The following is a 72,089-nucleotide window of genomic DNA, read 5'->3' as shown; positions in this document are numbered from 1 at the left end:
GGGATGCAGATTTGCATATGTGTGACATTTCACCTGCAGTAGAATGTTTTCTACACAGTTCATAAAATTAATGCATTGTATTAAATAATTTCTAGGCTGAATTCTAATCCACCAATGCAATCTTAGGTCCAGTTTGGTGCTGTCTTCCCATATATATAATAATCAATCAAGTGGTAAAGGTTAAACTGAACCAATACCTGTATAAAAGCACAGTTGTAAATCCAGAAGGCTGAAATACAATGTCAAAAATATAAGCTGTTTACTCAATACGACTAGTTTCTACAGTGAAGTATGAAATAGTTATGCTCTGAACATGCAGACTTTATAACTGGGAGGGTTTGGGATAGGTTAACATTCAGGAATGCATTTGGATTTACAAAGCATTCCTCACAAGAGAGCAGAGTACAAACATCTTGAGATATTACGACAATCAGCCCTGAGGCAAAATTAGAGATTTAAAAAAATGTCCAGTGCACTGCAGTTAGCATTGTAATTATGCTGGTGATCATTATAACTGCCATCAGCTGATATCAGAAGAGATTCAGACACTCAGTGAAAGGCATTTGGCAAACGTCAGATAGAAATGGTATGCAGATGGAATAAGAATTTATGATTAATTTTTTTTAAAATAATGATTAAAATGGCAGCTCGTTTTATTTTATTTAATTCAGACAATTGAAATGAATGTAACAGTTTTTACCCGTGTCTTTCGAGTATTTTTATTATTTACTTTATTTTTATATAATTTTTACTCCTCCATGCGTCCTGTGGATATTGAGGAATGTTTTCAAAAGATACAGCAGGATAACATTCAGTTGAATATATGGGTAGAAAAGTGGCAAATGTAGTTTAATCCTGCGTGATGTGCTGCATTTTGGAAGATCAAATGTAAGGGGAAAATATACAGTATTGGCACTGTAAGTTATTGGGGCAAATCCTCCAAAATTATGGAAGAACTCGAATAAGGACATGGATATTTTAAAAAGACAGATTTGCTGGCTGCAACGGAAAATACCCCAATCCACAGAAAGAAGCAGTTTCATGTTTCAAACCTGTCTGGCCTGTGGACTTGGGCATCACACATGGTGTGGACAGGAAAGGTGTGGACAGGAAAGGCTGAGACGGAGATAACGAGATTATTTTGGATACACAAAGGAAGGAAACAAGCCTCAGCAGACGGTGGTAAACAGGCCAGCACAAGTACAATCACCATCTTGGATGACCCATCCATCGAGACAATAGGAGCCCATCCAGGCGATGGGATAACGATCAGACTGAGGGATCATGACATCAGCAAACCCCTTATCATCGGAAGCCTATTGTTCATGCCAGATCGAAACTGGGAATCATCAAAAGAACCCTTTTATCCAGAGGACCACCTGGGGGTTTCAAAGGAAGCTCAGGTATAAAAACAGGAGTCAAGCCAGAACTCTTTCTCTCGTTCTGCTCTGTTGGACAGCTCGTGGGCCTGTATCGACCTAGCTGTGAGTATCCCGGTGACCTGGTGAAATTCCCGAAATAGGATAGAGGTTGAGAAGGTAAAGTGTAAAGGGGGGTAAAATTGTGTAAAGTAAGTTTTACGATGTGCCCGATAGTTTTACGTACATAGTTTAAAGCATAAGTTTAGCCACGTATTATGTAGTGTTGGTGAGATTTGATTTCTCATTGTTTAATAAAGCCTGTAAATTTTAGACTTGCTTTGAGTCCATCTTGGTTTCTGTTTTCTCTCATCAGCACACTCTGGTCAATTCAACCTTTTTATCATATCCCACCATAATTCCGAGGTCTAGAACCAAGGGGAATCCCTTTTGTTATATTCTCTCTCTTGGAAACCGCTCGAGTGGAATGGTGGCCGTTTGACCCTCCGACAAGGGAGAGAATAACTCGGGCAGTTGGGCCCGAAGTGGAGTAAAGGGAAACGCAAAACCCCTACAGAATGGTGACCATGGCAGGACCTCGGTGGTTTGGGATATGTGATTTGCCAGATGGGGTGAGAGAACGTAGCAAAATGGAGGAGATAATCTCCTCTTATCTGTTTAAAAAGATCAATCTCACCAAACAATAGGTGATAGCATTGTTGACAGCACAGCAGCCTGCAGCAGCTGCTGTTCAATGGACGAAAAGCAAAGCGTATAATTAGGGGCAGGAAAAGGCAGTTTGACTAGCGTGCCTATCACAGCAGGTAGCAAAAATGCAGAGACAGGTAGATAGACTGGAAGAGCAACTGAGAGAAGCTAGGGCCAGCGCTGAAGAAAGCGCTAGAGAAGGGGAAGGGCTATCTGAGGAATGCAGTAAAGCCAGGCAGTGTATCTTGCAGGCGAGGGTGTCCCACAGAAATGCCGACAGGAATTCCTCCAATGCCAGGTGGTAGAGGCAAAGGAGAGGGAACGGAAGGCCCAGGAACTCCTGGCTCAGAGTACACAGAAGTACAGGGAGCTGGAGGGAAAGTTCCAAGATATCCAAGCAGCATACAGGGTGGCCCGTAGCGAGCTAGTGGATAGTGATCACGGGCCTTGCCAGGCAAGGATAGCGCAGCTGGAGGAGACTCTGTCCAAGACTAGGGGACGGGTTCACCTGGTAGGACCAGGGGGGCCCCCCGGGGGCAGAGGGCTTCCCTCAGCAGATGATTCCCCAGGGGCAAAGGGGAATAGACCGCCTCCTGAGGCGCCGGGGATAGGTCCGAGTCGGCAGGTGGGGTTCGGGTTGTCCGGGGAGGGACAGGCTCAAGGAGGGGGGAGAGCACCCTCAGTTAGTGGCGTCTGCGCCATGTGTAGCACACCACGAGGTGGTGGGGTTACCGATCATGGTGGGAGAGCCGCGGGTAATGGGGCAACAGCCCCGGGTAGGGCAGATGTGCCCGGTACGGCAAAGGAAATATGGTCCCCCGGTAGGGCAAGCAGATAGGGGGCCCATAGAAAGCGATATCATCATTCCCCATGGGGCACATGTGCTGAGGGGGATGGTGGCTCACGTTCCCAGGTTAACCAGGGCGGGAGACCCGTCATTGCATTTTATGGAGTTGCAGCAGGCAGCCGACATAAACGATTGCGATGAGGTAGAACGGGTAAAGCTGCTACTGATGACCCTAGATTCATACCTATGCAAGGCGGTGACCTCCAGGGAAGGGGGAAGACCTGAAACATGGGTAGCAGCACAGACAGCGGTTCTGGAGGCCATGGGGTTGAATCAGGGTAGTCCTTTCACCAGGGTGGGGGAGACGAAGCAGCTGGTAGCTGAGTCCCCGGACATGTTCGCAGACAGGCTGTGGGCAGTGTATGAGGGAGCGTGTGGGATGCCTTTAGATAGGCAGAATTTAGATGAGAGCTCACTGGCTGAAGACTCTGGTGGCGAATTGCCTCCTGCGAGTTAGGGCAAAGGCCGAGCACTGGTTTGACCCAGCGGACCCAAACCTTAACGAGGCGGAGGTGATCAGGAAGCTCACCCTTGCATACCGCAATGGGGAGAGAAGTGAGGAGAAGCCCTTTAAGGGCAAGGTGCACGAAATAGTACCGGCACCCCCCAAAAGGAGGCAGTGGAAACAGGAAGGCAGCCAGACCTCTTCCGAGTTGAGGCTGGTGTGCTATGGGTGTGGGAAGCCCGGGCACTACAAGAGGGAGTGCAGAAACCCAAGTAGAGCATTGGGGGAATAGAATCCCGGTAACAGTCGACCCAGCCCCGGAGAAGGCAGCGGCATTTCTGTGAACAATAGCTGTAAGAGATCTAATTACCTATTTGCAGACAAAGGTGGGAGGATCCAGACAGGTAGCCATGGCAACAGGCCAGAGCGCGCCCATATCCGCACCCCCGGCACCTTTATGACTGCCAGCGAAACAGCCCACATTCCTATGCCCGTTAGAGTATGGCCCATGTGGGAGACCCTGGGTCAAGATGGAGGTCCAGGTTGTGGTCGGGAGTTACCTGCTGGACACAGGTGCTTCCAGTACTATTGTCCACATGGACAATCCCCGTACATCCCCTCTATCTAGTGGGGTACCCTATAGTCTTGTCGGTTTTACGGGAAACGAGAAGACGGGGTTTTTCTCTGTTCCCTTGTCCATTCAATTAGGAGCACTCCAGGCGCAGTGGAAATGCGTCCTGATGAGTTGGGAGCAGGAGGGAAAGGGGATACTAGGCGCCGACTTTATAGTGGCCCACCAGATCCTGGTGGACCTGAGGAACCACTGTTTGTGGGGCATAGCAGGAGAAGGGGCTGAGAGAGAGAAGGAGGTAATGGTCATCGAGAGGACATCAGAGAGAGGGGCTCTGTATGTTGTGAAGCCCAGAGAGGGGTACGATGTAGAGGTCCTAGTGAGGCAGACCCCGACAGAGTATCATGGTCAAGTTAAGCGAAATTTGGCCGCATTCGCTACTCACAAGCACGACTGTGGAAGGGTCACAGGAACAGAGGTCAGGATAGACGGGGATCCCATGTCCCGAACGCAGAAACAGTATAGTTTTCCCCGAGAAGCGGAGGCTGACTTAGAAGTCGCCCTGAGTTCACTGGTTAAGCAAGGCGTTTTGAGGCCCATAGCCACCCACGTGAACTCACTGCTCTGGCCCGTACGGAAGCCAGACAATTCCTGGAGGGCCACGGTAGATTATAGGGTCCTGAATAAGAATATTCCGGCTTGCGCGCCAACTGTGGCAGCTGTAGCAGACCTATTAGCGGAAATTCCGGCGTCTGCATCTGTATTTACGGTGCTAGACATCTCGAACGGTTTCTGGTCTATCCCGGTCAGGAAGGAAGACCAGTACAAATTTGTTTTCACATTCAAGGGGCAGCAAAACACGGGGAACTGTCTTCCCCAAGAGTTCCACAATAGCCCCAGTATTTTCCACCAATGTATGGCAGAATGTTTAAAGGAATTTAGTGAGCCCCACAAGATCGTCCAGTATGTGGACAGTATTTTGCTATTCATGGACACCAGTGAGGAACATGGGCCCCTAGTAAATTAACTGCTGGAGCTGCTCTGTAAGAGCGGTTTAAAAATAAATCCCATGAAGGCACAGATAGGGTTACAAGAGGTAAAGTTCTTGGGACTGACCCTTAGGGCCGGAGAAAGGGGTATCGATACAGCAAGAAGGCAGGCAGTGCAGGAACTCCCAGTCCCAACGGACGTGGGGGGGTACGGTCATTTCTGGGAGTCACGGACTACTGCCGAGACTTTATAGAGGACTATGCCGCGACCGCAACACCTCTGCACCGGCTGCTACGCAAAGGGGTAGAGTGGGAGTGGGATGAGCAGTGCGAGTCGGCATTCGTCCATTTGAAGCGGGACCTGCAAAAGGCCCCAGCTGTGGGAGCCATTGACTACAGGGAGCAATTTTTCCTGGAGGTAGCCGCAAGCAGTAATGGCCTGAGCACAGTGCTCCTCCAGGAACGGCACAGCAAGTTAAGGGCAGTGGTGTATTCCTCCAGAGTCCTCACGGAGGTAGAAAGGTCCTATTCAAACTGTGAGCGGCACCTGCTAGCCACATACTGGGCAGTGAAGAGGGTACAGGTCTTCATAGGAATGTCCCCCATAACCCTCCTGACCCACCATACCCCAACCCAGATGCTGCTGGACGGTCGGATTAAGGATGGGACCGTTATCAGTGCGAGGATCACTCGTTGGACCCTTCTCCTTTCCCAAATGGCCTTAGGGGTTGAGAGACTATGTGAGCCCAAGCTCGCAGCCAATTTGGTGTACCCAGGGGAGCCACACCATTGCTTGGTGGAAGGGGTATGGGAGGTGGACTTTGGGCTTAGAGCAGGGTTACATCCCACGGGTAGGGAAATATACGTGGATGGGTCCAGTTTTGTGTCCGAGGGCATATGGCTCACGGGCTGTGGGATCTGGGACCCCGAGGCAGAGATAGGCCTAACTCTTAAACTCCCACATTAAGAGCCCAGCAGGCCAAGCTGGCGGCCGTAATGTACATGGTGACCCATCCCGAGCGTTTCCCCACTCCATACACCATATGTTCAGACAGCATGTTCACATGCAATTCCTGCACGGAATCTGACCATCTGGTCCCGCCGAGGGTACACCTCATCGGCCGGGAAGCCCCTGACCACTAAACCCCTACTAGAGAGGATTGTAGCAGCCGTAGGGAAGGGCGGGGATAGATATATCCATAAGGTGAAGGCCCATTCCAAAACGGAGCCACGGGGAAAGGAAAATCAGAGGGCAGATGGCTTGGCCAGGGAAGGAGCCAGGAGTGGGAAAGCATGGGACCCCTATGAGGAAGGACAGGTAGCTGCAGCCAGGGAGCAGCCTCGAGAAAAGGAGAGAGCGGGAGTGGTTTTGGCTCCGGACCTGACCACGGTCCAGGCACAAGACCCTATTTTAAAGGATGCCTCAGCAGCCATTTGCAGGCAGGAGAAAATAGAGGGACCGTATGGGGGTAAAGACATGTCAGTAAAAAAAGGCATGTTATTCAAGGGAGATAAGTGGGTAGTGCCTTCCCTGTACAGAAGGGAATTTTTAAAACTAGCCCATGAGGGTCCAGGGGCAGGTCACCCCGGGCCAGAGACCACATGGCAGCGAGTAGAGATGGCAGGATGGTGGCCAGGGCTCAGGGAAGACATTCGCAACTTTTGTGCAAGCTGTCTGGTTTACGCAGCAAACAACCCAGACCCCCAGAAAATGAAGGTTTCCATGGGACACATCAGGAGGGTGGAGGGGCCATGGCAGTCGATTGAAATCGACTACATCGGACCCCTTCCAACCGCTCAAGGGGGTACAAGTACTGCTTTGTCCTTGTGGATGTGTTCTCAAAATGGGTAGAGGCCTTCCCTTGCAGGGCAGCCACCGCTATGGGTACGGCAAAAATCCTGGTTAGGGAGGTGTTCACCAGGTGGGGACTCCCACAGTTCGTGGAGTCAGATCAGGGGAGCCATTTCACAGGACAGGTCATGCAGTCCACCCTTAGAATACTGGGCATCAAGGCCAAGTGGCATGTGGCCTACCACCCCCAGTCCTCGGGTCCGGTAGAGCGGTTGAACCGGACAATAAAGGAAAGGATAAGGAAGGAAACAGGGGACTCACCCAACCGGTGGGTGGAGGTTTTACCCCTGGTCCTTATGGGGATTCGGGCCAGCCAGTCCAGGAGTACGGGGTACTCTCCCCACGAGCTCATGACGGGCCGGGTCATGAGAACGTCCATGCACGTTATGGTCCCAGCCCTAACAGAGGGACAGCTCAGGGAAGTGAACCGGGACAAGTTTGCCAAGAGGCTATTTGAACAACTTAGGCAGGTTCACTGGCAGGCAGCCAGAAACATGGGGGCCCAGCACCAAAGAAACAATACTGCTGGAGCCTCGCAGCCATTGCGAGTGGGCAGTGGGAGACAATACAATATACAATACCTTTATTAGTCATTTGAACCTCACATGAGGTTCAAACGAAATGTAGTTTCTGCAGCCATACAATAAAAGAAGCAAAACACACACCAACACTATTCACATAAACATCCATCACAGTGGCTCTCCTCCTCACTGTGATGGAAGACCAAGTAATGGTCAGGAGATATGCTAGGGTAGGGGTGTTTGAACCATTGTATGCTGGCCCATACAACATAGTGGACAAAGCCAGTCCCATGGTGTATGCCATTCAGCTTCCCCATAGAGTCAAATGGTTCCACATCAACCAGTGTAAATTGTTTGACCCCACAAGGGCAGGGAAAAGTAAGAAAGGGGTACGTCAGAGAACAGGATCAGGAACAGACCCGGGTTGATGTGGAAACCGCAGGGGAGCCAGTCGAGTCCACAGGGAGTCAGCCTGAAGTAGCCGGCTGTGTTTCAGGGCGAGGACTGGAAGCAGCGGAGAAGGAGGCTGACTCCAGCCCTCCGTAGGCAGGTACCGTAGACTGCCTAAGAGAGGCAGAACTAGCAGAAACAGAGGAGATGGAGGTATCACCTCTGTTGTGGGAACCCCCGGTCAGACGTAGGAGTGACAGGGTCACTAAACCCCCAGTAAGGTGGTCCCCATCCCTAATTAAACCTAGGGCTGGGGCCGGCCACAGGAAGGCCGGGAAGGAGAGTGGCCGAAACAGGGCACTTCGGAGTGCAGCTGAAGGGAGCCCAGTCTCCACAGGGAACATAGGGCTATATCAAAACCCCGTAGTGCACGGGGAGGTGAGGGGCAGTCAGGCCCCTCGACAGGAGGAGTTCTGGCCTGCACGGGAGGGCCCAACAGAGGGATGGCCCCAGCGTGATGGGGACCAGTTATGAGTTGGCCACCCGGAGACGGGTGGCATTGTATATAGCATTGGTTTGTCTGTGGTTTGTGTAGTTAGCTTTTGGTAATTAGATATATGGTTTTGTAAAGCTACAGGGGAGTACAGGGACAGGCAGAACGGGATCAAAGGGATGTGCTGTGGAAAAGTAGACCACAACAGACAAAATCAAAACCCCAAATGCCATTTTAGGCGGATAGCTTTGTCGAGGCAAGGAATTGTTTTGCTTTGTTTTCCAGATGGGTAGCCCCGCCGTATGGATGATGGCCATGATGTGCCTCCGGATGTGTGTGGCGCGTCGCGGGGACAAGGAGGAGTCCATCGTATATGGGTGCTCAGGGGACAGAGCACCCCTCATGTCTACTGGGCAAGGAAGCTGAGCTCGGACATGAGGGATCGATCCTCGGACTGGGAAAGACTGGACAATGATACCTACTGGACCATCACGGGGTCACCGGGATGGATCACTGTATGTTGGGACAAATGGTGGGCCTATGACCAGGGGCTTTATTTATGTCTATGGGGGTCTGCCAAGGTGTGTCCGGTAGGGGCATCAATCACTTTCGTCAAGTGGTGGCAGGACCCCGGGAACGGGATAGATTGGGACTGCAGTGGGCAGGCATGTGTGGCCCCCAGGACTGGGATGACAGCAAAAGCCACCGAATTGCTGGTTCAGGTGAAGAAGCCCCTACCCACAGCCCAACCGATCGACCCTCACAACTGTCCAACCACCACCGAAGGGCCGGAGAATGGGTTACCACTTGTCCCAACCAAAAAGGTGCTGTATCAGGGAATGCATTACACTGTGGCCTCAGTAGTATTAAATAACAATCAGTAAGCATCATGGTGTGATTCTGTAAGAGTCAAGAAGAGTGAAATAATGGTAGGTCATAGGAGGAGTGGGCACCGTCTGTGTATGGCAGCCTGCCCGCAGTCCGTCTCTTCACCTTTTTGTTATTTTATGTCCTGTCCAAAATGTTAGTGGAGGTCTTTTATGTGGTGGGTGGGGGTGGGGAAGGGGGAAACTTTATTTCTTAATCACCTACCTGGTCGGAGAGGCAGCATCCCTCCAAGCTGCTTCTTCGCCCCGTCCTCGCGGCCTGCCATCGAGAATGGAGCGGCGTTTCCTGTCGGGACCGGCCAGGACTACAGCTTCGGCGGCGGCACAGCGCAAGGACACCATCACGGAGCGGAGCCACGGAGCGGGCGACGCCTTACCGGGTCGCCATGCGGTAAGCTCCGGAGCGTTGTGGCCGTCGACTCTCAACATCGCGGAGCTGTGGCTGCGGGCGTCCGGCCACGGGCGGCACTGAATTTGGAGTGCTGCGGAACCTGGGATCGAGTTCGCCGTGGTCGGAGCTCCAATGAACCTCATTAATGAACTGCATTCAATCTACCCACATAGAAACATAGAAACATAGAAATTAGGTGCAGGAGTAGGCCATTCGGCCCTTCGAGCCTGCACCGCCATTTAATATGATCATGGCTGATCATCCAACGCAGTATCCCGTACCTGCCTTCTCTCCATACCCTCTGATCCCCTTGGCCACAAGGGCCACATCTAACTCCCTCTTAAATATAGCCAATGAACTGGCCTCAACTACCCTCTGTGGCAGAGAGTTCCAGAGATTCACCACTCTCTGTGTGAAAAAAGTTCTCCTCATCTCGGTTTTAAAGGATCACCCCTTATCCTTAAGCTGTGACCCCTTGTCCTGGACTTCCCCAACATCGGGAACAATCTTCCTGCATCTAGCCTGTCCAACCCCTTAAGAATTTGTAAGTTTCTATAAGATCCCCTCGGGACCGGCCTAGAGAGTATAAACCAAGTCTATCCAGTCTTTCTTCATAAGACAGTCCTGACATCCCAGGAATCAGTCTGGTGAACCTTCTCTGCACTCCCTCTATGGCAATAATGTCCTTCCTCAGATTTGGAGACCAAAACTGCACGCAATACTCCAGGTGTGGTCTCACCAAGACCCTATACAACTGCAGTAGAACCTCCCTGCTCCTATACTCAAATCCTCTTGCTATGAAAGCCAACATGCCATTCGCTTTCTTTACTGCCTGCTGCACCTGCATGCCAACCTTCAATGACTGGTATACCATGACACCCAGGTCTCGCTGCATCTCCCCCTTTCCCAATCGGCCACCGTTTTGATAATAATCTGCTTTCCCGTTTTTGCCACCAAAATGGATAACCTCACATGACTGGTGGAAAAGGGCAAGGGAAAGATGAAGGCAAAGAGAATAGAAGACAGGATCTGTAATGGGCTTGTATGTAATAGGTGATAAATTACTTCTCATTGCTCTAGTCTCTGGCTATGAAGAGTGCCTCTAGGATGCTTGAATCATCAAACAAATTATTTCTTTGGAGTTCGATGGGGACGGGAATTCAAAGTTTAGACATCTCTGGTATCGTCCTTAAGCATGCGTTAGTCCCTTTCCTCAGGTCTCTGCTGGATTTGCACCACAGCATTTTCTAGGAAGAGATGCAGAAAAACAAATAACTCACATTTAATGACAATTGCTTGTTTGCAAATGGTGTGACCAATTCAGGCATAAAAAATGTTGAATGACATCTTGTTAAAGAAATTAATGTTCACAGTTAACATTATCCTGCTGTATGTAGGCAAGTTATTTACAGATGTGGATTGAATTTGCTTGGCAGTGCCTGTTCCCAGATCCTATTTTGAAAAGAATGAACCTGTATCCACCTCACATACAGATTACTAGACAGAAAGAATGGTAGCTATCATTTTGCAATCACTTTCTCTTAACAATATTCCACATGCTTAAGCTGCATAAAGGGCTGTCAACAACCCGAAGAACAGCATTTAATCTTCCAGCTGGACTTCTGGATTCAATATTAAATAATCAACCTTAATGCTTAATGTTTCTCAAGAGATGTTAGTTCATTAATCAGATGTTATATCTCATCAGACTTCCTTTTGTTCCCCAATGCAAAGCTTCCTCATCTTATACTTCCACACCCCTTGTCATTTCCACCCTGCACAGACTTGGTCCATTCTCTACTGTGTTCTCCACCTTATTTAGTGTCTTAAAATTTGCTTTAATTTGCACCCTAACCTATTTCAATTATCTTCCCCATGAATCTATTGAGTATTTCCAGCATTCACTGTTATTATTATTGTAGTTTCAGTTGGGTGTTTCTAGTGTTCCTGAGTCAAACAATGTAGCTCAAGAATTTGGTCTGTATTCCTATAATTGCTGTGTTTAAAGTTTCTGTGCATTTCTGACACATTACCAGAGTAATTCCAATTCAGAAGCATTGTGTTGGCTGCAATGCTCATCAGGATGTTGAACGTTAACTATCATAAGTAGGATATCATGTAAGTTAACCATCATTATTAATATAACAACTGTAAAGAATGTAGACCACTGAGAGCTATTTGATACATTGATGGAAAATGAGTCAACAGTTTCCATCCGCTCAACAACATTTTTCAATTTTGCCTACATCTCCAAACTCAGATATCAACAAACTAGACTCTCAGTATTAAAGTAAATCATAAGGATATTATGAGTCACGAATCAGCACAATTGCACATTCTCTGATCTTTGTTCTGTTCAAACAAGAGTCTGGGACAGGTTCGTTACCATGACATTTAACCCTCATATACAAACACCCCAACATGAAATGCAAATATATTCAAGTGTGATATGAACAAATAAACATCACTTCTGAAAGTTTAGAATTTCCCTAGTGTAACTTAAACTTGAGAAAAGATTGATCTTTGTGTTTTTGGCAGAAATTTTATTCTGTCTTCTTTGTACTTGACTTGAGATGTCTCTCCAGGCATTATGCTGTAACAAGTCTGAGGTGGGAGCATTATAATAAGCCGAGTGTGCGTTACATTGAGAGTTACATTTCAGACAAAACTGAAGATAATTATAACAAAATTAATATTTTGTTTGCCCAACGGTGAACTCAATATTTAACTTCCCTTTGTATCTTTCAATCCAATCGAGAGATACGTTGAAAAAATCTTGAATTTGGAATAAAGAGGTAACCTTTCAAAAGCAAACAAAAAACCCCCATGAAAATTCTGCAATCTGAAATGAAACAGAAAATGATGGAAATCCACATCAGGTCAGGGCTGCATCAGATCAGTTTTAATGAAAGCTCATTGGTCTGAAATAGCATCTCTATATCTACCTCCACAGATGTAACCTAACCCACCAAAAGTTTCCAACATTCTCTCTGTTTATTACACGTGTCTGTGAAATATCTCAAAGTAGAAAAAGTGCATCTTGGAAAGGAAACCTGTTGAGGACAATTGTTCTGTTGTCCCCACATTTTCAGGCAATGTTACAATGAATAATGAAGCTCTGTGTAGTACTGTGTCTATGAATGCAGTTTTTGGTGAATAAGGGAATGTTACGAGTAAGACCAATAATACAAGTTTATTTAGGTAGCAAACAAAGTGCAATTAAATAAGTTAATCAATTAAAGTGGGTATTGCAAGGTAGGTGTTTTGTTCCAATTGATGTATATGGAAACTGATGCAAACTGTTGTGATCAAATATGCAGCAAGAGTCTGCAAGTCAAGGAACATCAGATCAGAATTCATCAGCTGAATTCCAAGATTCGATACGACCATAAATCAAGAATGGAGAAAGTTAGTTGGACACAAAAGGCAGTCATATTCCTTAGACAGAGCATGCCAGAACTGGACAATCAAGAGAAAGACAGCTCTTCTACTTCCTCAGGATCAGGATGTGAATACTCCATTGAACTTCTACAGGTGTAGTGTAGAGAGCATACTGATTGGTTGCATCATTGCCTGGTTCAGTAACTTGAATGCCCAAGAGGATAGGAGGATGCAGAAAGTAGTGAACATTGCCCAGTGAATCACATAATTGACCTTCCCATCATCAAAGGGAAGTTGTGTCTTATGAAGGCAGCTAATACTATCAAATACTAGTAAAGAATTGGATGAGAGCAGTAGAGAGAAAGGATCATTGCTCAGAAAAATTAACAAGTAGAATCAGTTTGTGTGAAGCTAGGAATGGAGGGCGGCAGCTTCGGCAGTTTCGACCACCCCGGGCCACGGAGTTTGAACCGGCCTGTTTGAGGCGCTTGGATTCAGCCGCGGGACTGACTTACTTACCATCACCCGGCGGAGTCACAACATCCGAAGCCTGAATCGCCTCGGCGCAGAGGGAGAACAAGGAGAGAAGAGACAAGGACTTTAAGATTTTTGCCCTCCATCACACTGAGGAGGTGCCTGGTGAACTCACTATGGTGGATGTTAAATTTGTGTTTAATGTGTGTTTTTGTCATTTTTATTGTATGTATGACTGCAAGGCAACAAAATTTTGTTCAGACCAAAAGGTCTGAATGACAATAAAGGCTACTTTGACTTTGACTTTGAGGAAGAGATAACAGTAAAGGAAAAGATTGGATGGACTTAGGAGGCCCTCATGTTGAAGTGGCAATGTTGGCGATCACACAAATCAGCAAACTTTTATCGATAAATAAACAAGGCAAACCCAATTCGGAGTGATGGTGTGGATAATGAATTCATGGAATGTGTAAAACATGATTTTTAGATCTTTATGAAAAGGCAATATTAGATCCAGTATTTTTCAATGTGGGATATTTATTTAGTAATCTGATTGTAAAAGAGCTTTATGGAAGAATGATCATGATATACACTGTAAAATAATTTTACGTAATGATTAAAAATTATTAAATTCGATCTAAAAACAGCCTCTTAAATCTAACAAAACAAAATGCAAATCTATCAGATGAGATTTGGCCATGATGGAGGGGCACCGAAGAAATAAACTAATATGATTGGGGAAACTCCACATGGATTGTGAAAAGAAATTCACATTTGACACATATGGAGATTTGTAAGATTGTGACTTGCACAGTGAGTGGCAAACAGTTTTTTTTTTTCATTTTTAGGCCTTTAGGTTATAAAATAAAATGAGGACACATGGCATTAGTGGTAACATATTGGTGGGGATTAAGAATTAGTTACCAGATAGAAACACAAGACAAGAAGAAAGATCATTTTTGATTGGGAGGTTGCAATTAGTTGGGTGCCTTGTGGATTGGTGCTCGGGAGACTGCTATTAATAAACTATTGCAAATAAGATGTGCAAGCTTGATGATGATACAAATCTCCGTGACAATATGAATTATGTAGAGGATGAAGAATGGCTTCAAGCGAATATAAATGGACTAAGTGTACAAGTGAGTGTATGGTAAATGGAAAAGAACTTGGAAAGGTTTGAAGTCATCTGGAAGAAAAATAGAGAATAATGTTTTTTAAATGCCGAGTAATTAAATGCTGTTGCTGTTCAAAGGTATTTGTGGGAATCTGGATGTCCTCGTACTGAAAGTTACAGGTAATTCAAAAGCCATATATTACATTGACATATTTTTGCAAAGGGATCTGAGTACGAGGAGAGATGTCATGCTCCAATTATGTATTGCTCTGGTGAAACTGTAATATTGTGTTAAAAGCAATCTTCCTTATATGCTTACTCTAGAGGGAATGCAATGATGGTTCATCATATTGATTTCTCGAATCAGAAGGTGTTATTCCATGAAGAAAGATTAAATAATTTAGGATTATGAGAAATTATTTTATTACAACATACAAATTCTTGGACAAGATTAGATACAAGGATGATGTTCTCCTTGCCGATTGTCTCCAGTTACAATCTCAAACTAAACAGTTGGTCACTCTTGCCAGAGATTTTTTTTTTTTTGTCCACCTTGATAGTATTCTCTGATCATGAGGGTGTGGAAACTCAATTACTGGCTATATTCAAGACTGAGATTGAAAGGTTTTGTATATTAAGGGAAATGAGAAAGATCAAAATTGTGTATTAAGGGAAACGAGAAAGATCAAAATTGACATTTTTCATCATTCACTAAGTAACATAATTTACTATAACCATTGTTGTAGTACTCAATAAGAAATAATTGTCTTTATAATTTCAATTAAAATTTCCATCTATAGAGGTATATCCATTGTTTCATCCTCTATCTGCCTTACAGACGTTACAGAGAAAATCATATTCACATATAAAACTAAACAGAGCAAAGCTTAACTGCAAAACTACATGACATGTTAAAAGTTCAAAGCCAAAATCGATAATGTTACTGTATAAGTGCCTAATATAACACTATTTATTTCACTATTATAAAATGTTTCAACCTGTTAATAATTCTTCTAAATTATTCAACTAAATGTGGTGCACGTGCATTAAACTTCTATCTGTCACTGTTATCCGAAACAATTTAGAGACCTGACTGTTGATTGAGTCCTGCAACCACATGGCAAAAACTGTGCAATCATTCAGGTAATGATTGAAGATAGCAATGAGATACTGGGAATTATCCCTCAGAGCTCCATAAATTTGAAACCTATCCTTAAGAATTAAATTACAATGAATCTTATTCTGGTTTATATAATTAATTTAGAGGTATCCACTGGAAAGAGCATGGAAGGAGTATGAAAGGTATAGGTATTTATGCTTGAGGTTATTGATGGGTAATTCAAGATGGAATGTGAGGTGAAAGTTGAATCTGATGTTAGGGAGTAAAGACTCTGCATAGGTCAGGACCTAACTCATAGCACAATGGAGTTTGTTTTATACAAACTAAAATGCTGGATGTGCATCACATGTGTCGAGAGACATTGAACACCATGTCTGAGAGAATTAAACCAGAGCAAATATCACTGTAGGGTCCAGTTATCATTCGAGTCAACTTGATAAATGGTTCAAATAGCTAGATATTTTTTTTAAAGTAGAAGGTGTGAGACAAAAGGATTGAAGAGTTGTGAATTGTGAAGCCAGAGGAAGGAGGAAGAGGGGAGAAATCAGTGAAAGTCCAAGTGAGGCCTCGTAGTCCTTTTACTCCTTCTTAACAACACAACTTATTAGTGTACTCCTAAAGGAGTCAGAAACCTTCCCAGTTTATAAACATCAGAGCAGAGCAGAGCAGAGTTAGCTTAACTGGAAATTATACAACATCTAAATCCAGCAAATGTGCAAGTTTAGGAAAATAACTATCAGGATGAAACATGGTGGGAATACAAAATGTTCTATGCCAATAGCTGCATATTAAAATTAAATAAGGCACAAAATCTAGTGTTTGAATTAATAACTATTTATCATTTTTGTGTTTTATTGCCAGCTGTGCTATTCAAATGAAAATAATCACCAAAAACCTAAAGTGTTGACATAAAAGGGCTTGCTGTTTGGTTAACTGCAGTGTTCCATGCAATGATTTTCTTGTAGACAAAAAGGTGCCAGGGCACACCTTTAATAAACACGTGTCATGTGGCTGGAAAGCACAATGATGATGTTTAATATTTTAGCAGATAAGTCACACCATATTGATGTGTACCGTCACAAAACAAAGCAAAGTAATAAAATAGGGGCAGTCTTTCCTTTATTGGTAACAGAGTGTAAGGACAGAGGTTAGCAAATCTGATTTTAAACCACATCCCTTGATGTCTCTTTCCTGGATCCTGTCATCTCCAAAGGCTTCCGTGGTAGCAGATGAAATATAATGTTTGAAAATGTTTGCAGTTTTGAAAAAAATAAATGGAAAATTATCTATTTGCATGGATTGCAACTGGAAAATAATCTAGTACCAAGGGATCTGAGGCTAGTTGAACATGAATAACAATGAATTAGCAAGAAACAACATCAATATGGGGAAGTTAATGGAATGAGAGTTGTAACAAGTTTGCAGCCTGCTTGTGAGACTGTGCCATAAGTATCGTGCAGAGATTAATCTCTATAGTTACTTCAATTAAGGCAGTGTAGAAGAGGCTAAAGGGATGAATAGAATTCAGTTTTTGAAGAAATTCTGAGCAAGTTTGTCCTATACAAATTGGAGTTTTGAAAAATGCAAGTTGACCTTATTAAAACATATATAAAGGTAGACGTGGATATTTATTTGTTGCCATCTTCTTATCGTCCACATACAAGATTAGAAGTTATTCAGCCAGAGCTGAACACACTTCTCGGCATCTGCACAATGATGAATGTCTTGCGCTTCTAGTGTTTCTTGTGCGTGGTGGTCGAAAGATTGGTGTAAACAGGACCTCGACGTGAACGCTCTTTCATTGACCCAATTTGTTACCATGAGTGTTATTTAGAGCTAGAAGGAATAGTTCCAGAATAAGTGGTCACCCCTATCAAGTTGAGCAAGAATTTGCTCTCACAAGACATTGTGAACCTTTGAAATCTTTTACCCTTGAGAACAATACGATACGGTATAACTTTATTTATACCAGGAGGGAAATTAATTTGCCAACAGTCATAAAAAACACAAAATACATGAAACATGAAACTTGAAAATAAAGTGATGAGTGGTAAGGCTTTGGGGATGAGCAAGGTCAGTCTCAGTCTACCCCATGACAGAAGGTGGAGGAGTTGCAAGGTTTGATAACCATGATAGCCATAGAATTATGGAGATTGAGTAATTAAATAGAATTAAGGTGAAAACTGTAAAGGCGTAAAGGGATACCAGGAAAGTGGTATTGATACTAAAATTGGAACAGTGTGGACTTATGAAATGGCAGGTCTGGGGATAGGTCGGATTTCTCCTGCTTCTGGTTCTTATCTTATGTCTTTATGATAACATTCCAAAACTTCAAATGGCCAGACTTGTTAAAAAAAATGTTTGAAGGCAGGAGTGAGCTGAAAACTTAGTAATGTTACAGACGTAAATCGTAGTAGTAGGCCCCTCTCGGTAATGACTGACCATGGGTGATGCATCCTGGTCGGATGCAAGCCTGGGCGATGTCATATGGTGGACAGGTTGTTGCCCATGCTGCACGTCCCCCCTCTCCATGTCGCTGATCGATCCAAAGGAACAGCAGGGCCATTACAGTTTGGCACCAGCGCCATCGCAGGAGCCTCCAGAGCGAGGTTGTAGACAACGACGAACTGCCTTAGGGGCTGCGACTCCGGATTTTCTTAAAGTTTACTCCTGGAGCCTTTTCCATGACTGGATATGGCCACAAGGCAGTGGAGGTTTTAAATCAGAGTTTCCCCTCTCCTAGATGGAATGGCTTTCCAGGCTGACGAGCCCCATCTGCCCTGTAAATAAATAAATGTAAATAAATGTTTGTTAAATTAGCCCCTAAAATCTAAAAGCAATACTGAATAGTGAAAGTTTGTGAATATCCTTTGTATCATTGTTGTACAAGTTCAGATACTTGTGAAATATCTTTTCCCCCTACACTTTTAACCAGTATCTTTAATTCAAGGGCATGTGTAAACAAGCTCAGTAGAAGACAGTTCACATTCCAGCATAAATATAACGTGAAGCATGCAGCAAGGTCCCTGCAAAATGTAGTTCTTGAAAAGAACGTCGAATCAAGAGTAGACACTTGTTTTTTTTTTTTGCTTTGAATCTACCAGGACTGTAAATCTCTGGAAAATAATGTTTTGGGAGATAGAAAATAGGATTTGAAATATTCAGAGACTACTGCACCAATTCTGAATTCACGAACTGCCTTTCTGAACCAAACCAGATACAGCTGGGAGAAACACCTCTCGAAACATTGCTTAAAGATTATCATCTGCATTGATATTATTCATACAAATCTTTAGAGAAGGTAATTTAGTACTATTTCTTCTCAGGGGAAATTATGCACATAATAAAAATGCAAATTGCAGTCACACTGATATTTCCAGATATTCATGTACAAATGTTTTTATAATACATTACTGCTTAGTGGAAGCTTGTATAGGAAAATAATTCTAAAATGTCATCCTTAAATAAAGCAATGCATTACAACAGAGATTTATATTTGAACCAGCTGAAATAAATTTTTGTCCCACATGCCGGTCAACATTTTTTATGTTAATATTGTGCAAAGGTAGCTCTGAAAAATATTATTCCAGTTTCTATATGCAAAACCAAATTATTTCTGCAGGCAAACAATATAGAAATCTTCCACATGCTAATAATAGATCTTTAACCAACTTATGTGGTTAAATATAATTCAAATGGTTAAAAAATAAGATAACAAGGAATTATTTACTGGCATATAGCATCCACATTTCTCACATATTTACTTGTTCTTTTAAGCTATGGCACAAATTTCAAGTCTGCTTAAAAATGTGATGTGTCCATACTTTAACTCTTTCACTGCAATGGTCTGCATTCATTCATCATTCCTGTTTCTGTCTTGATTTACTCAATAATTCTATGACTCTAATGATAATATCAACTACCCTTTCCTCCCTTTGGAGGAACGAAATGAAAGGAACATGACTTTCTGCCATTCCATTATAACATGGTTTACCCAAAGCCACATTCACCAATCTGCCTTTATTCTGAATTTTTTATCACATATAAGTAAAACAATTTGGGTCTTGAAAAAATTCAATGGATTAAACCTCCAACTTACTTTGAAAATGAAAGTTCATTTTTTTGGTCTAAAATGTACTTTGTTTTCACTGATATTAATTAAAGATTATGAGCCTTTGTTCTAAATTTCACCAACCGAGGATATAGATTTGGAGCAAAAAACAAAAGTGTAAGATTAACTCAGCAGATCAAGCAGCAGCTGTGGAGGGTTTGTGTTTTGGGTTGAGACCCAGGGCCAGACCCACATACCTTTGATCTCATATTCCACCTGCAAACCCGTTCTCTTCCAAGAATTTTGCAATATACAATTTATCTTTCTTGATTGAAATGAAGGTAATTTCTTTTTTTCCACCTTTTAATAGGTCTTTATGCCATTCCCTTACAATGTGGGTCATCTGAAGCAGAATTTGCCAATCCGCTTTTATCCAACATCTTTATCAAATTAAATATCAATCAATTATCAATTATTGTCATTGCCTTCACTCACATTTTGAAAGTATGCACATTCTCTTTACACTAGTAAGATTCAATGCATTTAAGAAAAACAGATTTTCGCATAAGTCTGCATCAACAACTATTTTTATAGCTCCCTCTAGGCCAAAGCCCCCAGCGCTGCCAAGGGTGTTCCACCATTCTTCTTCTGCAGCCAGTCAGCTATGCCTTCCCACCCACCTCCCATATCAAATCCGCCCCAACCTTCTCCCTTCCCTCTCTCCTCTGAGAATATTTATACCATTTCCCTCTCACTTGCTGAGTTCAGCCAATAGTTTGTGTTTTACTCCAGATTTCATTATCTACTTTCCTCTGCCTGTGAGGAAATACATTTCCTGAACTTCTTGGTTTCATCTGAACAGCAAATGGTCCAAAAAATTAACCAGTACTATGCAAGTAATGTGATGGACAGGGACCACATGCTCAAGACACACCAATTAGAATCAGTGCATTTAGGAAAACAAGATTTTCTTGATAGTCTACTAAAACAGCTAATTCATGATTACTTTACACGACATGTGGCAATAGACACATGTGATTAACGTACTCAAAAATGCATAAGGTTTATGCAATTTTTTTTTATGATTTAGATTATTTAGTTTAGTTTAGTTTAGAGATAGAGCATGGAAACAGGTCATGGGGAGAACGTACAAACTCTGTACAGACAACACCCGTAATCGAACCCGGGTCTCTGGCGCTGCATTCGCTGTAAGGCAGCAACTCTACTGCTGCGCCACTGTGACTGCCCTGAAGAATTTCTGAAGACGTGAAAACATTTTAGAACACAGCTTTTTTTAAAGAGTATTTTTGTGTTGAGCAATAGGCTTGATATATTTAAGGTACAGTTCGATTCAAACAGCTGTAAATTGGCATAACACAAAAGAAATTGTCTTGTTCGCCACTTGAGGTCAGCCCGTTTTGAGACAGCTCAAAGGAAACCTGACAGCATTATGCATTGATTCAATGGCATGCATCGCTTAACTACTCAGCAACTTTAAAGCACAATTGCCTCGGAATTGGATTGGAGAAAATCCTGCCAACTGGGAAATCGGACTGGAAACATAATAATACGATTCATACAAACATTGGTGGCATTACTTCATCGTACTCGGTGCTTATAATGATATCATCAATGTGTGCAGTGCATTTTATTTATTTTGGATTCAAGACGCTGAGTTTTATAATCTGTTTTATAAACACATGATTTCACACAGGGTACATCATGATGAAAGGAATCAAGGAGATATCACTAGGACAAAATCATTCACTATTTCAGCAGACTTTTTTTTGTCAGTAAAAATATTGTTAACGAGCAGCATGCGATAGACAATAGACAATAGGTGCAAGAGTAGGAGGCCATTCGGACCTTTATGGCAGCACCGACATTCACTGTGATCATGGCTGATCATCCACAATCAGTACCCCGTTCCTGCTTTGTCACCATATCCTTTGACTCCCCTATCTTTAAGAGCTCTATCTAACTCTCTCTTGAAAGCATCCAGAGAATCGTCCTCCACTGCCTTCTGAGATAGAGAATTCCACAGATTCACAACTCTCTGCGTGAAAACATTTTTGCTCATCTCCGTTCTAAATGGCCTACCCCTTATTCTTAAACTGTGGCCCCTGGTTCTGGACTCCCCCAATATCGGGAACATGTTTCCTGCCTCTAGCATGTCCAATCCCTTAATAATCTTATATGTTTAAATAAGATCCCTTCTCATCCTTCTAAATTCCAATGTATACTAGCCCAGTCATGCCATCCCGGTTTTCAGATCCTGGCTCATCCCCCTGTGAAGCTGTCCTTCTATCTCATTTCCTTGCCTAGCCTACCCAATAATGGCACTCAGCCCTCTATGCCTAATCACAGCCCTCTGGCTTCACTATCTCATCATGGCTGCTCTATTCCTCAGGTGATCTTGATAGATTTCTGATAGAAAACTGATAGATTTCCCCACCCAATCAATGATCCCATGTCCCATATCCCACATCCCCACTTATTTATTTCCGCCTCACTTCTATTTCCTACCTACTTCTCTGTTTCTGTTACCATGTGTCTTCCCCCAATTGCATCCTCACATACTTCTCCTCATTGTCATGATAGCCTGTAATGTTGACATAGAAGCACCCCTTTAACAGTGTTAATTGGTTTCCTTTGAATCAATGAGTATACATTGATTGCTGTTGTGACCCCAGTGAACAATTTGAGTAAAATGTCAGGATGTAACATTGCTTGAAATGTAAAATTAATGACAATGCTGTTATTGCAAGGATATCTCACATTTTGAAATATTTGATGGTTTCAGTTTAATATTAATGTTCGTTTAAATGTACATTTTGCATTCCAGAAATCTAATTTCTAGTCTTCTGAACTAGAAAGGAACAACTTTTTAGGAAGAACTAGATGGTGGGACCCGTTGGGTCCCATTCTCACACGGGAGGCCTGGTCCCCCAACACAATATTCCACCACTCACCCATAGCCCCCAACTGTGCAGGCGCGACTGACAGGTCCCCGTTGTGATGCTCCTGACCCCCCACTCTGCACCTTGCCATTCCCCCCCCACGCACTCACTCCATCCCCCCCTCAACCACCCCCCATCCACTCTTAGCGGCTCTCCAACAGCGCAGCCATTCCCGCCCATTGTTCCCATTGTGACATGGAACACGCAGGCATTACTGCGCAGGCACAGCTGATGGACACGGCAAGTGGAACAGATATTTATTAAAGCTTAAAATGTGAATAACTCTTATAATATAACAAATTGTAAATGTTGTTATATCAAACACAAGGCTAGAACCTCTACTGTTATTCCAGTTATCCAGAGATTACATGGAGTGTAACGTTCCATCAACATCCGCTTCATTTCAGAACACACATTTGCTCTACATTTGGGGGCACACCAGAACCTTTGGCTTCATTCAATTACATTAACCCCTTTCTTCATCTCCTTTTTCAGTTTATTCATCTGCTCCATCTGTACCACATTTCAGTAGATGCCGAGTTCCAGGAAGATAGTGATTGCCAAGGTGGGTAAATACTCATTAGAGTTGTGAAAGTTGGAGGGGAGATCAACCAATTGTTTTCAGTGACTCCTGGATTGAAGCGCATGAGGGGAAAACAGTAGCCTTGTTCTTTCATAATCCATCACAGCATAAATCTGTAAAGAATAAATTCATAGCTGCTGAAAAAATGGAAAAAATGTATAAAAAAAGCATTAAATAAACATTACCACTAACCCACTGAAAGCACACAGAGACAACCCTCCCTAGCTCCAGCTGTCAGGTGAGAATAGGAGCCAATTATTGCAATTGGTTTGTTTACATATGGTGCTAAATGCCAGATGTTGGAACATTCTCCTTTCTGCTGCTACTGCATTTACCTGCAGTGTTCTTTGCCTGATATAATCTCTGGGCACTGCAGTCATAATCAGTTTAGGTTGATTGAGTAGATGTGAATATCTGTAGGTATAAGGGAGCAAGGTTTAAGCATGCAAGACTGTACAGTACAGGAACAAACCATTTGGCCCACAATATCTGTGCTGAATATAATGCTGAAAACTCTTATCAAGAGTCAAGTCAAGAGTGTTTTATTGTCATATGTCTCAGATAGGACAATGAAAATTCTTTGACAAGAATTTCAAGAAAGGACAATGAAAATTCCGTCTGAAGAAGGGTTTCGGCCCGAAACGTTGCCTATTTCCTTCGCTCCATAGATGCTGCTGCACCCGCTGAGTTTCTCCAGCTTTTTTGTGTACCAATGAAAATTCTTACTTGCTGCAGCACAACAGAATATGTAAACATAGTACAAAATGGGAGATAAAAAAGTTCAGTGTGTATATATACACATGCACACAATACTCAATAAATAAACAAATATGGTGTAATAATAATAATAATAATAGTCTGTTGTAGTTCAGAGCTTATTTGTTGTCGTGTTTAATAGCGTGATGGCTGTAGGGAAGAAGCTGTTCCTGAACCTGGACGTTACAATTTTCAGGCTCCTGTACCTTCTTCCCAATGGCAATGGTGAAATTAGTGCGTGGCCTGGAAGGTGTGGGTCTTTGATGACGTTAGCTGCCGTTTTGAGGCAGCAACTTCGATAGATCCTTTCGATGATGGGGAGGTCAAAGCCGGTGATAAACTGGGCAGTGGTCACAACATTTTGCAGGCTTTTCCGCTCCTGAATATAGAAACATAGAAACAACATGATCGTGGCTGATCATCCAACTCAGTATCCTGTACCTGCCTTCTCTTCATACCCCCTGATCCCTTCAGCCACAAGGGCCACATCTAACTCCCTCTTAAGTATAGCCAATGAACTGGCCTCAACTACCTTCTGTGGCAGAGAATTTCAGAGATTCACCACTCTCTGTGTGAAAAATGTTTTCCTCATCTTGGTCCTAGAAGATTTCCCCCTTATCCTTAAATTGTGACCACTTGTTCCGGACTTCCCCAACACCGGGAACAATCTTCCTGCATCTAGCCTGTCCAATCCCTGAACGTTCATAGAAACATAGAAAATAGGTGCAGGAGTGGGCCATTCGGCCCTTCGAGCCTGCACCGCCATTGCTGAACCAGGTCACGATGCAACCAGTCAGTTTGCTCTCTATTGTGCACCTGTATCTGCCTGCACATAATCAAAATCTCTCCATTCATAATCATAATCGTATTTTATTAGCCAAGTATGTTTTGCAACATACAAGGAATTTGATTTGCCATACAGTCATACCAAAAAAGCAACGACACACAACTACATAAAATTAGACATAAGCATCTACCACAGCGGCTCCACCACATTCCTCACTGTGATGGAAGGCAACAAAGTCTTATTTTCTTTCCTCCTTTTTCTTCTGTGGCAGGGGAGTCAAACCATCCGCAGTCGGGGTGATCGAAGCTCCCGCAGCCGGCGATCAAAGTTCCCACATCGGGGCGATCAAAGCTCCCGCTTCAGAGTGATCAAAGCTCACGCGATCGGGGTGGTCAAAGCTCCTGCACCTTGGATCTCCCGCTGTCGGTCTTTAACCAGAGGCCGCGAGCTCCACGATGTTAAGTCTGCAGGCTCCCGCAGTTGGAGCTCCGGAGGTCGGTCCCCAGCAAGAGGCCGCCAGCTCCACGATGTTAGGCTGCAGTGTGGACGGAGATACGACATGGAAAAAGTTGCGTCTCCGTCGAAGAAATAGATAAAAAAGTTTCCCCCACCCCACCCCCAACTACACACTAAACTAAAAGTACACTAAAACATACATTTTACAACAAATTAAAAACAACAGGAAAAAGACGAGGCAGACTGTTGGTGAGGCAGCCATCGTCAGTGCCTCCTGGTTCAATGGTTGAATATTATCACAAATACAGAGGTATAGTGATTTTTTTTTGCACATAGTTCAGGAAAGTATTAATGTAGCTAAGCACAATCCCCGATTAGTACAAAGTATATAGAAATAGTCCACAGAGTCCACTAATCGCCTGGTTTCAATGACATTTTCAAAGTCCAGCCCGGTCCTTGGGCTCGGTCTTCTGGAGTGGTGCACAATCTAGGCAAATCCCAGGCTACTACAGGGGTTCCAGCCGGTGCCTCAGTCTTGATCGACCCGTGAACCATCACCCTTCTCCTTGCCCAGCTACTTTCAGACCTTATACCCTGGGGAGCCTCCCGCAGCCAAGGGCGAGGAATCTACCAACTGGGATCTCACTGGCCTGCTGGTCACACGTCCGCTATCTCCTCCTTGCACCCTCTTCTCTGGTGTTCGGGGGAGGAGCAGGGGCCAGGTTTGGTAGCTTCGTAGGTCACAATCTGCCAGGCCTGAGCTATTGAGGGAGATTGAGCAGGCTAGGACTTGATTCCTTGGATGGCAGGAGGCTGAGGGGTGATCTTATCGAGGTGTATAAGAACACAATAAGAATAGATAACATAAATGCACAGTCTTGTACCAGAGTAGGTGAATCAAGAACCAGAGGGTTTAATTGAGAGGGGAAAGATTTGACATAATAATAATAATAATAATATTTATAATAAGGACACCTTAAAACATAGGTAGAGGAAAAACATAATAATAAATAAGAGACATAATAAACAAAGTAAAGACAGCATACAAAACACAATAATAAGTTGTGGGGGGGGGACGTTAAGGTGCAGAGAGATAGATCTCTTGGGCGGGACTGGAAGATGTCATCACAGAATTGCGTAACAGTTGGGGGAGTCCAAGCCTGAAGTGCCCTGGAGTATGCTGACTAATGGGGGAGGATGTGGATCTGATGAGGGTTGGTAAGAGGAGGGGGCCGAGTACGGAGCCTTGGGGAGGGCTTTGTAGGTGACGCCTTGAGTGACTGTGGCCAGTGAAGTTAGGACAGGAGTGTGTGATGTTGGTGGGGAGAGACCAGTGAAGTGGATGATCTGTAGCTGAAAGGTTGAGTTGCAACCAGAGCCAGGAGATGAGTGCAGATCCTTCAATGCCAAGAGTCTTTTGAGTCTGGTGAGCAGGAGGTTTTATGGTTGGCACTGTGAGGCTCGAAGGGGTGCACTCAGGTCGAGGAGGATGAGGATGTTGAGGGAACCCGTGTCAGCAGAGGTGAGGAGATCGTTGAGGACTTTAAGGAGAGCAGTTTCTGTGCTATGGAGGGGGTCAAAAGCCGGAGATTGGAGGGGTTCAAGGGGGCCGAGTAGTTTGGGGATAGTGACTGTAAGGAGGTGTGGAATGAAGAGATGAAGTGGGATCTGTAGGAAAGGTAGGAACAGAGCCAGTTGACACAACTTTGATACGCTCCAGGGCTGCACTCAGGTCGAGGAAAGAAAGGGGAGGTTTGAGACTTTAAGGGAGCGGTAGTTAATGAGGGGGCAAAAGCCAGATTGGAGGGGTTCAAGTAGTTTATACGTAAGGAGGTGGGAATGAAGTTGTGACACAACGATACGCTCCAGGGTTTTTGAAAGAAAGGGGAGGTTTGAGATTGGGCGGTAGTTAATGAGAGAGGAGGGATCAAGACCAGGTTTCTTTAAGATTGGTGTAACAGCAGCAGTTTTTATTTTATTTTTTATTTTTATTAGCAGTACAGTAAATCACATTAATACATCGCATATATCTTATTACATTATGTTGTACCACTTCATTTTTTGAGCTTTAAAAAAGATAGAAATTAAAGAAGTAAGGAAAGTAAGCAAGAATCGTGAAGGTGCAGGAAAGTGTTGGGAGAAGAGAACCCCTTAGGGAAGGAATTAGAGAAGGAAGCAAAGAAAATAAATAAGACCCTAGAAAGAAAAGAAAAAAAAAAGGAAGAAAGGAAAATCAATCGCTTTATTATAACACAAAACTCCGCAAAAAAGGATATACCAACCGTGTTTTTATTAAAACTTTATTTTATACCCCCCATTACCAGGTCCTGGTAGCCTTTATGTTTTAACTTATTATTGCACCTTATGCTTGTAATAGTTCCATAAATGCAGACCACGTGTTTTGGAAGTGATCTGCTTTGCCTGCTAGGAGGAGTCTCATCTCTTCCAAGTGTAGTGTTTCGAACATGTTTGAAATCTACATTTTAGTTGTTGGTATTGGAGCATATTTTCAAAATTTAAGTATAAGCTTTTTTCCGATTATTAGCCCATAATTAAGTAAGTTCTTTTGAAACATATTTAATTCTGGGTTACCTTCCGATATTCCAAAAATGATCCATTCTACTCTGGGTAGTAGTTTTGTTTTAAATAATTTTGTGAAGATTTCAAATATTTAGTTCCAGAATTCCAGCAGCAGTTTTGAAAGCGGAGGGGACAATTCCTTGGGACAATGAGGAGTTGAAGAGATTAGTGAGGATGGGGCAGGGAACGGGGAGGCAGGACTTCAACAGGGAAGTGGGGAGAGGGTCGAGGGAGCAGGTAGTGAGTTTGGAAGAGCAGATGAGTTTGGAGATTTCAATAGGGGTGACCGAGTCAAACTGGGAGAGGAAGCAATGTGGAGGAGGGGTAAGGAGGTCAGTGGAGATGTTGAAAGGAGGGGCCTTGGTAGGTGGTGGTGGACATGAAACTGAGGGTTTTTTTGCACAAACGGTGGTGGGTATATGGTACAAACTGCAGGAGAAGGTAGTCAAAACAGGTGCTATCATAACATTTAAAACACATTTGGACAGTTACATGGATTGGATAGGATAGGCTTTGAAGGATATGGGCCAAATACAGCTGGTGTAGATGGGGCATGTTGGGCGGCATGGGCAAGTTGGGCCGAAGGGTCGTTTTCCACGTGGTATAACTCTATGACTCAATGTTATTCCCTGCATATCCATGTGGCAATCTAAAAGTCTCTTATATATCACTATTGTATCTGCCTCCACCACCACCATTATAATAAAACTTGCCCTGCATATGTCCTTTAAATTTTGACCCTTTCACAAAGTTATTCCCTCTACTGTTTGATATTTATATCCTGGGAAAAAGATTCTGACTGTCCACCCTACCTCTATACTTTTGTAAGGTCTCACCGCAACCGCCAGCGTTCCAGAAAAAAAATGTTGTCCAACCTCTCCCGGTAGCTATTACCCCCGTAATCCAGACATAATGCTGGTAAACATCCTCTGTACTATTTCCAAAGCCTCTACATCTTTCCTGCAATGGGGCATCTAGCAGTTCAAGCAATATCCAAATGTGGCCTAACCAAAATCGTATAGAGCCCCTTCATGACTTACAGATGCTTCAAAATGAAGGTAAGCACACCATATGCCTTCTTTATCATTGTATCGACTTGCGTTTCCACTTTCAGGGAGTTATGGGCTTGGACTCAAATACCTTACTGAAATCTGTGCAGACAATATCCATCACCCTACCCGCATTGATCACCTTCGGTGTCTCCTGAAAAAAAAATTGATCAAGTTAGTAATACATGACTGGATGTGTACAAAGCCACGTTGATTGTCCCTAACCAACCCATTCTCTTCCAAATGTGAATAAAATCCTTAACCCAAAGAATCCTCTCCAGTACCTTCCCTCCCACTGATGTGAGGCTCACCAGCCTATAATTCCATGGAATCTCTCTACTTCTCGAAGAAGGAACAATATTAGGTACTCTCCATCCCTCTGGGACCTTGCCTGGGGCAAGAAAATACACAAAGATCTTTGTCATGGGTCCCACTATCTCCTCTCTTGCTTTTCTTGAGAACTGGAATAGATCCTATCTGGCACTCAGGATTTATTCACCTTAATGCTCTTCAAGACCTCCCAAAACCTCTTCCTTCTTAATCTTAAACATCCCTTGCTTCTTAGCATTTTCAACACTGATCTATCTGTACTCCATGTTCTTCTTCTTGGTGAAAACAGAAGCAATTTACTCAATTAGTACCTCCCCTATGTCTCCTGCCTCCGAGCACATACTTCAGCAGTCCTACCTTCTGTCTAATTATAATCTTGTTTTTAATGAAAAATTTTGTAATTTTCTTTAATCCAATGTGCCAAAGACATTTTGTAGCTCTTTTGGCTCTTCTAATTATCCACGGGTTCTTTCCTCAGTGGTCCCAGAGGGCTGGAGAGTACCTAGTATTGCTTTATATTCACCAAATGCTTCTGATTTCACCCTTTTTAACCTTGCATGCAATTCCTTTAGGTTTTGACTGCATTTATAATCTCTTTGGTCACCTAAGGTTCCCTTACTTTGACACACTTATACATCTTTCTTACTGGAACATGCCTGATCTGAACTGGAATCAACTGGCATTTAAACAATTCCCAGGTGTCAGATGTGGATTTACCCGTTAACAATTGCTCCAAATACTGTATATCTTCCTGCCTAGTAATGCTCTAATTTACCTTACTCCAATATTGTACCTTCTCACAAGATCTATTATTTTCCCTATTTACCTTACAAAATGCTGGAGTAACTCAACGGGTCAGGCAGCATCTCTCGAGAAAAGGAATAGGTGTTGTTTTGGGTTGAGACCCTTTCGGCTCTACTGCATTCTGCTCTACCGCGTTACAGCTGTACAAAACATTGGTCAGATCTCATTTGGAGTACTTTGTACATTTCTGGATGCCCTGCTACAGAAAGGATGACATTGAACCAGAAAGGGTGCAAAAATGATGTATGAATATGTTACCCAGACTGGAGAATTTGAGATAAAAGGATATTCTGGGGCTTTTTTCCCTGGAGCATAGAAGGCTGAAAGATGACCTTATAGAGGTATATAAAATCATGAGGAACATAAGATGAACAGCCACAATTCTTTCTCAAGAGAGTCTAAAATGATAGGAAATATCTTTAAGGTGTGAAGGGAAAGATTTAAAAGGGACCTGAGAGGCAACCTCGTCATGCAAAAGGTGATAAGTGAGCTGCGAGAGTAAGTGGTAGAGATGGGTAAAAAATTACATTAAAAATACTTTTAGACAGGTACATTGAAACAAAAGGTTTGGAAGGATAAGGCAAGGTGCAGGCAGGATTAAACTTGATCAGTATGGACAAGTTGGGCGAAAGGATTTGTTTCTGTGCTGTATAGCTCTGTAACTGATTCTATGACTATTAAAAGTAACAGCTGATATTATTATAAAGTTAGCTTTGTAGATATCACACCAAAAAATGACCCAGGTTCATGGCTCAATCCACTGTAAGGAATCTACATGACATTAAAAAGGAATTTAAAAAACAGGCTTTGATGTAAGAGGAATCTAAAAGTTGCTCTAACAGAGAAATAAACAAGATATACTTCACACTCATCCAAGCAAATGCAATATTGGTCCACAGAGACAAATATTCATCTTTGTAGCTCTCTGGACTGACTGTCTGCAAAATATACAACTCCAAAAGAGAAATGCCAATCATAGTTCTGCCAGCGGCTGCAGATTTATCTTTCGAAATTGTACGGTAATGTTAATTTACAAAGATGTTTGGGAATGAATCCAGAGGTGGTTGAAGTGAAATAAATCCACTAGTCTTTCAGAATGCTAACAAACACAGAATTGCTCTCATCAATACACATTTGTCATGGTAAATTTCAAAATATCAAACAAATAGAAAGGAGAGGAGGACACGCACAGTTTTATAGAATCTCAGTGATGGGCGGATAGGAGACAAATGGAAGTAAGGGTAGAGGATGGGGAAGGGAAGACTCAGGTTCTTATTACCATCCCTTGTCCAGTGTCTGCTGCTGTCCCTCCACCCCCTCTCTGGCTCCTGGTCTTCGGATGCAAGTAGGGTCCTGGCTCAGTGGCTTCCTTCTCCTGGTTTCGCGGTGGGCAAGCTAGACTTGCTTTCGGGGTATGGCCACGGCTCGCTGGATCTCCCTTTGGGACATACTCATCCTAACTTTTGTGTTCATTTTCTAGGTCTGCACAAAACTTGAAAGTCTTTAATTTACAACAGAAGTCTTTAATGCTTTGCTCAATGCTGGCAGTAAGACTACTCAAAAATGGCTGCACCCTCACACAGTACAGACAGGATAAACTATATACAAAAACATCTCCCTTTGTCCTGTGCAGCGCCACCTGCTGCATGGGAGGAGCAACGGGTCCTCCCACCCCACACAGTCCACCAAACATCACAGTAACCTCTACTTTCCCATCGCTCCTTCCAATTTCTGTCCTCCTACTCTGATTCCCACGTTGATGCCTCTCTAGTTTAAACTCCCCCTAGTAGCACTAGCGAACCTCCCTGTAAGGATATTGGAACTCCTCCAGTTCATAAAGAACCCGTCTCTCCTTCACAGATCACTGCCCCATAAGAGATCCCAATGGTCTCAGCTGACCCCAAATTTGACCCTTTACCTCTGCACCAACTCCTGAGCCACACATGTATCTGATCTATCTTCTTATTCTTAACCTCACTAACACATTATCCAGGAGTAATCCAGAGTACTACCCTCGGAGTCCTTCTTTTAAATTTGCTGCTAACTCATTATATTCACTATGCAGTGCCTCGTTCCTTTCCTTACTTATGTCAGTTATGCCAACGTGCACAATGACTTACACTGCTTACCATCGCCCTTGAGAATATTCTGCAGCTGCTGGGAGATATCCTGGGCCTTCGCACGAGGGAGGCAATACACCATCTTGGGTTCACATGGAGCTAGATTACTAGGTATAATATTATTCTACTTATTTATACAAGGAACGTAAATAAGGTTTACAGGACCTACATGGTCTGAATCATTTTATGAGGAATTATGGGGCAGCTGAGTTGTGCATCATCTGGAGTGTAGTCAAGTGAGAATGGACTGGAATAAAAGGTGTGACATCTAAAGGGGTCTTGACAGAGAGAATATGGAGAGGAATCTCAAACAGGATTGCAGTTTAAAATTAAAGGGTCTGTTTATTTGAGACATTGGAGAGGCTGTTTTTCTTCTTCATTGGATGGTGAGAATTTGAAACTTTGTTTTAAACAGAAAGCAGTGTCTTAAAAAACATAGAATCTTAAAAAAAATATTTGGCAGTAGCAGGTGTTACTTATAAGTAATGGATAAAAGGTTGTAGTGTGTAGACTGCAGGTTTTTCGAAGCAGATCAACTGTGATCAAATGTGATTTTATTATACTTTGGAGTCACGTGAGTGACTATGTGAAGAACCCCGTACAGCCGCACGTGCATCATTACGCCAGGCGCATTGGTGCAGGCGACCGGTTGGAGCAGCAGGAGCTCCTCCAGCGCGGTAAGTTTAAACTTCAGGTAAGCTTGTTTTTCTTACCTGTTTTATTCCATGCAGGAACCTCTTGTACCAGAGGATTCCTGCCGGAGGATTCAGGATGACCGACGAGGGCACCACCTATTGGCTGTGGGGAAACCACGGTTCTTACTGCGGGAGCGGATAGCTGGGAATGTCGGGTTCGCAAAGTCGGTCGCTGACGGGTGGTCAGTGACTTTCAGGCGCTCCGGTGGCCAGGAGGGTTTCCCTCCGATGGGCACATGGACACTGGGGTTCCCGGGGGGGGGGGACCTCCAGTTGGTCGGGTGCCAGGAGGGCTTCCCTCCAATATAAATATTAACGCTGGGGTTTCGGGGAGAGGACCTCCAGTAGACTGGGAAATGGGAGGGTTTCCCCCCGATATAATATAGATGCCGGGTGTTGGGAGGATTTTCCCAGATATATACATAGATACTGGGGTTCCCGGGTGTTGGAATCCAGTAGTTATGCTGCTTTCAGACCACAGGGGTCCCCAGGAAAGGGGTTAAACGGACCGGAAAGGTCAGCCCTGGTGCCGGTAGGGTTCATTCCCTCCGGTAATATATATGGGTGCTGGGATTCCCGGGGGAGGGGAAATCCACCAGCAATGCGGTACCCAGACCACAGAGGTCCCCAAGATATGGGGTAAACCAACCAAAGTGGTCAGTCCTGGTGTCGGGAGGGTTCCCTTCCGGTAAAGTGAAAAATGTGCAGGTTGACCAGGATGGAGCCCTATTGAGAGGAGGCTCAAGCTAGATACACCCTAACAGCAGGAGTTGTGTCTGTGCGGGACTATGGGAGAGCCCGCGCCAGCAGCAGGGCTGCTTAAAGGGGATGCTGAGTCTATGGCAGTGCCGGCCTATTGCTCAAGGCCATGCCAGCAGCGCCTTGTAATAGGTATGCTTAAATGTATGGCAGAAGCACCTGTAGATGGGCTGCATAATGTCTCCCTCATGGAAGAGGTGAGTTTACCGGGGCATTTCTGACCCTGAAGGGTGGGCCTGGTGGAGAGGCCGTGCCAGCAGCGCTTTGTAGTAGGGCTGCTTAATGTATCCCTCATGGAGGAGGAGAACATGCCAGGTCAGTGTAAATCTAATGCCGAGGCTGAGGGTATACGCATGGAGCATACCTCAAGGGATGAAGGGCACGTGTCAGAGGTACTATTCCTGGCAGCAAGGTTGCCATCCCAACACAATGCAGTGAACACTGCTATTAGGGGACGTTAGAGCCACCCGCCAATTCTTCTATTCAGGTAAGACCTATTCCACAGGCAAAATCTGAAGGATCTAGCATAAGCTGTTGGACCAATTAGGCCAACGACGAGCAAGGCTTCATAGTTCGGCGACAAAGCACCCTAAGGCTTCATTGGAAGTAAGCGGTTCACTGAAGCTGGTAGCTGCATGAAAGCTGACCAGAGTTACTTTACAACTAAGTGACTACGAACAAGTTGGTAAGATTTACAATTGGTTGTACAATACACATATGATTGCAACATTGTCATCTACTGAGAGGCATTTTAACGAGGTAAAACTGAACATTCCTAGTATTCCAAGAAGGTTGGAATTTGGCCAAAAGAGTGTTGAGCCAGGTTCAGTATTTTAGCCAGGTTGCCTTCGAGACAGGCTCGGAGATATGGGGAATTGTCTTTCAAGGCAAGGTCAGAATTATGGCAAGAGTTGTCTTGGGACATGTGAGAATTATTGGTAACCGGGCCAGAGTTGCCGTTCAGGGCAGACACAAAATGATGGCAGGCGTGGCCTGTTCATTATGAAAGAAGGTTGATCAAACTGATTTCATAGGGTTTTCCATGTACAATAATCATCAGAGATATTTGAAGGCATTGCTATGATGAGGCAATTTAACAGTATGATTACAATAAATCATTCAAAGGACTACTCAGAGTTTAAAAACACTTGTGATGTATTGTCTGGATTATATTTTGATGCTGTATTTGGCTAAAATCCACTGTTTCAGTCTCAAGCTACTTGAGAAATTGTTCTCCTCTATCGAGTTAAATGAAGTTGTTATGAAATGGATAGCTGGCCTGTGACTCTGTGCTGGGCAACAGATTGGAGTCAATAGAAACCTGGAACAGCCTTGTTTTAAAGCAGTTGGCTATGCATTAGACTAACTGGCTGTCATAGATGTGATGCAGCTGGGCAAGTGGGAGAACTGACAGCATGCTTAATGGCAAACTATAAAGGGCCATGAAGGTCATTGATAACACACACTTTGCTATTACCAGCTGAAGCTACTAAAGTCATTGTGATGGACAAACAGTGTTCAGCATTTTTCCAGTAGTTGATCAATAAATACGTAATTATATTGCAAAATGATGCTAATGGCCTAAGGTGGGAAAATGAGAATGTCATTTCTAGTTGGAGGTGGAGGAGATTTGCATGAGTTATTAAATCCTCAGTTATTGGTATCAACTATCTATAGACGCTACATGCATTTTATGGGTTAAAAAGTGATTGAGCAAATATGCATACGTGCATGCTCAACTTCATGTTGATACACAATGATGGTGGCATATGGTAAGCACGGGGGTGCAATCAAGTAAAATAATTCTGTAATAGGTACATAATCTCATTTGCCACTGGAGTATCATTAAGTACAGATCAATGACAACACAGATGGGTGTTGGACCACACCGTATTTATGAAATTCTAATTCATAGAAGCATAGAAAATAGGTGCAGGAGTAGGCCATTCGGCCCTTTGAACCTGCACCACCATTCAATATGATCATGGCTGATCATCCAACTCAGTATCCTGTACCTGCCTCTCTCCATACCCCCTGATCCCTTTAGCCACAAGGGCCACATCTAGCTCCCTCTTAAATATAGCCAATTAACTGGCCTCAACTACCTTCTGTGGCAGAGAGTTCCAGAGATTCACCACTCTCCGTGTGAAAAACGTTTTTCTCATCTCGGTCCTAAAGGATTTCCCCTTTATCCTTAAACTGTGACCCCTTGTCCTGGACTTCCCCAACATCGGGAACAATCTTCCTGCGTCTAGCCTGTCCAGCCCCTTAAGAATTTTGTAAGGTTCTATAAGATCCCCCCTCAATCTTCTAAATTCTAGCGAGGACAAGCCGAGTCTATCCAGTCTGCAACACCGTCAATGCAACACCAAATATAGATATGTTTTCATGCTAATTCACAAGTTGCAAAAATGTGTGGCATAACAGTGGCGAAAAATACGTTCTCGCTACAAGCAGGAGGAATGTTCTTTTATATCTTCCTCCATTTTGCTTTGTGAGTCGGGTCTTGTAATAAAGTCATCGCGAGCCCGCTTTGGGTTCCAGCTGTGGGATTGGCCTATGCAGTTTGATTTCCGATTTGTCGGGAATAATAATAATGCAACCTTATATGGTTATTTTAAACGTAACTTGCTGGTTCAGCCTGTTGCTTGGGAAATCAGCCGTTGCATGGTAAAATCAATTTATGTTCGACAGATTCTCAATAGACTGCTTACAGCTTGGGTTGTCACACCTATTTCTTGTATTTATTCACAGTGCTGGAACAGTACCAAAAAGCAGTACTTTGCTTCTTCAGGAGATGGGAAGTGTTCGTTTAATGCTCATGTGACATTAAAAATGGACAGATTCTGAGCTATTGCAGATCATTTTAAATGGTCTTTGACAATATTGAGTTGTAGAGTCATTAACTGTGCCAAGGTGCTTTCCATCAGACATACTGCAGCAAATGAGGTCCACTTTGTTGAGTTCACCTCGGATATCGAGTTAGTAAAGGACATCTTTAACACAAGTTTTCCCAGGACAAGTACAATGCAGTATGGGAGGTTGACATTGTGTTAACACTATTTCACCAGGGGGTTCCAGCTACATGCTTAGCTTTGATCGGACCTCATTGGGTAGTTATCCTCCTGGCGCTGTTTTAGTGCAACAGGTCACTCGCTACATTATTGTGACAAGAGAGGATGACTACATCTGCAAATATATGCATAGTATTTTATGCTATAATTTATTTAAGCAGGGCAGTAAGGGTGTCAGGTCAAAATAGTTCAAGGCATACCCAAGGACTTTCGTTATGTGAGGGCAAACATATACATCAATACGTCAAGGTCACCAAGAGCTTTCGAGACTCTGAGCTAACTATGATTGTTACTTACTAAAAACGTTATAAGAATGTATCTGCTCAGATCTTGCCAGGTGTTAAAACGGAGTTGGGTTATGCAGGAGTAGATACTGATCCAGTTCTCACTCCACCAGGGCTATTTTAACAGCAGCAGCAAGGGTTAATTACGTTCTGCTGGACCACATCCTAACGGCTGTAGCGTGGACAAACAAACAAACAAATGTTCAAACATTTTATAATAACCCATTGCCAGACCAGGGGTATGTCTCAACTTTATTTTATGTTAAGTTATAGGTTCCATCCGCATGAGAGATGTGACTATTGTTATTACTTATTTAACAGCATCAGCATGTTTAAATCTATGCCATGACTGTATGCATTATGAATGCACTTACGTGACTCCGAAGTAAAATAGTAAGATTAAATGAGAACTTACCAGTTTGAAGTTTGACCTTTATTTTATGAGGAGTTGCGATGAGGGACTACGTGCCCTCCACTCCCACCGCTGCTTTGAAGATTGACGCACGTGCGGCTGTACGGGGATCTTCACGTAGTTCCTCATAGTAACTCCTCATAAAATAAAGTTCAAACTTCAAACTGGTAAGTTCTCGTTTAATCTTACTATTAAATTGTGTAGCAGGCTCAATAGGCTGTCGGGCCTATCCCTGGTCCCAGGTCATATACTTGCATGTTCATATGTTCATATATGAAGTGGAAGTGTGTGATGGAGGAGATCTCCCCAAAACAAACACAATTTGCTGGAAAATAGAGGCAGGAGTAGTGTATAAAAATCTCACAAAGGTAATAGAGACTCTTCACAAAAGCTGAGGGGGCTGGACATGGCGGTAAAGTCTTTATTGATTAAGGTGTCTGGAGGCATCAGACAGCACATGCTAATTGACCAATTTGGCTTGTTATGCATCTGGATCACCAAGGATGACAGTTGATGATAATCTATTCCCGCATGTGCCCAAATAGCTACTGCCGTTGTAGATGTAATTAGTGGTATATCAAACTCCTAGACAATATTAACAAGTTTGGATATCTCTAATTCGTATCAATTTATTTTGGTGGGGAAATAAGTCTAACACAAATTGATTTTCATAAACATGAAACTTGGTGTTTGGAAAAAGACTACAAACAGCTTTGAAAGGAAAGATTAGAAACAGCTTCAAATTTGGGATCAGCATATCTACTCAGGCATTTTTACTGGAAGTTAAAGTGTAGTACGTTACAATTAAACCACGTGAAATATTAAGGAGTTTTCCTCTCCACAACATCCAACGTGATCATTCCTCGACCCTATTCCCTACACAGGATTCACAAACAGAAGCCCTGGGAGGTATATTTTTTTGAAGCATCTTCTGACTCAACTGTACTTAACTCCTCAAACATCTAATTTATCTTGCCCCTCTCTTATCCAAATCCTTCCCACCTACATATGGGATAATTCACATATTCTCCACCATTTTGACTACTTCCAATTTGCTGTCTCCTTACCGCATCATCTTCACCACGGATACCCAGTACCTATAAACAAGTAGATGTAAGACCCCTTCATTTCTTAGTATCAAAGTGGGTGGTTAGTTTGTGTGGGGGGGTGGTTAGTGTGTGTGCTTGTGGGGGTGGTTACCGTGTGTGTGGGGGGGTGGTTAGTGTGTGTTTGTGTTGGGGGTGGTTAGCTCATGTGTGACACCGCAGGCCATCACCCTCCCCCCCTGCCCCCCCCACAACTGTGTGTTGAGGGGATGGGACCCACTTGTTCTAGTCTATATACTTTTAAAATTTTGTGTGTGTGTGGGTGTATGGCATTTTGCCTTTGATTCGTTACTCCGCAAAAGCCAGACTCAAAAAATGCCGACATTTTTGCCATTTCGCTAGCGATTTTACTTATACATTCACACATCCACTCCTTGGTCAATTATTTCCTCAGATTTTGATTTACATTGATCACAAAACTCAATTTTTTAAATCTAAATGGCTCCTACCAGCTGCTGACGTCACAATGCCCACATGCCGACCAATCCAGGCCCACCTGCCTCCAGTATGCCTCCAAGTACGCTCACGCAACACCTCCCACTGTTGGACTCGAACGCGCGCCTGCCTGCCCTCTCAATCCAACCCCCTCCCCAACTGCACCTCTCTCCCCCATCCTCCCCTTCCTCTCCGCCTCCTGTCCCCCGTTCACCCCCACTCGCCCATTCCCCCCAGACAGAGCAGAACGCCGGCTGTTGCCAGAACCGCAGCCGCAGATTTCCCGCTGTAATATTAAATTTTCAGCTTCTGGCAACTGTACCCGACCGATCTGCTTCAGGGGAGAAGAGATAAGGCGACGGGCGGGTGGGGTAAAGGCGCAATGGTCCTTCCTATAGTGAACCCTGCTGCTGCTCACATTCTCTGATGGGGCCGCTTTCACAGACTTAAGCAAAGATCTTTGGACTTAACCGTGAGCGGCCTCCATGTTTAACCAGGGCTCAGGGAACTCGGCATCTGATGGGGACGAGGAGGCTTCCAGAGAGAAGGCAGGGGCAACATGGAATCCAGCAGCAGAGTTGCTCCGATAATGGATTCATTCCACAGTGAGTTCAGTTCAGTAACAACTCCCCTTCTCCCCCCTCCTTCTCCACCCCCACTTCTCCACCACCACCCCCCCCCCTTCTCCACCACCCCCCTTCTTCTCCACCGGCCCCCTTCTCCCCCCCCCTCTTCTCTCCCCCCTTCTCCTCCCCTTCTCCTCCCCCCCCCCCCCCTTCTCCCCCCCTTCTTCTCTCTCCCCCTTCTCCTCCCTTTCTCTCCCCCTTCCTTCTCCTCTCCCCTCTTCTCCCCCCTTCTTCCCCCCCTGCTCCGCCCCTCCTTCCCCCTCCCCCCCCTCTCTCCCCCTTTCACCCCTTCGCTCCTCACATCCATACCCCCATCTCACCCCTCCCCCCCTCCCCCCCCCCCCCCCCCCACCTCCCCCCCTCCCCCTCCCCCCCCCCCCCCCCCCCCCCCCCCCACCCCCCCCCCCCCCCCCCCTCCCTCCCCCTCCCCCCTCCCTTCCCCCCCCTCCCTCTCCACCACCCCTCCACCCCCCTCTCCCCTCTCTCTTGCCCCTCTCTCTGTCTCTGACCCTCTCTCTCTGTCTCTGCCCCTTCTCTTTCTGCCCTCACTCTCTACCCCCGCCCCCTCTCTAGAAGTGCCTGCAAATTGGGGGCTATACGTCAATAGATAGGGCCGTTATGGGGTAAAAGGAGTAAATTAATAATATAAATAAAATATCAAGGTGCCAGTTAGCATCAGTGCAGGGCGGGGTAGTTAATGTGTGTGATGCCGCATTCTGCCCCCCCCCCCCCCCCCCCCCCCCCTCCCACCCCACCCCACAACTGCACGTTGGGGGGAACAGACCCAGCGAGTCCGTACTTGGTCTAGTAACTATTAAAACTCTGATCTTGGATGTGTGTGTGTTTGTGTGTAATCACGTCTTCACGAAAAATCTACACGGTATTGGTAACATTTTTACATATTCCGGTAGATATTTTTCCCATGGAGTCCAAAATCTACTTATCAGAAAAATGCAAGCTTTATTTCGCGAGTTATTAATGAAAATGTTCAAAGATCTGACAAAAACTTTAGATTTAATTTTTTTTTTCCACTTTAAATCATTTCTCAGAGCTTCCAATGCACTTTGATACCAAGTTACAAGACAGGAACTCTGGCAGGAACATTCTGAACTTCTCAGCTCAATGGCATCTCACAGCACGTGCACATCTGCAACAATGTTGCCATCATAGCTGTTGGCAGGACAGGAAGGGGAGGGTCAATTGGTATTGCAATTGGGAAGATGCTACTGTGATTTTTTTTTCAACGCCAATGCTGGGGGAGCTATGACCTTTGCTGAGCAGTGCTCGGATCTTACCTTTTGCAATGGGTTGATTTGGAGGACCACGCCTCCCATGGGGGCTACGGTAAGAGGGACAGGTGCATTGGGGAGCAGACCCTATGGGTCTGCACTTTGACTAGTATATTACTAAACCTCTCATCTTGTCTGTGTGTGTGCGTGCATGTGATTCATGCCCTAAATTACGCCAAAACCGTACATAATAGCGCTACAATTTTTGGACCACGTTACTTACCATTGTCCTGTGGTGTGGTGTCTCAAGTTTTGCTCAGATCTATGGTAAAGTGTACATGTTATTCACATTTAAAACAATGTTGCACTCACAGGACAGGGAGCTGTAGCTGACCAATTAAAACACATCTCAAGCACACAATTTGTGTCCACTGAGTTTTTTAGCTGGACTCCTGCGAGTCCCCGCTATACTGGTGACCCTTGACGTTCAGCAGTGTAATCCTGGAAGGGAAATATCATAAAAAGAGGCACAAGATGCATTCCGCTGCTGCCGCCTACGAGGCAGACGAGGCCAAGCTCAACGAGGTCTCCCTAAAGCTGCCTACATTTTGGACCTCGTAGCCGGGGTTTGGTTTCGAAAGGCCGCGTCCGAGTTCTTCATTTGCAACATATCAGCCGACGAGACTCGTTACCACTCTGGATCAGCAGACGGCCAGTTGGGTCATTCCTTACCTAGATAACCCGCCAGCGGTGGGTAAGTACACTGGCCTCAAGGAGCTGCAGCTCCGATCTATGGGCCCAGCCGGAAGCAGCGCGCCTGTCGGGTACACAACATGTGCGGGCTTGGAGTCCCTCAGACCTCATGAGCGAGATGCTCACGTTCATGGACGACCACCAGCCATGCCCGCTGTTTGAATTTACTTACCTGCAGCAGTTGCTGCATGACATCCGCCAGCAGCTCGCGAGGGAGTGCTTTGAAGATCTGATCCGTCCAGAGGCACACGCTGCCAAGCTGTCATTGTCCGACCAGCAGCAGGTGGGTGCGTTGGAATCCCTGGAGTCGCTGGAATCGGCGCAGGCTCAATTTCCTGTTCATCTATTTAGATGACATCCTCGTGGCCAGTTGTTCACGGCAGGAGCACTGCGCCTACTTGCGTTTATTGTGCCAGCGCCTTAGTCAACACGGCCTGGTGATTAACCCTGGCAAATGCCAGTTCTGCCTCCGGGCCATCGACTTTCTAGGCTACCGGGTGTCGCGGCATGGAGCAGTGCCGCACAGGGTTGAGGCGATCCACTAGTTTTTGCGGCCTTCCACAGTACTACAGGAGTTTGTGGGCATGGTAACCTTCTACCATCGCTTCGTGCCGGCGGCGGCAAAATTTTGCAGCCACTCTTTCAGATGTTGACTGGCAAGAGGCAGGAGGTGTAATGGAGCATCATCGCCGTGGCGGCATTTGAAGGGGCAAAGGAAGCCTTGGCTCGGGCGACAACGCATGTACATCTGCGGGCCGACGCCCCTATAGCCCTTACCGTGGATGCCTCCGACTGCTGTCAGCGGCGTTCCAGAGCGGTCAGTCAACAGCTAATGGCAGCATCTTGCATTCATCAGCCAACAGCTCAAGCCTACGGTACAGCACTACAGAGCATTCACCCGGGAGTTGCTCGGATTGCACCTTGCAGTGCGGCATTTCCGGTATTTCCTGAAGGGCCGGGAATTCGTAGTCTTCACGGACCATAAGCCTTCACATTTGCCAAGGTCTCAGATCCTTGGTCCGCTCGTCAGCAGCGTCAGGTAACGTCTATTTCGGAGTTTACAGCAGATGTCTGACATATCGGCGGTTAATCTAACCTGGTTGCAGATGCCTTGTCCCACCCATGGGAAGGGGGGGCGGGGGTGGGGAGAAGGGGGGAAATTACTTTTCAGGATGCCTACCTGGTCGGAGGGGGGGCTTTTCTCCGGGCAGCATCTTCGACCCAACCTCGCAGCCTACCAGCGGGCCTGGAGCAGCTTTCCTGTCGGGAGCGGCCAGAACCTTGGCTTCGGTGGCGGCACAGTGCTGGAGCACTATCGCGGAGCGGGCGATGCCTTGCCCGGGCCCCCGCGCTGGAACTCCGGTGAGCTGAGACCGCCGAGAAAAACTTTGCGGAGCCGCGATCTCCGGTAAGGTTCCAGGTTTCCCATGCTGCTGTGAGGATTCTCCCGATGCCGGAGCACCATCATCCGGCGAGAAGGGCCTGGAACATTGGGCCTCCATAAAGGCGACTGCGGAGGCCTCAATAGGCTGGAATATGGGTGGACATGGGATAGGGACTGGACATTGTGCCTTCCCTCATAATGGGGACCATTGTGGGGGGATGTTTTTTTTTGTTTAAATCTCTTTATTATTGTTATGTCTGTATTCTTTTTTTATGTGCTGCATTGGCAATAAGCATTTCACCACATCTCTGGTGTACATGACTGATAAATAACCTTTGAACCTTTGAACCTTAGTTCCCATGTTTCTCTTTATAGCCTCTTAAATACAGGCAAAACATTGGCCATCTTCAAGTCTTCCAACTAATGCATGCCTATGCACACCCCACACATATGAGCAAACTCATATAAATATTACAAAAGTCAAACAAGAGTTAGTCTCTAATTAAAAAAAAAATTCCCTGTAACACCCCACTCTCCCACAGTAATCATACATAATTTTTGCCTTAAAAATAGAAGCTGCCAGTTTTACCACCGGAGGCCATTTAAGAGAGTTACTAAGTATAATAGTAAGATTAAACGAGAACTTACCAGTTTGAAGTTTGATCTGTATTTTATGAGGAGTTACGATGAGGGATTACGTGAAGAATCCCGCTCAGGGCGCAGGTGCGGCATGCTTCCAAGCAGCGGTGTGGAATCACAGACAGATACGTATTTGAAGTAACATAGTAAAGAATAAAGAGACATCAATTATCAGTTTGATCCATGTAATGAGGGTGGGAGCGGAGGGCACGTAATCCCTCATCGTAACTCCTCATAAAATACAGATCAAACTTCAAACTGGTAAGTTCTCGTTTAATCTTACTATTTTACTTCGGAGTCACGTGAGTGACTTCGTGAAGATTTCAAAGCTCTGTGATTTCAAACCGTGTAACAGTTTTACTCACTCACTACCGAAAGCTCTTGAGGAAGGAAGTGTTATTGTAATCAACCAATGAATCTGTTTTGAAAAACAAAACGGTATTTATTAACAACAACAAAAGAAAAATAGCTCCCCCGGGCTTTAAATTAAATATTTGCAGTTTCTAAAATTCTGGCTGCAAATACGTCAGGTTTCACCAACGGCTTATGATAAAATGTTCGGAATGTGGATTCCCTTGACCATCCTGCTTTGTTGAGGATAATGTCAATAGGCACATCCATCCTTGCTGCCGATGATGTGGATGCTGCCCTGGTGGAATGAGATTTAAATATATTAATGTTTATCCCAGCAGCTTCCAATACCTGTTTTAACCATCTTGAAATGGTCTGGCTTGTTACCCTGCCATGTGGCTTTCTGTGGCTGACCCATAAGGCTCTCTCACTTCCTCGGACATTATGGGTTGTGTCAATGTAAATGTTTATGAGGGTCACCACACACAATCGTGGCTCTGGTGGGTAAGCCCGGAATGCCACTAGCGTGTTGGATGTTCCTGGCCTGGACTGCTTTATCAGACCTTGTATTGTGAAGGTTATCTGATCTGACGTTGTTTCCATGCTGTCCAGTCGTAGTTTATGTAAGGACTGGACCCTCTGAGCAGATACTAGAGCCATCAGCATGAGCGTTTTTACAGTCAATTGCTCTAAACTGAGAGATCTTGCTGGTGGTCTGTCCCGAAGGTATGCGAGCACACTACTGACATCCCAAATTTGTGTATATCTGGGGTTAGGGGGCTTGCTGTTAAATATGCCCCTCATTAGTTTGACCACCAGCGGATGGGACCCCATGGGCTGATGTCCTGCAGGTTTGAGGTAGTTGGAGAGTGCACTATGTGCCGTGTTGATGGCACTGTAGCTCATATCTTCACGATGATGTAAATCGGCCAGGAACTCTAGAACATTCGCTACTGTGGCTGTTTTGTAAGCAGTCCCCGTTTTCTGGCAGTACCTCTCCCATTTCCTGATGTAGGTTAGGTACTGCCTCTTTGTAGATGTTCTGAGGGATGCTGACATGGTGGTGATGGTTTGTTGCGATAACCCCAGGTCCAGGTAAGGTCGGTCTAGAATCTGCAACCCAGGAGATTCATGTCTTGGTGGCATGGGTGGCTGATGCCTGATACTGGGTGAGTCAGTAACCCTGGATGACTGGGGAACACCATAGGTGCTTCCACCACCATGTCATGGAGTATTGGGAACCATGGCTGTGTAGGCCAGTCGGGCACTACCAAAATTCCAGATGCTGAATCCATCTGGATTTTTCGAAGTACCCGACTGATGAGGCAGAAGGGAGGAAAGGCATAGAAAACAAACTTTCCCCAATCCAGCGTGAATGCATCTACCGCTGCTCCTCCGGATCTGGTTCCCACGCGACATAGATAGGTAGTTGGTGATTTAGTCTTGATGCAAATAAATCTATATCTGGCTTCCCATATTGCTTTACAATTTTAGCGAATGTTTTAGGATTTAACATCCATTCGATGTTGTCATTGAATTTACGTGACCTGGTGTCCGCCACTGTGTTTAGATTACCTGGTAGATAGGTAGCTGAAAGCCAAATATGTCTTTCGACACACCATTGCCAAATCATATTGACCAATTTGTCGCATGATAAAGATTTTATGCCGCCCATATGGTTAATGTAAGCCACCACCGTTGTATTATCTATTTGTAATCTAACATGCAAGTGATGCATATTGGATGCATATGCTTTCAAACCATAAAAGGCGCCCAACATTTCCAAAGAATTAATGCCCAGTGTAGATAGTAATGATGATTCTAAGTTAGTCCATCTACCACCTGTGCTGGATATGGAGTTAGTTGCTCCCCAGCCTTGAGCACTAGCATCTGTTTGGAGTACTAAAGTAGCATTAGTAATAACAATAGGACTATAACTGTGCCAAATATTTTGTATCCACCACTGTAGCTCTGATATCGCTTCAGGGGGTAACGTCATGACCCGGTCATAATGACCTTTGTGTTGTTTTAGTGCCTTTATCTTTGCTCTTTGTAAATTTTGATAGTGCAAAGGTCCAAATTGGATAGCTGGAAATGCTGCTACCATTTTGCCAATTACTGCTGCCACTTGTCGAATAGTTGGTCTTTTCTTTATCTTTAAGTTATTACATGATTGTACCAATGCAATCATCTTTCCCCTTGGCAAGGTAATAGTCATTTGGACTGAGTTAATTGTGAAACCCAGATAGTCCATAATTGTGGATGGATTTAACTTGGATTTATCTGGATGTAAGACAAAGCCTAGAGTCTCTAGGAGCTGTTTAGTAGCTGATACTGCTGCTACAGCCAATTCCATAGTTTTCCCAACTATGAGGATGTCGTCCAAATATGCCATGACTATATGGTTTAGTTTTCTTAACGTTGCCATGGCTGGTTTTAATATTTTTGTGAATAGTCTTGGAGCTGAAGTAAGCCCATTAGGCAGTGCTTTATACTGTCAAAGCTCCCCCATCCAGATAAATTTAAGATATCTGCTATAATCCTTATGTATAGGTACTAGATAGTAAGCATCTTTGAGATCAATGCTGGCCATATAGTATCCTTTGGAAATCAGTTGTCTAGCAGTCACAAATGTTTCCATTTTGAAATGTATATACTTAACAAATTCATTCAGGGATGTTAAGTCAATGATGATGCGACATCCACCATCCTTTTTACTTTTAGTAAATATGTTGGAAACAAATTCCAAGGGCTCATGACTAGTTTTTTCTATGACCCCTTTGTTTATAAGCCTCACCAGTTCAGCTTGTCCCTCCTGTTGTTCCTTATTGGAGAGTACAAATACCCTTTCGGGCACATGTTGAACTGGCGGTATTTTTGAGATAAATTCTATTTTATACCCTCGAATACTATTAAGTATATATTTATCATCAGTGATCCTTCCCCATGCTTCTTTGAACAAGTGTAACCTTCCCCCCGTTAGTAAGTCACCCTTATTCTCGATATGCGGGTAGGAACCAGATCCACCTACCTCCATGGTTATTGGCGGGGTTGTGGTTTTTTCTTTTTCAATGTTCTTCCCTGTCGACGTGCTGGCGATGTTGGGGGGAGGCGCATTTTCCAGGGGGTCCGCTGCGGGCCCTGACCTAAAAAAGGTCTCTGGGGATAGTGCGGCCCCAAGCTTTGACCAGTCGCATATTCGGGACGCCGACTGGTAGATACAGTGGTGTGCTGCCGCCTGGGTGGAATGAAAAGCTTTGGTATGTTCGTCGCCGGTACTGCCCTCATGAGGCTAAAGGTCTTGGACGCCTCCTCCATCTCTTTTAGCTGTTTATTCAGGTCCTTCCCAAATAAGAATGAGTCGGTCTCGACTGATGGAATTTTGCATAACCCTGCAAACTTTGGATTGAGGGCCGGCCTGATGTTCTCTCTTCGTAGATTATTTAGCTCGTATTGGGTTGTGCACATTAGTGCAAGGACATCTTGTTGGTGAGTGGTCATCTCTTCCGTCTCGACACCCCGCGCATAGGCTGTTATTGCCGCCGTGAGGAGGCGAAGTATGCGCTGAAGCTTGACTTCCTGTGCCCGAATTGGTCCCCCCACATTGCCCCAGATTTGAGGATTGAGGCTCTTTACTTTGAGAGCCTCACAATTGTCCGGGGCTGTGTGCTCCTCAAGCACTTGGGCGAGCACCTTCTCCTGAAGTGGTTTATTGGAGAGATGGTTAATGCTGGCAGCCATCCTTGGCTCCAGTGGCGCTCCAACCCGTGGGGTAGCGACAAATCGGCTTACGACACCCAGCAGCTTTTCTTCCTGCACATCCTGCTCTCTTTCGACTCCTTCCGCCTGCCCCATACTCAGACCAGCCCTGCCCTGGTCACCGATGCTAACCTCCCATTCCTGGTCCGAGGTCGCAAAGGGAGGTGCCGGACTCAACACCATGCAGGGGGCGCCTGTCCTGTCTGTCCGAGAGCGCTCCTGCTCACGGTAGACCATCCCCTCCAATAGCTGCTGGATGCAGCTTAGGCGGCTGTCTCTCCCCCGCTTTGGGGTGGACATTTCCCCCTCCGACGAGTCGGAATCGACCGGCCGGTTTGTCTTCCGGGTGGCTTTCCCAGCCCGCCGTGTAGGCTCTGGCGTGACTGGGACCGGCTCGGTCTGGGGAATTTCAAACCGCTGTTCAAGCGGTAGTACCGCCGGTTGCTGCCCCGCTGGAATCGACTCCTCCGGTGGAGTTAAAGCACGGGCAGGTCTAGTAGCGAGTTTTCTGCGTTGGGACATGTTTTCTAACAAAGAACCAACAACAAACTCCCTCCGGTTTCCCAACGCACCGTTCACTTACCTGATGGTGCGTTTTTAAAGTGCAGCTGGAGAGCCTGACTCCAGCTGCCGCCGCTGTTGCACTTGCTGGCGTAATGCCGCACCTGCGCCCTGAGTGGGCTTCTTCACGAAGTCACTCACGTGACTCCGAAGTAAAATCAACATGTAATTACTTTGATTGGTATTAGGGCAACAACACTACATTTAACAATGTAACTGCCACTGATACTTCAAGCCTATCCAAAGCAGCCCTTGAGTGGGACATCCTGATTCTGTACCATTGTAACACAGGAGAAGACAATAAATAAATATTCATTCCAATTGGTCCTCATCAACATAATTTATTATAATACTGCAAAGCTATGGTTACCAAATCAAGTGATCGTATATATTTTCCCAATGTTCCAATATGGACAAAATCAAATGTCTATTTGTCTATATGTCTATAAAAATGGAACTCTATCATGACTGAGGATGGCCTGTGTTTAGTCTGTTTACGTGGTATGGATAGGGCACAGGATATTACAAACATCGCACCTAGGAAAAGAAAGTCATATCAATCTATCTGATTGGCTTTCTATATTCCACACATTGCACCATGGAAAAGCAAAACATATTAATCTATCTGATCAACTTTCTCATTTGAACTGGTAGAACAGTTGGAATTTGACCACGCTATTGATTTGTTTGAATCTGATATTCTGGCTTAAATAACAAATAATTTTAATAAACCTATTTCCCATATGTTAGAAGATGTCTCCAATCTGCAGCAGCTGGCAACTCCATCCTGTTGGTCTCCCAAATGTCCACACATGTACAAGTTGTGCGTAACTCAGGTGCTTGTAAGCTGGACAGAAACTGTATTGTTTCTCCACTTTGTGAGATTTAATTAGTTTTGTCCTATCTCATTTTAATATCATTTGGGAAGTGATGAAGTCAATACTGAGTTTGCCCCAGCTATACAAGATTATGCAATAACAAAGCATATGGAGGACAAGAAGAATATCAGCCATTTTCATTATTCATCCTTCATTCTGAAAAAGCCAAATTTGTATTTGGGCACTGTCCATTGAAGTAAGCTAAAATATGATTATGTTGGGAGTCATCACATCCATGAGCAGCTTGCAAATACGAAGCCCTGAAGTCAACATTGAATAGTACAATTAATTTTAGATTGCATATTTTGATCCATCCATATGATGCCTAGATTTTGATCACATGGTCACATAACACTTGACTCAAAAAATTGTCCTGAACACAGATGTACAATCACTGGAAGAAGAAAAATACTACATTATAATATCTCAAATGGAATTGAACAGCTGCTATATGCCATGCAATATACCGTATTATTCATCAAGGAATGACCTCACCTTTTCAGGTCAAGTGGAGTTATAGTACTCCTTTCAAGATTGAAAAAGGAATTGAGGCAAAACTGTTTTTTTTTTTTGTTTTTTTTTAATATTTTATTTTATTAGAAGTAAGTACAGTCATATGGCACCAAAGTGCCTAATATATATTTTCATAATACATTTTATGTACAACTTCTTTTTTTTTGTTACATTGAAAAAAGATTAGAATAAGAAAAATAAGTTAGATAGTAAAGGATAGAAAGATGTGAAATATATAGTGTGTGAAGAAAGAAAACGAGGAAATGAAGAAAGTTGAGAGAGAAAATAGAGAAAAGAAAATGAAATAAAAAAGAAAAGGTGATCATTATTTATAATCTTGACCAACCCTCGTCCAGTCCTGAAACAGTTATTTTTTGTTACAATTGTGTTGCACCATATGATCCCAAAAAAACGACGAATGGAGACCAACTGGTTATGAATTGGTCTGATTTATCCATTAGGAGGAATCGCATTTCCTCAAGATGAGTGGTGTCCAACATACTTGCAATCCACATTTTAAGCGTTGGTATTGATGTACCCTTCCAAAATTTAAGTATTAATTTTTTTGCTATTATTGAACCATAGTTAAGGAATAGATTTTGAGATGTGTTCAATTTATTCCCATCTTCCATTACACCAAATATAATCATTTCAGTATTAGGTTCCATTGTTGTCTTGAATAATTTTGTAAATGTTTCAAAAATATAATTCCAAAATCTATAAAGTTTTATGCAGGAAACTAAGGAGTGTGTTATAGTTGCCTTTTGGGCTAGACATTTATCACAAATGGCGGATATATTTGGATAAAATGTGTTCAATCTTGTTTTTGAATAATATAACCTATGTACAATTTTAAATTGAATTAGATTATGTCTTACATTAATTGAACACTTGTGAATATATATCAGGTATTTTTCCCATTTAACGTTCGTAATTTTTATCATTAGTTCCCGTTCCCACTCTTCTCTAAATACCTCTGTCGATGGTAGGTCTATATTTAGAATACTATTATATAAATATGGTTAATTTTTGTGAGTCAGCTTCAATATTCATTGCGTCTTCCAATATGTCAGGAGTTACTTTTTGATATCCTTGTATATATTTTTTCACAAAATTGCAAATCTGAAGATATTTAAAATATTGGTTGTTTTTCAATTTAAATTTTAATTGTAGTTATTAGAATGATAGTAGGTTTCCCATTTCGTACATATCCCCGGTCCTTCTAATTCCGAGACTTTCCCATTGGTTATATGTCTTATCAATAAGAGATGGTTTAAATAAAGGGTTATTCGCAATTGGCATTAACAGTGATAGATTTCTTAATTTTAAAGATAATTTTATTTGTTTCCAAATTCTTATTGTACCATATATAATTGGGTTCTTCTTATATATTGTGTTATTCAGTTTTTTGGGGGAGAAGAGAATCGTTCCTATATTACAAGGATGGCAATCCTCCATCTCCATTTTTATCCATTCTGTCTGTTGGGTAGAACTATCCAACCAATAAATCATATTCTTAATATGCACTGCCCAGTAATAATACATAAAATTCGGAAGCGAAAGTCCCCCGACCTCTTTTGGTTTACATAAGTGTTTTTTTGTGATTCTATGTGATCTATAGTCCCAAATATAATTAGTAATATTAGAGTCTAATTTTAAAAAAAAAAAATGTTGGTATATATACCAGTATAGACTGAAATAGGTATAGTAATTATGGTAGGAAGATCATTTTTATTGCATTTATTCTACCTAATAATGATAAGGGAAGTGTTTTCCAAAATTTAATCAGTGTATTAAGTTTATTTAATAAAGGTATGAAATTAGCGCTGAATAATGCTTTATATTTTCTAGTAATCTGAATACCCAAATATTTAAATTTTTCTGTTGCGATTTTAAAGGGGAACTTCAATATGTGTGTAGGTTCTTGAGGTTTTAATGTCATGATTTCACTTTTATTCCAGTTTATTCTATATCCAGAAAAATACCCATATTCCTTTATTAAGTTTAATAAATTTGGTATGCTCGTTTGTGACTTTGTAATATATAAAATATATCGTCTGCATATAATGAGATTTTATTCTTTGAGTCCCTGGTATTATAGCCCTGAATATTCGGATGAGTTCTTATACTTTCAGCCAGGGGTTCTATCATAAGGGCAAATAGCAGGGGTGATAGAGCACATCCCTGCCTATTACCCCTTGATAGTTGAACTTTTTGAGATAACATGTTATTAGTTAAAATTCTTGCCATCGGTTTATCATATAATCATTTTACTCATTTTATAAAATTCTCTCCCATATTAAATTTTTGTAGTACTTTATATGTATTGCCACTCTACCTGATCAAATGCTTTCTCTGCGTCCAAAGAATTAATTGATATATCTTCTTCCTCTACTTTATGCGAGTACATTATATTAAACAGGCGTCTCAGATTATTAAATGAATATCTTTTAGGTATAAACCCCGTTTGATCAGGGTTTATCAATTTACTAATATATTTGCTTAATCTTCTTGCTAAAATCTTTGCTAAAATATTCTGATCTGTATTTAAAAGTGATATAGCTCTGTACGAGCCCGGATCTTCTAGATCTTTATCTTTTTTTGGAATAAGCGTAATAGTTGATTATGTTAGTGTTTCAGGTAGTTTGTTTTCTTTAAAAGCATGGGAGTATAAATTAAATAAATAAGGGGTCGTTATCTCATGAAATATTTAATAAAATTCATTATTAAAACCATCTGGTCCCGGTGTCTTACCATTTTTCAGCGATTTTATTGTTTCACCTATTTCTTTAATTGTAATTTGAGCTCGTAGTTCCTCTTGTTCCAAAAGGTCCAGTATTGGAAGATTACAGTTATCTAGAAAAAAATGTATTTTGCTATCTTCTATTTTAATTTTAGATGTATATAAGTTTTGGTAAAATTGGGCAAATCTATTATTAATATCTTTAGGTAGTATTAGTAATTCACCTTTCTCTGATTTAATTTTGGTTATAGTATTTTCCTTTTCTTGTCTTTTCAATTGGCGAGATAAAAGCTTATGTGGTTTGTCACCAAACACAATAAGATAATATTACTGACATTTAAACTTAATCGAATTTTATCAGCAAGAGTAATAAGACTATTCCAAATTACAAAATAGGAACATTTGTATCTGTCGTGGAATCTTTGGCATTATCCAACTCTAACTGTCTGATTTCTTGTTCTAACAATTGTTCTGTCTTATTCTTTTTATTTTGAAAACTTTGATATGAAATTATATTTCCTCTCATAAATGCCTTAAAAGCTTCCCATAATAAAGAAGGCAAAGTACCTGGTATATCATTTGTATCGAAAAAAAGTTGCATTTGTTGTTTTAAATATTGATAGCCTTGCACGTCATTTAAAATATGTGTATTAAACCTCCAACATTTTTTTTACCCGGCATTCCCTCAAATTTTACTGAAAATGTCAACGGAGAGTGATCTGAGATATTACTAATGTGGTATGTTGGGTTGTTTGTATATGGCATTAATTTCATATTCACTAAAAAATAATCAATTCTTGAATAAGTTTTATGCACCGAAGAGTAAAACGAGTATTCCCTTCCAATTGGATTAGCAGATCTCCATACATCTATTATGTTAGTATTTTTTATATATGTATTTAGAAGTTTGCTAGTCTTAGATTTTAAATTACTCTTCTTTTGTTTTGCTGATTTATCTAGATATGAATCTAAAACACAGTTAAAGTCCCCCCCTACTATCACATTTTGGTAATTAAACTCTGATATTATGTCAATAATTTTATCAAAAAATTGGGGGTTATCAAAATTTGGAGCATAAATATTTATCAAAGTTAGTGGGGTTGCATAAATTTCACCCGAAACTATAATATACCTTCCCTCTTTATCTGATATAGTATTCTTTAATTTAAAAGGAATACCTTTCCTAATAAGAATAGCTGTACCCCTAGATTTAGAAGTAAATGAGGAGTAGTACGTTTGGCCTATCCAATTCGCCTTTAATCTTATTTGTGTTTATTGTTTCATGTGTGTCTCCTGCAAACACATTATGTCGCTTTTCAACGATTTTAGTTGGGCAAATATTTTACCCCTCTTAATTGGTTCGTTGGCATCCCTTATATTCCAACTACAAAATGTAATTCCTCCATTCTTTATTTTTCTATCGTCTTGCATTGTAAATCAAGGTAATATTCCTGAATGATATGGTGCAACCAAATACCTCAGAATTTTAGGACTTGGGTGGTCATCCCGGTTTATTAGATTTATATTGCATCTCCTTCTTGTAAAGTGCCTTAGAAAAAGAAAGTAAGAATGTGATATACAATTACTTTCAAAAAAATTAAACAGATAAAAATCTTGATTGTGCTTTAAAAAAAAAGGTGCTATTAAGGTATCTAAGGGAAGATACCTTAAGGACGAATAGCCATCAATGATGGCAAAACATGTATAGACCTCCATGATGTTGTTATAAATTGAGTTCCTCCCCCTCGGTGAATCCTCATAAAAAGTTACATACCATTTCATATTTTGTCTTTTCTTATATGAGTTTATCAAACCAGCGCCAGTGACAGCTGAGATGAAAACAAAAAAATTATCAGGAAGTGACATAAGGAGTAAAAAAAACAAAAACAAATATAGAACACAACATATACACGATTATATAAGTATATATGTCCTTCCGATTTATCCAATCTTAATCTAATCTAAACTTTCCAATATATATCCACCCAGGATTCTTACATAATATCCCATTCTATAACTACCATACATCATACAAGCCAGTACCAAAGGGTTAACTACCACACAAGCAGGTGCCAAGGGGTTAAACTTTGAGCTTTTCATCCAAGGTTGAATATAACCAAGCTCTCTGAATAACATATTCCAACGAGATAAGCATTTTAATTGTCTGGTTAGCTTGGCCATTTTAATCAGTTCAAAACTCTGTAAAAAGTTCAATCTTCTTCCTTGTCGGCAGCTTGCCCCGATGTTTTCTTAACGATATCCTCTGCATACTTTAAAGCTTTTCCGGGATCTGCAAATGAGCGTTCAACGCCGTTATATGATACCTTCATTTTTTCGGGAAAGTAAATTCCATATCTTACTCCCGGGACATCCCTCAAAGTGTGTCTTGCCGGTGTAAACAATTTCATTTTCTGGACTACTTCAGGAGAGTAATCGCGAAATATTCGCACATTATCACCACGGTATGTCAGCTTCTTCCCATGAGTGATCTTTTTCAATATAAATTCCACTGAAGAGATGTTACGGAATTTCACAATTATCTGTCTTGAATAATTTGTTCCTCTTGCAACATACCCAACTCGGTGAGCGACGTCTATTCTTGGTTCTTCTGATAGTTCAAAGACATCTTTGAGTAAATCAGTAACGAAAGTACATGCTTGAGATTCATGTCCCTCTCGTCCTTCCTTTACTCCGAGAATCCTCAGGTTATATCTCCGAGTTCTTGATTCCAGGTCCAGACATTTATCAGTCATTCTTCCAAGTTTTTCCTCTTCAGTTTTCTGTGATTGTTTCAAACTCTTTATTTGCGAGACAATCTCTTTTATCTCATTCTCCATCTCTTCCATTATCTCATCCAGCTTTCCGATATCATCCTTTACACCTTTAAATTTCTTGTTGTAATCATTTTCAATTCTGACACACTCTGATTTTAATCTCTTATCAAATTCCTTATACTGCTTTTTCAGTTCTTTTAACTCACTGCAAGTATTATCAATTTTTTGAGAAATTCTCTCCATGCTAGTCTCCATACTCTGCTTGTTACTCTCCATGCTAGTCTCCATACTCTGCTTGTTACTCTCCATATGAGACTCCATACTTTGCATCTTCTCCAGTGTAATGTTAATTGTAGCAGTCATATCTAAAAGCATTTGCTTTATCTCTTTCTCCTTCTTGTCTCCTTTTGTTGCCATTTCAAGCAGAGACCCTTGGCTGTAAGATTCTTCTTCTTCTGAACCTTCTTCTGTCATTTGCAGAGTATCCAATACTTTCTCGAGCTGAAGGCTGATAGTATTTTTCTCTGGCGCCCTTGAACGATTATCTCTGCTCATTTAAACACCCAATTTCACCATTAATCTCCCCGATTTTCACATCACCTTCTGATGATATCACCCTTCCACAACACCAGGCGCTTCGGTGAGTATTTTTTTTTTAATCGGTGCTGACTTAAAACGGCTTTTACAATTTTTTTACGGGGGAGAAGCTCAATGTCGCGCCTTAATTCTCCATGACGCCACCGCAAGTCCCGCAAAAATTGTTGAAGTTATATTCAGAAGCACCTTTTTATATGCAGGTGTTGCTGTTGAATGGAATGGCTTCTTTACTATTACTTTACCCATTGTAATGTGGATCTGCACAATTTCTAAATCAGCCACATGGAATTTAGCTAGTTCTCTTCATTTTCTATTCCTTGCTTCCTGGATGATTGTCCTGGGCCCAGCACATAGATGTAGTCATGAAGAAGGCGCACCATGCCACTACTTTCTAAGATATTTTAAGAGTTCATATTTCTTCGAGTACTCTAACAAAGATACACTGGTGAAAGTAACCTGATTGGGTACATCATGGCCTGATATGGCACTTCCAATGTACAGGAACACAAGAGGCTGCAGAAAGTGATGCATTCAGCCTGGTTATAAGGAACAGGGCTCCCCTTCATAGAAAGCATCTACATGAAATGCTGTCTCAAGAAGGTTGTACTTATGATTAAGGAGTCCCAACATCTGAGCCATGCCCTATTAATCTCTGCTACGATCAGCCAGATTCAAGAACAGCTGCTGTCCAACAACTATCAGGGTTTTGAATCAATATGCACAAACCTAAAGCAACTGTATGTCAACAATGGAACACTGTGGCCCATCTCCTGTATTACTATGGACTTGACTTATTTTCTAATTATGTTCTAGCACTAACGTTTTGTTTTTTGCATGGTATTCTTTATTTTTGTTATTTATTTGACTAATTTATGAATACTTGTGTAGATTTGTTTTGCGTGTGTATGTCTGAGTCTATGATGTTGCTGCAAGCAAGATTTTCATTGTACTACACTGTACAGCCATATGATAATAAACTCAACTTACTTGAATTGCTTTCCAAGATTTTTATGACATGCATGCCCACTAAATAGGAAGAGGCCTTGATCCAATTCCCCATCCCTCAGCTCCAACATTACTCCCAGATGTCCTGGATTGCTACATGGAAAATGTCTGCCTTTGTGCTGAAGATCTTTTCAAACAAACATAGGCAGGGTTCTATTAGAATTTAACCATCTGCTTTCTTCTCTGAATACATGCAATATGGCCATAATCAAGATTTACAAATCAACATATATAAATTACATTGTTTCACTGTATGGAATCAATCTCTGACTGCTTTTGAAACCAACAATCAGAATCTTGTTCAGAGAAAGCCTATTTGTTAACTTTTTAGTGTTGAAAAGTTCAGGCTTTTCCCCTCAGAACATTTGTGTTGTGATGCTAGTCAGATATCAAATTGAATCTCATTCTTGAATGGACTGGATTTATAGATTACATGAAAGATGGTATGATCAAAATTTGGGAGTCAGAAGGGAGTGTGATCATAAATCAAGGATGGGGTTCAAAGAAATGTTGACCACTTGCAAGAAGCTGATAACAGGCTTGATCCCTTGAAAATACAGTTCCAGTTTATTGTTAGGATCAATTGTGTTCAGATGCATGTGGAAGTGAAGTGTACACATAAAAATAATTTATGTTAAAGCACAGGGACCTATAAACAGGTTTGATCAGCTGAAACCCTGGGATCAAGCTGTTAAGACAAATACATGCAGGTCAAAGTTACACTTAAAGATTGAAACTGTTTTCAGTTATTGCAGAACTGAGGTCATACGGCATTGCAGTATTTTATTTTGCATAGTTTATAACAATATATTTTGTAAGATATTCAATTCGTAGTGGAAACACATAAAACTGCAAATGTAGGAATCTGAGAAAATATAAAAATATTCAAAAAACTCAGCCAGTCAGGCAATATCTTTGTAAAAAGAATCTAGTTAACATTTCAGGGTGAAGATTCTTCATTAGAACTGAAAAGGAGAGACAGTCAAAACTTGACCGTGTTAATGGTTTCAATGGACCCTGCACTATTTGTAATGCTTGATTTACAATATTTATTTATGGCTTTTGATTTACTTTGCTAAATTTGTTACAGAGATCCCTGTTTTGCAGCTTTGTGAACCTCGACACCTGAATAGGTTCATCGTAGCCTAGAGAATAGGTGTTAGAGTACATGAGACTTCCGATGCACAAATGTCATCCTTTGGACAATTGACATGAAAATAGATAAGATGATTCAGCCCTTTAGACCTGTTCCACCATTCAGGAAGGTAATGGTTGATATATAACTTACCTCCATGAAACACACATGGCCACATGTTCTTAAATATGATTCTGTCTTGATTAACTCTTAGTTCAGCATAGATGAGAATATTCTGAGATGAATAACAGGGAACAATATCGAACATGTAACTCGGTATCAAAAACAAACTCCTGAAGGAACTCAGTGGGTAAAGCAGCATCTGTGGAGGCAAATGTATAGTTGATGTTTCAGGTTGAGCCCCTGCATCATGCCCTGATGATGACGAGGAACCCTGTCTAAACCAATGACTATCCCTTTGCCTACACATATCCTACATGATCCACTGAATTCCTCCATCACTTTTTGCTTTGCTGTAGGTCACAGCATCTTTAGTTTCTTATGTCTTCATGTAAATTAGTAAACAACTATTTGAGGTATCAATAGACAATAGGTGCGGGAGTAGGCCATTCGGCCCTTCAAGCCAGCACTACCATTCAATGTGATAATGGCTGATCATCCCCAATCAGTACCTCGTTCCTGCCTTCTCCCCATATCCCTTGACTTCACTATCTAGCTCTCTCTTGAAAGCATCCAGAGAACCGGCCTCCCCCGCCTCTTAGGCAGAGAATTCCACAGACTCGCCACTCACTGTGAGAAAAAGTGTTTCCTTGTCTCCGTTCTAAATGGCTTACTCCTTATTCTTAAACTGTGGCCCCTAGTTCTGGACTCACCCAACATCGGGAACATGTTACCTGCCTCCAGCGTTTCTAAACCCTTAACAATCTTCTATGTTTCAAAGATATCCTCTCATCCTTCTAAACACCAGAGTGTACAAGCCCTCTTGCTCCATTCTCTCAGCATATGACAGCACCGCCATCCCGGGAATGAACCTTGTAAACCTACGCTGCCCTCTCTCAATAGCAAGAATGTCTTCCGTCAAATTAGGGGACCAATACTGCACACAATACTCCAGGTGTGGTCTCACTAGGGCTCTGTACAACTGCAGAAGGACCTCTTTGCTCCTATATTCGATTTATTTTGTTATAAAGGTCAACATGCCATTCGCTTTCTTCACTGCCTGCTGTACCTGCATGCTTACTTTCATAGACTGATGTACAAGGATCCACAGATCCCATTGTACTTCCCCTTTTCCCAACTTGACACCATTTAGATAGTTATCTGCCTTCCTGTTTTTGCTACCAAAGTGGATAACCTCACATTTATCCGCACTAAACTTCATCTGCCATGCATCTGCCCGCTCCCCCAACCTGTCCAAGTCACCCTGCATTCTCATAGCATCCTCCTCACAGTTCACACTGCCACCCAGCTTTGAGTCATCTGCAAATTTGCTAATGTTGCTTTGAATCCCTCCATCTAAATCATTGACGTATATTGTAATTAGCTGCGGTCTCAGCACCAAGCCTTGCGGTACCCCACTAGTCACCACCTGCCATTCTGAAAGGGACCCGTTAATACCTACTCTTTGTTTCCTGTCTTCCAACCACTTCTCTATTCATGTCAGCACTCTACCCCCAATACCATGTGCCCTAATTTTGCCCACTAATCTCCTATGTGGGACCTTATCAAATGCTTTCTGAAAGTCCAGGTACTCTACATCCACTGGCTCTCCCTTGTCAATTTTCCTAGTTACATCTTCAAAACATTTCAGAAGATTAGTCAAGCATGATTTCCCCTTCATAAATCCATGCTGACTCGGACCAATCCTGTCACTGCTATCCAAATTTCCGGCTATCTCATCTTTTATAATTAACTCCAGCATCTTTCCCACCACTGATGTCAGGCTAATTGGTCTATAATTCCCTGTTTTCTCTCTCCCGCCTTTCTTAAAAAGTGGGATAACATTAGCTACCCTCCAATCCACAGGAACTGATCCTGAGTCTATAGAACATTGAAAATTATCACCAATGCATCCACGATTTCTAGAGCCACTTCCTTAAGTACCCTTGGATGCAGAACATCAGGCCCTGAAGATTTATAAGCCTTCAGTCCCATCAGTCTATCCAACACCATTTCCTGCCTAATGTGGATTTCCTTCAGTTCCTCCGTCACCCCAGATTCTCTGGCCACTACTATATCAGGAAGATTGTTTGTGTCCTCCTTAGTGAAGGCAGATCCAAAGTACCTGTTCAACTCATCTGCCATTTCCTTGTTTCCCATAATAAATTCACTTTTTTCGGTCTTTAATCGTCCAACTTTGGTCTTAACTAATTTTTTGCACCACATACCTAAAGAAGCGTTTGCTATCCTGTTTTATATTGTTGGCTAGCTTATCTTCGTACCTCATCTTTTCTCCCCGTATTGTCTTTTTGGTTATCTTCTGTTGTTCTTTAAACATTACCCAATCCTTTTGCTTCACGCTCATCTTTGCTACGTTGTACTTCTTTGCTTTAATTTTTATACTGTCCCTGATGTCCCTTGTCAGCCATGGTCGTCCCTTTCTTCCCTTGGAATCTTTCATTCTCCTAGGAATGAACTGATCCTGCACCTTCTGTATTATTCCTAGAAACACCTGCCATTTTTGTTCCACTGTCATCCCTGCTAATGTATTTTTCCAGTCAACTTTGGCCAGCTCCTCCTTCATGGCCCCATAGTCCCCATTATTCAACTGCAACACTGACACATCCAATCTACCCTTCTCCCTCTCCAATTGTAGATTAAACCTGACCATGTTATGGTCACTGAAGCTGGACGCACTTGCCACAGTTGTAGCAGCCAGAGGCTCCATCTGTGTCCCTGGTCTCCCACATTTAGCAAGCCTCACACTGTCTCATCTGCCCCACCATGTGTTCACCACGTTCCGTCCTCTCGTGCTTTATGCGTAGCCTCCTCAGCTTCCTCGCCGAAGACTCTCGAGCCAAATACTCGCACTTCCCTCACAAGGTGTCATAATGTCATATGGGTCAATCTTCTAGCAATTGTGACAATGGGAGCTTAAAATGTTGATTTATATAAAGGATAGATGCTGCAATTTGCAGTCAAATTATTCAACAATTACAATAATTTCCCACAACCACATGATTATATTAAATTAACCATGTGGACACCAAGGTGGCATTTCTCATATGCCTGTCATGAGAATGTTTGATTATTAATTGCTCATGTCCCAAACTTAAAAAAAAATAGTCCCACTGGAATGCAATTACTGTGCTTTATATGTTTTTCTTAACAACCTTCCTGATTCTGAGGTTATGCAGCAGATTTGTATTCTCTGTTTCTCTGGGCTGAATACTAATTGACATCCCAGAAGATAAAAAAGATAGTATTTGCCAATGTTCTAACTGCTTTCAGCAATTTGGGGAATTCATTCAAATTTTAACTCCACAGTGGGAAGAAAGTGAAGTATTCTAAATGTTTCTGCTTCCTTTGGAATGGAACAACACTGCAATACTGCAATAGGGAATTGGAAAGATAGATACTTTAGCTATTACACTGATGCCAACTCTACAAATCTACTGTATTAATTGTCTATTGATTTTACATGCTCCGTGGATTGTCACATTGTCGTGCTGGAGAAACTTGTGTGGACCTGAGATCGTGAGAGCGATACCGTCGGGAGCTACGCTCCTGGTAGGGCCACCCATGGCAGCAAGATCGAGGGGGACGGTCTCTGAAAGAACATCCCAACCAAGACCTCAACGGTGGAACAGGCGGAGGACAATAGCTGGCCTTATTGGTGCGTCACAATGGCTAGGAAGGCGGATGAATGCTGCAGCAGAAAAGGGTCTCCGGTCGTCTTGGACTCCATGCCACTGGATCCTGACCCAGATATGTCAAGGACCATGGGGTGACTGTCTGTGCACCATGTTAAACAAAGTTATGCACAGGCGTCCTCCATATAGGGAATAGTACCCTGGGGATACCCATGGTCAGCCATGACCGATAGGGGCCTAAGAAGAAGAAAATATAAAGCACATGCTTATTTTCTGCCTTCTATCCTGATGAACAGAATCCATTAAAACGAAATAACAAAAACAATAAATCATTAATAATCATAATCATAATAATAATAATAATAATCATAATCATAATCATAATCATAATAATAATAACAATAATGACAATAATAATAATAATAACAATAATAATAATAATAATAATAATAATTATTATTATTATTATTATTATTATTATTATTATTATTATTATTATTATTATTATTATTATTATTATAACAACTTTATTTGTATAGCAGTTTTCATGCAATTGAATGCAACCCAAAGTGCTTTCCACAAAAACACAGGTTTAAACTAAAATACAATTTAAAACAGTAAGGAAATAGACAGTTAATAGCATAAAAACCACAGATTTATATAAAAAAATAAAATAAAAGGTAAAAATTGATAGTCTAAAAGGACAAAAAAACAAAAACACTGGTCAAATATAGTTCTATATGGGCACACAAGAGCAACAAGGGTATGCAGAGATAAATACGAGAATAATGATAATTTTTACAATGTCATCAGAAATCGTAAGCATTTTCACCAACTAAATAACAATTATCAAAAACAATTAATTTATGTAGTACATAGTTGATTTTATTTTGAGAACACAATTGGGTTATTGAATTATGATCATCAATATGTATGACATACTTGTATAAAAAGGGAATTGGGGAAGTAGAATGATGTAAATGGACAAACATTGCGTGATTGATGTCATTGACAGAATTATACCTCAAGTATATGTGACATGACCACAGAAGACCTTTATTCCACAGTGAAAACCATTTCACTTAGTCAATAAAGTGCTCATCCTAGACTAGATTCCTGTTAGATGGTAATTCTATACCTACATAGATAAGTGTGTGTGTGTGTGGGGGGGGGGGGGGGGGGGGGGGGGGGGGGGGGGGGGGATGCCCACACCCAACCCATCTCTGCTGAAAAATATCTGCCCTGAGGTTATCCAAGTTGGACAAGCCGAGGTCTAGCTGATAATTGCTATTAAATAATTCTAGTCATGCATTCAGAAGCCTCACTGATGTAAATCTCCAACAGGAGCAAAAGTTAACTAACCACCCTGTTTCACCTAACCTATGTATTCATTAAACTATAAGGTGACATTTTGGATAAAATCTGATTTTTATTGAAAAATAAAATAGAAAAAGGTAAAATAAATAACCTCATACACATTTAATTACAAATCATGCCTGACAAAAGCTGTGCATGCAAAGACATGTCAAATCATATGCAGTATATGCTTCAATGTCTCTAATGTAAATGTATGTTGCAACTTCATGCCTGCAATCTGCACAGCTATTCAGATCCCTTCAGTTAAATGGATTCACATTCCAAGGCCATTAACTGAAGATGTCCTCTATAATGTAATTTGCTTGGAAATCTCTTCCCCTTCATGCAGATTTGGCATATCAATCCCAGTATCTGAGGACCAACCCCAAATGTGTCCAACACCAGCAGATAACCACATCTTCACTTCTACACTCATGCTAATTGTGCTTCCAATTCCCACTCTATTGCTCTAATCTTTGATGCTGTCCTGTTGTCTGCTGTAATGTTTTCTGATGCTGTGATGCCAAATTCAATCCCTGACCAAACTTGCTCCTCCTTCCCTACTACCCACACCCTGCACTCCCTGACCTCCTCTTAAACCTTTCCCATGATTTACAGTACGCCTGGTTTCTTCTACAATATTTTTTAGAAACAAGGCCTTGTTTAACATTTACAGTATGTAAGGTCTATTATATTGTGTGCTACTTTATGCCTGATGCGCAATCAAAAAAACTTTGCATGCCTCACACAAAACTGAAAGAAACCCAGTGGGGAACTTTAAGTTAAAATGTTTTTAAAGTCCTGATGCTTACTCTTAAAGTGCAGTATTTCACTTACTTTTACATTAGAATACATCTGCGTTCTAGTCATCTCTCCTATAAACCCACCAACTTTCTTAATGATTTATAAAAATACAGTTGTGTTTGCTTTATAGAGACTTGTATTGAATTATAGGATATTGGCGAATTTAAAAAATATACCTCATTTGTCAATGATTGCAAACGGTGCTATTAATTAATTATTTCTATGCCATGATATTCCTTGATTCTATTTCGTTCTTTGATTAGCAGATGAATACATTTGTTTGATTGGTTAAATGTATAATGTCCAATAACCGCATTTCTAACATGAAAATAGCAATATAATAAGGTGAAATAAAACAAAAGATTAGACATTACATTTCAGACGTTAAACATTAGACATGGTTATCCCTCAAAATAAAAGCAATTGCCTATTCACTCTTAGAATAATGCCAATATTGCACCAGGATAGGTAATCCTGAAATGCTTCTTTTTTCAAAGCAGTGTTTTTCCCATCCATTCATTACTGGACTGAGCCTTTCATGGAATAGAATAGAATAGAATAGAATGCCTTTTATTGTCATTCAAACAGATAAGGTTTGAACGAAATTTCATTCCTACAGTCATGACATTACAAAAAAAATCAAGACACACACTTAACACAAACATCCATCACAATGAATCTCCAACACCTCCTCACTACGATGGAAGGCAAAAGTCTTATCTCTTCCCTTTGTTCTTCTCCCGCGGTCCAGCAGACCAACTGCAGTGTCAAGGCGACTGGGGCTCACGATGTTAAAGCCCCTGACGGGCGAAGGTAAGTCCCGCGGAAGTTTAAGCCGCACCGGGCGATGTTAGGCCCTGCTCCGAGCTATTTAAACCCCGCGATTCCGGCGGGAGAAGTAGCCGTCGCGAGAGCTCCGAAAAGCGGTCTCCCACCAGGCACCTGCGAGCTTCCGATGTCCCTGTCCACTGGGCCTGCGGCAGGAGCCTCCGAAGCTCCGGTCGGGTTGCAGCTGCGCACCACCACAGCTCTCCCAGCTCCGAAGTCGGCCAGCTCCACGATGGCGAGTCTGTGGGCTCCATGACTGGAGCCCTCAGGTTGGTTCTGGTTGGAGGCTGCCGCAGCTGGCTCCACGATGTTAGGTCCAACGACACCGGAGACCCGAAAGGGAAAAAGTAGGGTCCCCGTACAGGGAAGAGATTAAACAGATTCCCCCCACCCCTCCCACATATACACAGCTAAAAAATAATAAAAATTAGAACCAAAAACATACATCTAATGGGACATAAATAAAAAAAAGACAGATGGACTGTAGTCGAGCCGCTGCCGCTAGGCGCAGCCACTTTGCAGAGGCTGTTATAAGTTTAAACCCAAAGCCAGACCGTGTATTTCCAAAGCACCTGTGAAGCATAAATTACTAAAATACCAGGCTAAAACAATTTAAAGGTTTTAGTATATTCAATAAAAACTACAATCTTTAAGTTTAATCAAATCTTTTCAAAGTTGTAATTTTTATGAATACAGCCGTGGTAAAACAAATATTATGGTTACTAATCAATTCAAGAAATCATCATTAAACATCATTTAGAATTTGACAGGAGAGTGAATAATAGTAAGATTAAACGAGAACTTACCAGTTTGAAGTTTGATCTGTATTTTATGAGGAGTTACGATGAGGGATTACGTGAAGAACCCGTTCAGCACGCATGCGCGGCATACTTCAAAGCAGCGGTGTGGAATCACAGATAGACACAGTTATTGAAGTAAACATAGTAAAGATAAGGAGACATCAGTTTATGAATTTGACCCATATTATTGAGGGTGGGAGCGGAGGGCACGTAATCCCTCATCGTAACTTCTCATAAAATACAGATTAAACTTTAAACTGGCAAGTTCTTGTTTAATCTTACTATTTTACTTCTGAGTCACGTGAGTGATTCCGTGATGATTTCAAAGCTCTGTGGATGCTGCCCTGGTGGAATGAACTTTGTACATGTTAGTTTTTATCCCAGCAGCTTTTAGCACCTGCTTGAGCCATCTCGAATTCTCTGGATAACAACAGAGATCTGGTCTGGAGCAGTGAGCATGGTGTCCAGTCGCAATAGGTGCAGTGACTGGACCCTCTGTGCAGCTACAAGTGCCATCAACATGAGTGTTTTGAGCATAGATGGTTTCAGGTTGAGGGATCTGGCTGGTGGGCATCATCTGAGGTATGTCAGGACCACACTGACATCCCATATATGGGTGTACCTTGGTCTAGGGGTTAGGGTTGTAAATACCCTTCACTAGTTTGACCACCAGCTCGTGGGACCCCATGGCCTGTTGTCCTGGAGCTGGTTTTAAATAGACAGGCAGGGCAATTCTAACTGTGTTGATGGCTCTGTACCTGAAGTCCTTCATCGTGGTGAAGGTTCGCCAGGAATTCCAGTACGTTGGTAACTGTAGCGGTTGAGTAGGTGGTCCCTGCATCCAAGCAGTACTTCTCCCATTTTTTGATGCTGGACAAGTGCTGTTTTTAGTGGATGTTCAGAGGGATGCTGACATGGTGTTGACGGTTTGTTATGATAATCCCAGTCCCAGAAGTGGTTTGTGCAGCATCTGCAACCCAGGAGTTTGATTTTCTAATGGCACGGATGGCTTGTGCCCAACACTGGGTGTTAATAACTCTGGGTCACTGGGGAATACCATCGGAGTTCCAACAACCATGTCATGGAGTATTGGGAACCATGGCTGTGTAGGCCAGTCGGGTACTATCAAAATACCTGAAGCAGAGTCCATTTGTACTGTGCGTAGCTCCCGACTGAGAAGGGAGGAAATGAATAGAAGAAAAATGACCCCAATCCAGCGCGAACGCATCTACCGCTGCTGCTTTAGGGTCTGGTTCCCAAGCGACATACATAGGTACCTGGTGATTTAGTCTAGATGCAAATAAATCAATATCTAGCGTGCCATATTGCTTGATAACTTTTGTGAAAAATATATTTTTTGGGGGTTTTAACATCCATTCGATGTTGTCATTAAATTTACGTGATCTGGTGTCTGCCACTGTATTTAGCTTACCTGGTAGGTAAGTTACTGATAGCGAAATATGTCTTTGGACACATCATTGCCAAATTGTATTAACCAACTTGTCGCATGATACCGATTTTATGCCGCCCATATGGTTAATGTAGGCCACCACCGTAGTATTATCTATTTATAACCGTACATGCAAGTGATGCATATTTATGCATATGCTTTTAAACAATGAAAAGTCACCCAAACATCTCTAGATAATTAATGCCCAGTGTAAGTGGTAACAATGATTCTGGGTTAGTCCATCTACTACTTGTGCTGGATATAGAGTTAGGTGCTCCCCAGTCTTGAGTACTGGCATCTGTTTGGATAACTGACGTAGTGTTAGTGATGATAATAGGCTGAAACTATGTCAAACGTTTTTTGCCCACCACTGTAGTTCTGATATTACTTCAGTGGGTAACTTCATGAAACGATCATAATGACCTGTATGTCGTGTTTGGTACAAAGGTCCGAATTATGTAGCTGGAAATGCTGTTACCATTATCCCAATTACTCTGTTACTTGTCGAGTAGTTGGTAGTTTGTTGACCATTAAATTGTTGTACGATTGTGCCAATTCAACTATGTTGACTCTTGGCAATGTTACAGTCACGTAGACTGAATTAATTGTGAAGCCCAATTAGTCCATGATAGAGGATGGCTTCAACTTAGATTTATCTGGATAAAAGATAAGATAAGATAAGATAAGATACATTTATTGTCATTTGGACCCCTTGAGGTCCAAACGAAATGCCGTTTCTGCAGCCATACATACAAACACATAGACCCAAGACACAACATAATTTACATAAACATTCATCACGTTGCTGTGATGGAAGGCCAAATAACCTTATCTCTCCACTGCCCTCTCCCCCCCCCCCCGATGTCAGAGTCAAAGTCAAAGCCCCCGGCTGGCGATGGCGATTGTCCCGCGGCCATTAAAGCCACGCCGGGTGGTGCGAGGTCGCACACCGGGTTCTTGATGTTAGAGCCCCCGGCGTGCGCTCGCAGAGTCCCGCGGCCATTCCAAGCCGCGCGGGGCAGTGATGTAGGCCCCGCTCCAGGAGCTCTTCGACCCCGCAACTCGGGCGGGGGAAGTCGCCGTTGCGGGAGCCCTGAAAAAGCGGTCTCCCTCCAGGGACCCGCGGGCTCCCGGTGCCGCGTCCGCCAGACCTGTCGTTGGAGCCTCCGACTCTCCGGTCGGGCCGCAGCAGCAGCAGCAGCAGCGCTCCTCCACCGCTCCACCCGTTCCGGACTCGGCCAGCCCCGCGACGGCGACGGTGAGTTGTAGCACCAGAGTCCCCGGCTTCTTCCTGTTGTAGGCCGCTCCTCGTTGCGGCCCCAACGACAACGGAAACCCGATGAGAAAAGGTCGGGTCTCCCGTGCAGGGAGAGATTTAAAAAGTTTTCCCCCCCCCCTCCCACCCCACCCCCACCCCCCCACACACACACCCCAACAAAAAAAATAACAAAAAACTACATTAAAACACAGACAGAAAAATAATAAAACGCGGACAGACTGCAGAGGCCGCTGCTAGCCAGAGCCGCGCAGCCCACCGGATGTAAGACAACCCCAGGGTTTCGAATAACTGTTTGGTAGCTGAACAGCTAACATAGTCAAATTCATGGTCTTGCCTACCATTTAGGATATCATCAAGATATGCCATGACAATATGTTTTTGTCTTCTGAATATTGCCAGAGCAGGTTTTAGTGTCTGGGTGACACTCTTGGGCTGATGTGAGCCCATTGGGTAACGTTTTAAACTGCTATAGCTGCCCCTTCCAGTTAAATTTCATGTATCTGCGATGATCCTTGTGAATGGTACTAAATGGTAAACATCTTTAAGATGAATGCTTGCCATGAAGTATCCTTTGGAATTTAGTTGTTTGGCAGTAACAACCGGTTCCATTTTGAAATGTATATACTTAACAAACATATTTAGTGAAGTTAAGCTAATGATGATGGGACATCCGCCATCTTTTTAGGGTTTAGTAAATATATTTGATACGAATTGCAAGGGTTCAGGTTTCCCCATGACACCCTTTGTAATTAGTCTCACCAGTTCAGCTTGTCCCTCTTGTTTCTTTAACGGAGGGAGGAAAAATACCATCTGGGGTGAATGTTGACCTGGTGGCAATTTTTCTAGTATGAATTGTATTCACTAATGCCATTGAGTATATACTGATCACTCATGATAGATTCCCATGTGTTAGTATGCTCTATATACTGGTAGGAACCAGACCCACCTACCTCCATGGTTATGGGTATTCTTCTGTTTCCTGCCTGTCCAACAAGTGTTGCACGTCGTCTGACATGCCGGTGACGTTGGGGGGTGGCACATTTTCCATGGGGTCCGCTCTGGGCCCTGGTCTAAATAAGACTTTCGGTGATAGATGCGGACCCCGAGCTTTCATCAGTCCGATATGGTAGACGTTGACTGATGGATGCGATGGGGTGCTGCTGCGTAGGAATTACTGTTTTTCGTTACTCGTCCCGGCCCTGCCCTCATGAGCCGAAAGTTTTGTAAAACCTCTTGCATGTTCTTCATATGCTTTGTGAGGTTTTTGCCACAGAGCAGTGGGTTTGGCTCAGTGGCTGGGGTCTTATGACTTGTTTAGGAAGGTTGTGGTCATCTCCGTATTTGTCCATGGAACAAGGAAAAAACGATGTGATGGCTGTCGTCAGGCTTTTAACGCCTCCTGCATGTGGTGTTTCAATGTAGCTGTCCACCACACACCACACCTAGCAGCTCTTCCTGTTCGTGCACCCCTTGCATACTCCCGAGATCTTCAGCCATTGCCCTTGTTTTTGACCAGCCCAGTCCTTGTCACCATCCTCTGGAAAGGAAGAAGCAATGGACAGTGCACAAGGCACTGTGGAGGGAGAGCCTGACCCCCTCTGCGAGAGCGCCCCTCCTGGGGTGCACCTCGCTGGGGCTCCTGCTCCAAGAGCCGCTCCATGCGGCTCAGGCGGTTGTCTCTCCCCCGCCTGGGTGGAGAGACGTCCCCATCCGATAAGTCGGAGCCACCGGCCGGATGCCTTTTCCGTGGCTTTTACATCCAGCCCGCTGCTCAGGCGCTAGCGGGGCTGGGCTCGGTCGCGGTGTCAGGGTAGCGGACCGCCCAATAATCGGTCCTACCGACTTGTTGCTGCCCCCGTGAGATGAAATGCTCTTCCGTGGAGTCGAGCGTGGGAGGCAGGTCTGTGCAGGCGGCTGTCTTTCCTCCCCTGCGGGTGGAAAGACGTCCCGTCCGATAAATCTGAGCCACCGGCCGGACGCCTCCGTGGCCGTAAATTCCAGCCCGCTGCTTAGGCGCTAGCGGGGCTGGGCTCGGCACGGTCTCGGGATAGCGGAGCGCCGGGTAAGCGGTCCTACCGCCTTGTTGCTGCCCCCGCGATGGAAACGCTCCTCCGTGGAGTTGAGCGGGGACAGGTCTGTTCTGTTGCTGCCCCCCCTGAAGGAAGGCTCCTCCGTGGAGTCGAGCCGGGGACAGGTCTGTTCCGTTGCTGCCCCCGCGATGGAAACGCTCCTCCGTGGAGTCGAGCGGGGACAGGTTTGTTCTGTTGCTGCCCCCCCAGATGGACGCTCCTCCGTGGAGTCGAGCGGGGGACAGATTTGTTGCAGAGCCTTTCTTCTCTGCCGGACAGCAGAAGGCTCCCTGTGAAGGAAACCGACGTCAGCTTACCTGACGGTCCGTTCTTTCACCTCCATAGCAGGAGAGCCTAACTCCCGCTGTTCCGCTGTTGCTCTGCTGGACATAATGCCGCGCATTCATGCTGAACGGGTTCTTCACGGAATCACTCACGTGACTCCAAAGTAAACTTGCCATATCTTTCCATTGTCCAAACCACAATTTAAAAACAAAGTAATGAGAACAGGCCTCCGAATGTAGAAATAATTTTCAAAAACACCTTATGACACATTTGCCATAGTTTTAGTTCAGTGCCTCATTCCACCTTGAGGAGATAATAAATGAGCTTGTCCAAGCCTCGTTGTTTATCAAACAGCTTTAAAGTCACAAGGGAAGAAAGTCAACTTCATGCTTCTCTTGCATAGAATCGGTGAAAGACCACTGAATTGTCATTTTACTTCGGAGTCACGTGAGTGACTACGTGAAGAAGCCCGCCATCCCGCATGCATGTCAATTACGTCTAACGCATTGCGCAATGACTGGCTGGCAGGCGGTCGCTCCTCCAGCGGTAAGTTTCAAATCCTGCAGGTGAGTTTTCAAACTTATTTTTCAGGTTCTCCTTTTGCTTGCAGGAACCTCTTTTGCAGAGTTTCCTGCTGGATATTAAAATACGGGGCAAAATCTGGACGGGCCACCAGGAAACCGGCTACGGACCTTGGGGGAATTGGCTAAGAACCGCGGAAGTGCGGGTAGCTGGGGGCCGTTGCTGGCAGTGTGGTCAGCTCTACCTGAGTCGCTGGCAGTGCAGTCAGCGACTCCGACTTCGGCAGCCCCAAAAAGGTGGGCAGTCAAAACGGAGTCGGAGAGGCCTGGGCTGGGACGAGCCAGGCCCGGAGGGTCTTCCTCCGACATACATGGGTACGTCCTCGTATGGACCATACCATCCTGATATGGTCCAGAAAACAGGGCAATATCAGCGCAGGTCCTCAGGGGCCCACGGCAGAGCCTGTTTCAGGGCTGCTTACAAATCTCCCTCTCTGTGGAGAGGAGTGCAAGGGGTCAGTGTGTGACTGACTCCAAACCCGGAAGTATGTCCGTGGTACATACTGAAATTCATGAGTAAGGTTCAAGAGAATTCATGAGTAAGGTTCCGGAGAGGGGGGGGGGGGCAGGCAGAGTTCCCCTCACATTATTATCCATGGAAGCACCAGCTACCTCACGTCACAACATTTCTGGAACAGGTGACAGAAAATACCATACACCTGTAAATTAAGCATTCCTAAAAGTGCCGGCAGTGAACAGCGCTATTTGGGGAGACTATGGAGTCCAGCTGCCGAATCTTCTCTTCGGGGAAGACCTATCCAAACATGTAAAGGACCAGTATGAGGAAACATAAGCTGTCGGACTATTCAAAGCACCAACGACGAGCAAAGCTTCACCGTTTCGGCAATAAACACCCCTACGTCTCCATTGGCAGGAAGTGGTTCACTGAAGCTGGTGGCTGCTTAAAAGCTGATTCTCTGGGCAGAGGTCTTCAGGCCTACGCCCAAGCCGGCCTTCAGGGAAAATGTGCAATCCACGCACCCCAGCAGTCCTACCCTCCAAATCAAGGACGGGAATAGAACCCACATCAGGGGCCTTTGGGCCTCCCATAAGACCACCAGTAACCATGCAGGTACGTGGGTGTGATTCTTTCCGAAACATGGGTTGTGTGGACCAGTTATAGTGTATTATTTTA

This window comes from Leucoraja erinacea, chromosome 6 (genome assembly GCF_028641065.1).
Source record: "Leucoraja erinacea ecotype New England chromosome 6, Leri_hhj_1, whole genome shotgun sequence".
In the NCBI taxonomy this organism is placed as follows: Eukaryota; Metazoa; Chordata; class Chondrichthyes; order Rajiformes; family Rajidae; genus Leucoraja; species Leucoraja erinaceus.
Note: the sequence above shows the minus strand (reverse complement) of the source record.